This window comes from Pseudoliparis swirei, chromosome 5, assembly GCF_029220125.1.
Source record: "Pseudoliparis swirei isolate HS2019 ecotype Mariana Trench chromosome 5, NWPU_hadal_v1, whole genome shotgun sequence".
Lineage (NCBI taxonomy): Eukaryota > Metazoa > Chordata > Actinopteri > Perciformes > Liparidae > Pseudoliparis > Pseudoliparis swirei.
Genome location: NC_079392.1, coordinates 11,113,064 through 11,185,152, shown reverse-complemented (window position 1 = coordinate 11,185,152; position 72,089 = coordinate 11,113,064). Strand labels below are relative to the sequence as shown.

Below are 72,089 nucleotides of genomic sequence, written 5' to 3'. Positions count from 1 at the left end.
ACTACCAACTATTCATACATTCTGTCATACTCATTGAATGTGTTGTTACTCTGTAATGATTCCTTCTGTACACATGGCATCTATTGCATCCGTCCATCCTGGAGAGGGATCCTCCTCCTGAAGGTTTCTTCCCTTTTGTTCCTGTGAAAGGGTTCTTTGGTAGTTTTTCCTGATCCGATATGCGGTCCTGGGACAGGGATGTCTATGTGTAAAGATTGTAAAGCCCTCTGAGGCAAATTTGTAATTTACGAGAATGGGCTATACAAATAAACTGAATTGAATTGAAAAATGTACGCAGAACGATTCACAAATACAATGCACACATGAATACATTACGATTTATATAAATGTAAAAGAAAAATCACAAATATATTTCTGCATTTTAACAGCTGGTGTGTCGATGGGGCAGCATGTCAATAATCAACAGTAATCTGCAAAATGACCACAACCTCTTCACAATGTATTGTGTGGATAAAAACAATGCATATGGGGGGTCAATAAGGATCCTTTGTTTGGGGTGGACACACACATTCCATCATGTGGAATTTTGTTTGACCAAAAATGAAATGAAATAAACTCCCGTTTTGTACACACGGGAAGGATTGATAGGCCAAATGCAATTTGTGATCACGAGGCATAGAGAGTCAAAAGCACCTGGCAAATTTGCATTGCTGTTTTTATTCAATTTACTCCCGAAATCTATATTAAATTAGCATCTGATCTTAATAATGCGGCAGCTAATTATGCAATCAGTGACGGGGGCTGCCCTCGTAAGGTGCAGTTCGTTGATGGGATGTGTCAGAAAATACACTAGTTGTTCTAAAATAGAAACACTCATGAATTAAATGACATTACAAAAAACATTTATATAATTACAGCATAATTTTATGCAAAATTACAGGTGAATTCATAAAATCTTTCCTTCCTTAAATATACTTTTGCAAATTAATCAGTTTTTTCAGAGGCAAAAACTGAGCTTCACAAATGGAGCTCCAGCAACCACGCGCCATCATATCTGCTGTTTATTTAAAAAATCACCGCAAATGAATATAACTGAGGGAAGTAAGCCGTGTTTCCAATCTGTTTTTATTCCTTACCATGTCCTCCTGGCAGAGAACGCACCTGAAACAAAAAGGTAACACATGTGAAAATGTAATATTGTCCTCAGTATCAGTTGGAAAAGAGACACTGCTAAATATATCCACATCATAACATACATAACTTTGTGCTACATGTCGACCGAGGCCTTGATGTGCACTTGCTAATGACACCGCATCCTAACCAGGGATGACACAAAAAAACATACTGCAGAAAAGTTATCTCCTCCTGAAAGAGAAAACAGCTGTCAAAAAGATGTGACTTGTTTGGCAAAGACCTCGTGTCTGGTTTTGTTTTTCCTCACTTGAGTAAACTTTTTTTCCAACACAGCAACCTTTGAGCACAGCTTGGACTCAGAAGGTAAGACAGCTGCCATTCGCTGACGACTAAGAACATTTAATCTCTCCTCAATCTCCCGGTGGAGTGAGAGTTCCGTTTGCCTTTCAACACCCTTCTCTGTGTTTAACCTCAACGGCGTCTCTGGTTTTTCTCTCAGTGGCATCACCCCGCCGCTCTCGCCCAGGTTGGATTCCATGAGATGTGAGATTCTAATGAGAGGAGCGTTCGCAGGGACCGGCCTGGGCTTGTGAGCATGGAGGTGAATCGTCAGACAATTAGCCACCTCTGGATTAACTCATTTTCAACAAGGTTGCTGAGGAGAGAGCGTGTGAGATACTAAGATTGAAAGAAAAGAACACTGCAACGTGTTTCATCTCTGCCTGCCGCCCCGTGAACATCCCGAGACAGCAGCTAGATACCTAAATAATCTCACAGATAGCGCGATGACTGACTCGGGTATCTAGACGCCTCGCATTGTACCCTCTTCTTCATACACTTAGATTAACATCTAAGTAATAGGAAATAGGAATTAATATTCAAACTAGATTATTGTGTCCCACGGTTGTCATAGAAGCTGACTTCCATCCACTCATCGTCCCCTTGGAAACAAATTGTTGTACTTTATTACTCCCTGCATGGTCTGTCTGCATTTGTGTCGTCCTACAGTTGTGATGTAAACAACCATGACATGAAAAGTTTGATTATGCTTTAGTTCCAGGCGGTCGAATAGATTGTCTTCAAACCAAATAAAAAGTGAGAAAGTCTTTATCAGGTTGGATGATTGGGTTTAAACTTAGACGTTCACTCAGGAGACGGCTGTTAGTGTCCCGTGTGAAACCAGGTCAAGTAACTTACATGCTTTTTTTAATGTGACTTACATATTTAACCATAAATGACATTGCAAGCGTCTTTATTTCCACCTAAATGTGAACCTTTCCTTTGGCTAACCAAATAGTTGTGTTGCCTGATGCTAATCCAGGAAAGCTAATAACAAAGTAAATTCAGGTTGGAAATGTATTCAGAAAAGACACAACAACACCTGATGCCGGACGGGAACCTAAAATCTGACCAAGCTGCCATATTGGACGAGCTGAGAGTGAGAATGTGTTTCCTGTTGCCACCATAAGACTGCTGTTGTAAATTGGATTTTCACCGTTATTCTCATTTTCTTTTGTTTGTTCCCACCCAGCGAATATTCCCTCAATGTGTGTAGACTCTCAAACATCACTGTCACATCAACAACAAACTGCTCCATAATTAGAGTCAGCCTCCGCTTCTTCCCTGGCTGTGAGATGTAAACAAAATGTAGTCACCTTCCATTTACTCACCGTGGCTATGAAAACTTTTCTTCAGACAGCTGTCTTCTGAAACATTACCGGCACCTAAATCGCTTGTTTATCCAATTCGTCAAGGGATTTGAATGAATGTTTGGAGGACACCGCATGGATGCGTCATGAAAGCAATCACCCAGTGCCAAGAAAGATGAGCCCCTAACGTGCACTTAGATCCTCGGGTTTGTTGTTTATTCTGAGTTAGATTCGGAGAGAGGGGCATCAAGTTAAAATTATTGGTGGCAAAAAAAGAAGAAGAAATTGGCTCATGTCCCACTGAGGGAGGGAACAGACTACTGGCAGCATCTATCGGATCCAGAGACTGCCACGGAGAGATGATGAGACTGGAAAGGGGTCAGAAAGAAAAGAAGGAAAAAAAAAATCTTGAGAGACTGAGCTCAATTTCGAATTCTTGAGAAACAGAAAAAAATCCTCTTGATCCAAAATAGATGAAAACCTCAAAATACACAGAAAGAGGAATATGGAAGAGAGGAAAGTCATCATCTTTTCAAGTCACCATAGCAGCCATTTACCCCATCATTTCCGTCACTGTCGAGGGCTGTCTTGTGGATACTTTTGTTCTCACGGGCTCCAAAAGCATGAAGACCTTTGTGATGCGCAGGAAGGAAGCGCTTGGAGAGGAGGGTAAATAGCATGAAATTTGGAGTCAGAGCGGCAAAAGCCATTTGTTTCTATATTTACACCACTCTGCACAAGGGCTGCGATGAGAGCAAACACGGCACAATTTGAGTTATTTCAGAATTGCTTCAGAGTTTCTCTTCCGAAAAAAAGGGGTGCAGAATGTGGCTATTAAGAAGAGTGGGGACCAGGTTGAACATTTTAAGTCTGAAAAATGGTGTTTCCTTATCAACTCATACGACCACACATTCTGGGTTGGAATCGCAGACTATTATTTAGCATCAGCACAGCCAAAAGTAAACAAAAAATGTGCAGGGAATTGGAATAATACTTCAAACATGTTATCTGTGGATGCTCTGCTGTGGACCAGATCACACGCCTGGCCTCAACTATAGACGTACGTCGGGAACCCCCAGAAACCTAATCTCCTTTTCTGGAGATAAGGCCCGGCAGTGCTGAGGAGGCAGCCATGCACACAGCTGTGTCTAAAGCTATTTACCAGGGAGCAGCAGCCGCTCCTTACCCACCAGCCTCGGCTGTTTCCCTTCCCCAATGGATGTTACTTTTCACTGACTTGGACAAGATGTCCAAATCAAACTCGTTGCGGCAGTGAAGAGAAAAAGAAGGAGGGGAAATGAGATAAAAGGAAATGAGGGGAGAAAAATTGTTTTTCTTGAATGTCAAGGAGCTGAGGTGGGAGACAGGGGATCTGGTCTCTTAATTATCTGTGCCGCGACATAGAAGACGTTGATGTGGTCCGTGACAGGCTTCTGGAGGGGAAAAGAGGAAGAGGCAATGTAATTAGCATTGTGTGAGCATACTTTATTTATCTTGTTATTATAAACCAAGCATTTGAATGAGACGTGCTTAATTTCCTTCGCATTGAAAATGCGGAAAGTAATGTTTTGATCGTCGTGTATTTGTATGCGTGCGTGCATGCGTGTGTGCGTGCATACGTGTTATTCGCATAAGTCAAAAAGTATTAAACCGAATCTCATGCAATTTGGTGAAATGATTGGTTATTATCCGGGGACCATTTGATTAGATTTTGGGATTGATCGGGTCAAAGGTCAAGGTCAAGGTCATGAAAAAGGTCAAAATCGTCTTGAATCACATGCAATTTGGTGGGATGATTGGTTATTATCCGGGACCATTTGATTAGATTTTGGGATCGATCGGGTCAAAGGTCAAGGTCATGAAAAGGTCAAAATCTTCTTTTTACCATAGCACGGTCAATTTATAACCAATTGGCATGCAACTAATGCCAACATGTTCATAATTCAATGCCCAATCTTGTGATATGCGAAGGTATGTGCCTGTACCGAGTGCCCGTTCTCGTTCAAAATGCAAGCATTCAAGCAGAAATGGACCATGTTTTTGGCTCCTTTTTCATCATTCTCTTCAAAACCATCATATAACAATTTCGTTCTTTTTCGTCACGGCACATGTGGGGGGTGGTCCATTCTGGCAAAAAAACAACAACAAAAAACATTGGGTGACTTTGTCACGATTCATATTTCTCCCCGGAAGAGGTGAGAAATGACAAACGACATCTAATAAAACAGATGAGCTCATTCGCCGGATTAATTTTCCTTGAAAAGACAGGCGAAAGATCGCTGTGAGGAATGACATTTATGACAACACAAACTTAAACTTCACAATTAACACGGATGGATAGAACATGTATTGCTGTTGGCTTTAGAAACAGAATTTTCCACAACTTCTGCACTTCATTGAAATGCAATTGTGTGAATGTTGAGCATCAATATCAACTTTCTTTTTTAAAATACAAGCATCACACAGACTAGACTGAGAAAGCTAGAGGAGCCATAGTACTCGAACACAGACGGAGGAAGAGGAGAAGTCAGACAGGCGTAACCGTAAAGACAGACAGGAGAAGGACACAGCGCAACCAAAGTGCCAGGGGATGCAGGAGATATATTGATTATTTAGCATAACATGGTTACTGAGAGAGATGTTATATACACCGTTTAATATAGTGATCTTCTCTAGAACAGTAGGATCAGAATCCCCGAAGAAAATGGTTAGCAAAGAAGAAAATAGGAAAAGTGTTACCTTTTGAAACAAATAATGTTGGAAGGAATAAGGCAGGTTAAAGCTCCTTCACTTGAAATCAGGCATACGTTACATTGTATTGTTTGTAGTGATGTAAGTAGTACTTAATAATTTAGTAGTAGCATCAGCCTGATTAAAAAATACTTCATTACAATGTAAAGAACAAATGTCCACAAGTATTTAGTACACATGTATAATAACTCTTCATGCAGAATATTTATTTATATATATTTATTTTATATATATATATATATATATATATATATATATATATCCTGTCATTGGAATATAAATATTGATACATTAACATGTACAAATTAATAATTTAAAGATTAACTAGCATCAAACCAGTCTGAGGCCGGGTTCCTCCCTCTGCCAGCAGATGTTTAGCCGCAAGTCAGGACAGCCGACAGGTTGAGTGGAACAAATGTCAGAATCCTCTGATGAATGGCGGTGCAAGGAATCTATCGAAGGCATAATTACAGCGTTATTGGTTCAGATGAAATCCGTTGTCAGTCGGCAGTGAGTTAAATCTCATGCCGAGGCAGAGCGCCGCGGTGATCGAGCTCCCGGCGGATGTTAAGTACCTCGGCTCGTACTTTAATTTAAAGTAGAACAACTCATAAGCACTCTTGCTTCCCAGGGTATTATGTTCAGCTGATTGGGTTTGTGCTGGAAGGCCACAGCAGACAGTAGATCATTCTGCAATATCGCCATCGATTCTGCTCGACGGCCATCGGAATCGGCACAGGAGGTGCAGGGGGGGGGGGGGGGGGTCGTCACTGAAATAATGAGCTTTAAGTTCCAGAGCACACAACTTGCACATTAAACATTGTTCCTTTGAACAGTAAGAAATATTTATAATAAACAATCAATCGCTTATCATACTGCATTCTTCAACGGGTCAGCGACTTTTTGTTTGCAGCTGCGTGTGTGCGTTTGATCATGTGTTACATCATGCCAAGAAAGGGAAAAACAAAGAAGTACATGAATAATGGAAAATAAAGTCATAAACTGATCCCCCTATGTGTGTGCATGTCATGTCACTGCATCATATAGCACAACATAACGTGAGACTCTTACATAATGTTATATACCCGCACACACATACCACAGGCTATAGCCACAGGTCACTTTTCATTATTCCTCCATCACTGTTCGATATTGCATTGCGTTTCACGAGCTGCCGAGATCATGCGCTTGGATTTACATACTCTCATAACGGTGGCCTTTTCAGCAACGGCTGACATTTCCGTCGTATCGCTCTGCCGCTGCAAGCAGAAACGCAGCCGGCCGACGGGAGCTTATCGCGCCGCGGTGACACTGGTGTGCGAGATGCAGACATGAAGATCTTTGCAGACAAGCAAAGCAATAAGAGATGGACGGTTTGGAAGCTGAAACACTTTGATAAAGCCAGCAAAGCTCGGGCAAAATCAGGCAATGAGACTGAGGCGGCTGGGTCACCGTCGAGCAGATATGAAGCAGGGGAAGAGGGAGGGCTTCATATAGAGTTCAGTGAAGGTCCCACAAAATGCAAAAGGATTCACATATATATATATATATATATACTATGTGGAGAAAGAATCTTATTGACTCTATTAAATATATTCTTGAAATATCAAATATCTTCTTGAAATATCAAATATCTTGAGCTGTATCATAACTGTGGCAGGTTGAAAATGTTAGTTAGCTTCAGGTTCAAAAGACATGTCAAGTCACAGTGTGTTGTTCATACTCACTTAAATCCTGGCATTTGGATTAAGAGTCAAACTTTGAGTAGCTGTGATAAAATGATTTTCAGATTAACATCGACTGACTATTCAACGATTAACGGACGGGAAAGATTTTCTTGACTCTGCAGGTCTCCTGGAGTTAGTGGAGACCAACATTAGAGCAAACAGAAAGTGAATATTGGACGTACATTCACCAGGTCAGCAGAAACACGACTCCGCATTAATGATAACGTTGACCACAGTGGCGGGCCGTGCATTATCTATCTAGGCCTTCAATGCCGTCTTACTACAGCTGAACAACCTAATGTAAGATATTAGTTCACCAGTGTTCCGGTGCGGGGCTTTTATTGTGAAGGAGCAGACGGAAAAAGATAAAGTTGTCGTGTTTCTTGTATTATTAAGTAACGTAAAACCCTCAGTTACACTGAGAATTCAGAGAATCGTATCGTACATGTATATGTATATTTCTATCGATGTATGTGTGTGTATTTAATAAATACACACACATACATCGATATAAATATGATGAAGATGAAAGTTCCTGTTTACCCAAACACATGACACAATTAATGAGTCTTTTCAATATGTCCCTCTTGTTCTTCACCTGTTCATTGTGCAGCTCCGTTGCCGCTTGTTCGTTGATCTGTAGATCCGCTCCGTGTCCCCAAAAGTTGTCAAAGCACCGGTGCTTGTAGGTGCCGAGCCGTACTCTGGTGTCTCGTTGCTGCCTCGGTTAGACAACTCAAGTTTGCAAAGCCAGTGTGGCTCCCAACACCAAATAGATCACTTGCATCAGGCATTCCCAGCAGTCCGGTGTGCAGAGCTTCTCGGAGCCTGAGCCATCGGTAGCGCTCGTAGTTGGAACTTTGAAAGTGGCGAACGAACCCCTGTCCCGCCTGTGACGGGCTTTGTAGCGTCGGCGTCGGTCTTAAAGTTCGTTGAGAATGGCCTTATAATTATATCCTCGACCAAATCGATATCTTCTCCTCCTTCCGCCATTGTGGGTTGAACAAACAGCTTAGTAGTACGCAAATTATTTCGTTTATCAAATTCAGTTTCCTAGTTCTGAGGTTCTGCATCTACCTGCCCATAGGACCCGCCTCTAAATATTGGTAATCCAATCAAAAGACGTGCAGCACTCCGCCTGCTAGCTGCTCCTGTGCCGGTTCCGGGGCCTTCTAGCAGGCCTACAGGAGCCAACTCTAAAGCTGATTGGTTGACACAACATTTTCATTCCCATTCACTTTAAGCTACCAGCGCCCGCAATGTTGATTCTGAAGGCCTGAGGGCAGATTTTAGACCCCTGGCAACACATGATGGCTGAATATGATTGGATAAAAAATCTAACATAAAGACCAGCCCTCCAAATCTCAACCTGGGGCTGCAAGCAGTGCAACCAAGAGGAAAGCTATGAAATTAAGAGAATAACTCTTACTCTGGGGAATAATTGAATACATATTTGTGGGAAAATATATTTTAAAAAAAAGTATATTCTGATGATGTTTAGGCCAGCAGAGAAGGCCTTGCTGGCCCTGACGACCCGCCACTGGTTGACCAGTATCTGTGTGAGTGTGTGACAAAGTAACCCTTCACCATATCAACGAAAAAGATGCCAACATATTTAATGTTGAGTTTAAATTTAATTGCATTTCCACTGCTCCCAAGTGGCCAACAATAATGATCTGGTATTGTGAATTGAAGTATGACCTTTGACTTGACATAAGTGAGCAAGAACTTTGCATCACAGTTACTAAATCGTTTATCTCATCAATAACAACATATTCCACCCTCAACCAACAATCTTAACACAGGATAGCAATCAGCTGGACTTTACATCATAGTGTGCAGAAAAATATTTTCTGATGCCTAAAAAAACGGCAGTAAATAAAAATAAAAACAAGACCATGCATTATTGAGAATCTCAATTATGTGTGTACAAATTATTCATATTCATCTTTAAAAAGGAGATATTTGGGCATTAATTAAAATGATGAACAACCTATTGCCTATTCACACGACAGCACCTGTCCCAACTCATTAGTACACTCTTTGCATACGGAACTCGGACGTAAAATGGAAAGTTCCTATATCTGCCCAGAGAAACCTTTACAATACAGAAGTGAAGCCCTCCAGTGGACGAGGCAAGCTACACAATAAAAGTCTCTCCAGCCGGCCAGAGAGCACAGCATTTAAAAAAAGGTAAATGTTGACGACTCCTAACTGCTCTCTTTATTAAAGAATATCATGCAGGGTTCAGGGTCCCAATGTGACTCCCTCGGTCGAGGTAGATGCCTTCACATCTCCCTCTTTCCCCCCTCTCCCTCAAGCCTGAACACAGCCTTGCACTCTACTCTGCGGCTGTTTTTTCTCTCTTCCATTCCTCCCTTCTTATTTCCACTGTGTCATCCGAGCGATGGAGAGAGACTTTTTTTTTAGTCGATGTCTCCCGTCTGGTCCTGCACAAATTAAAATCCAGCATTAGGGTGGTGGAGTAAAGTGAAAGGGAGTGAGATGAGAGTGAACGAGGAGGGAGGCTAGACTGCCGTTTGACAGCATCAAGTTGATGGGCTCATCAATAACTCAGCCTCACAGCGAGGCGGCGGAAAGAAAAGGCCAAATGGTAACATCCTCGCTGGCGAGTACAGTAATCACTCTTTTGTGAATGGAGGTTGTGTTTGAAAAGGAACTTGACCAAAGGAATAATGCAAAGTAAAACAGACGCTTGAGATGAAATAGAGAATGATGATTACGATTAAACATAATTTTCTTTCGGTCCTTATTGTGAACTGTGTGCTGCTGATGCAAGCTCACTCATCTGTATTCATATGTTCTTCTGGCAATGTCTGTCATACCATCCCATCGAGCCCTTCTGTGATACAGAAACAATTGTATCAATAGTTGAATAACTGAGGAAACTGATTAAAACAAAAAGAAAATATGCCCATAGTTGATTAATCACTTCTGATATTTTTTTTAATAAAAGGTTTCAATAGATTTGTGAAGAGGAGAAAACTACCGGGATCATCAGCTCAGGAAAATTGGCCTCGCTAAGAAGGAAAGATAAACAACAGTGCTTTTTCAAAGTGCTATAGTTTGCAATTCTGTGTGAAAGTACTCATGACCAAAACAACAGTTCCAAACAATGTATTGTTGTGCAAAATTTACCGCACAAATGAAACTTCCCCCAGGTGAGTAAAGGCCAAAATGCACCGATACACTTTTTGTATACGGTGGGACTACAAGTGATGGCTGTAGTTTTTTTAATTAGATAAAGATGAAGTATAGATTGTGACGTCATTGCACAAAAAAAACTTTGAGACGTGAATCGATGAACGTATGGAGGTAACAAGTTAAAAGAGAGGCCTGGAGGGAAATACTAGAACATGGTCAAATCAGGTTGAACAACGTGAGGCGAAAATTCACTTCTAAGCAACCGTAATGTTTGAGATCTAAGTCTCAGGCTAGAAGGTTGTACATGCTTTAAAACCATTGGCCTCCCCCACCATGTATTTTTGCCTCCCGGCATAGAGAACGCTGGGAAACTGCTTTGGCACTTGATCGCAATACTCGGCTGCTTGTTACTCGTTTGTGTGCAAAGAGAGATTGAGGATGAGATTCAGCGTCAGGTTCTCTGAAGCTGATTGAGCGTCAGTATTTGTGAAGGACATTTCAGCAGAAACGTTGGTTCTCAGATTGAGAGGTCCCCAAGTCACCCATCCCTAATTATTTAAACTGAAATCATCGCAACAAAGATAACACTCATATAAACTATTAAATTGTAGCATATAACATACATAATGTATAGCAAGTTTCAACTCAAGCTTAACCCTTGTATGGTATTCATTTTTTTGTTACTCAGAAGGTGTTGTGGGTCTGTTGGACCCGCTGTATTTTTGGGCTTTTAATTCAACACAATCAAACAATTTGATGTTAAAATACTTAACAGATGTTTTCTTCATCCCAATTACGAGCAATATAAACAGCAAATATGGTTAATATTTTCCCGTTAAATTTGTTATAACACATTTACGAATTAAAGTGCTACTGTTTTTTGTTTGTTGATAAAATCAAGAAAACTAATTTTAATCAAGATATGAGTGGACAATATTCAACAAATGTACAAATGAAGCAAGGTTGTTCATAACTATTGACTTTTATTTATTTGAATTTGTATTGAATTTCATTAGTAATCAGGTAATTTTACATAGCACAACACACAGTTTACATTACACATTGAACACATTACATTGTTGAACACATTGCCTTTTCATACCAGCCTATTCAACACATGAGTGGCAGAGTTTTACTGTGTGTGTGTTGCATATGTACTTCTTGCACTTGATGCATGTATATTGCGTCTTTCTGTCCATCTTGGGTCAACACACTTCGCACCGTTTCTTTTTGTTGCTGCCGGCCGCAACCTAGAATGATGAAAAGATCATGAATTTTACTAAAACCTCTATCTCGTAAGGTATGAGTGTCAAACATATACTGCAACAGCATCACACACACTTACCTCAGGCTCTGCAGATGGTGGTTCTGTAGGTTGGGTGGATGGGGCACCAGCATTGTTCTCCTGAATCCTCCTCACGGTGGCTGCAGAGGCTGAGGTTCTCGGAACATGCCGTCTTCTTCGGATTTGTGGTTTCACCAGTGCCTTTCCAAGTTCCCCAAGAAAGAGGCGCCTCCTCTGGAGCTTCCCTCTGTTCCACTCTGGGTTCAATGCCATCCAGATGACAAAGGCGTTGTACGCCGAGATGTCCAGCATGTCAAAGAAAATCACCAGTGGCCAGCGTAGGGTCCTCCTCTTGCAACTGTAGGCAGACACCAGCTTGTCCAAGTTGTCTACTCCTCCTTTTGAGGCATTGTAGTCCATAAGTATCTCTGGTTTCTGATGCTCCAGGCCACAGATTCTCCCATCTCTGTGTAGTGTACTCATTAGTACCACATTTTTGGTTTTCTTTGGCACATATGATACCAGGGATGTGTCAGCCGTGTAGACAAACTTGGACGAGTTGACATGCCTGTTCTTTGTAGGCAGCAATTTAGGTGGGAGCTCAGACCTGTTTTTTCTCATCGTTCCAACCATGGTCAGTTTCCTCTTTAGGAGCTCCTGTCCCAGCTTGTACGATGTTAAAAAATGGTCACATGTGATGTTATGTCCACTGAGTCCCTGAGCCATGTCCAGGACAACTCCCATCCCTTGATTTTTTTCAGGGCGTCCTCCATCAGCTTTCGCAGTGTATACAGGACTGTCTCAGAAAATTAGAATATTGTGATAAAGTTCTTTATTTTCTGTAATGCAATTAAAAAAACAAAAATGTCATGCATTCTGGATTCATTACAAATCAACTGAAATATTGCAAGCCTTTTATTCTTTTAATATTGCTGATTATGGCTTACAGCTTAAGAAAACTCTAAAATCCTATCTCATAAAATTTTAATATTTCCTCAGACCAAGTAAAAAAAAAGATTTATAACAGCTGAGTGTTTGTCAAGGCTCAGGAAACCCTTGCAGGTGTTTCGAGTTAATTAGACAATTCAAGTGATTTGTTTAATACCCTACTAGTATACTTTTTCATGATATTCTAATATTTAGAGATAGGATATTTGAGTTTTCTTAAGCTGTAAGCCATAATCAGCAATAAATCAGAATAAAAGGCTTGCAATATTTCAGTTGATTTGTAATGAATCCAGAATGCATGACATTTTTGTTTTTTGAATTGCATTACAGAAAATAAAGAACTTCATCACAATATTCTAATTTTCTGAGACAGTCCTGTACTTGTAGATTCCAAGCATACGAGGAAGTCGCATCACAGGCAGCCCAGATCTTTATACCATTCTTGACAGGTTTCGATGGTATGTACTGTCTAAAGGGGCAGCGGCCCCTAAATGGCATCAGCTGCTCATCAACGGTGACATTGACACAGCAGGGCCACTCACATACACACACGCGCGCGAACACACACACACACACGCGGGCACACACACACACACACAGACACACACACACACACACTTACAGCAGGCCCAGACATGAGGAGGACAGACTGAAGGTACACAGGACTAACAATTTCCACACTTTTATTAGCCCGGGTCCAGTGGACCCGAACACCCTGTATGTAATACAAATGTGTAGGGGGGGGTTACGGTTTGCTGTCGATGAAAATGTTGTCTGATATATGTTCTTCGCAGAAAATTAGCCAAGGCCAATAAGTCTGAGTTTGAAAAAATAATGAATCATATTATTTTTGTTTTGATGAAAAATGAATGAAGACCCGAATACCATACAAGGGTTGAAAGAATAATTTTGAACTTGACTAAACAACAATGAGATGCCCTACACGGGACCAGATCACATTGTGGTCCTTATAAACCTCCTACCCTGAGTTCATTTCAAGTACAAAAATATCCCCGAAGCTACAGAATAATAAATGACTGTCCCACCAGAACCATAAGCAACACCGGCATTTGCACTAATGCACACTATTGCATTCCACACTGTTTATATCTTATTGACAGATGGATTTCAAAGGCTCACACAGAAAGTGAGGGCAGGATAAAGCTTATCTGCCCTAGTCCTCAGCAGCTTGTAAAACAATGCTGGAACAAATGCAATCTCTGTGGTGATAGATTACAGCCCTGGTGTTAGCTCAGCATTCACGCTAGCCAAGCAAGACAATGGGATTGCTCTCAGGCGTGTCATGGATGCCTCGCACACAAACAACTCACCTTTTAAATCTGTCTCATAATAACCATGGAGACACTGTGTTTTAAGTGAGATAGAAACACAAGATATTGCTTTGAATTTCATTTGGTTCCTCTTTCACACAAATGTACCCAGTTAAATGTGCCTTTTAGAACACTTTAGAGGTCACGGGTCTTTTCTTTATATACTGAAAGGAGGAAATCTTTGGATGATTTAAATGATTCTCACTAGGCCGTCTCTGCTCTGGGCTTTAAATTGAACGTGCATTTATTTGAGCATGAGCATTTGGTAAAAAACAGTCGACTGTGAAATAGGCTACAACCTGTGAATCTCCATGCACACTGTGCAGTGGGACATTTAATGGTCAGCTTGATGTCCTACACCACTGCTGTAAATATAGAACAAGCGATACTCCATGAATGCATGTAAACACACATTTTCACAAACAAAAATGGATGAACTTGTTATTGCAGCTTTATATTTGTTCACCTTTTCCTGCTATGCCTACTCTCTCCATGACAATTAATGGATAGCTTGTTTTCCTTAATGTGGCATTGGTATATTGATTTGCATGAGCAACAACTTTAAATCTCAATCTAATCAAAATAAGATGTTCTGCACCGCCAGTGCAGTGCTATTCAGTTACTACTGAATACCACTATTGAAGTGCCCAGTATCAGCATCCCATAATCAGCATACCCTTACACATGATCTGACTTCTGCCTGGTTTTATAGATTGTTTCCAAAGCAGCAGGTGTGAATACAACTTTCAGTTTTTCAGAATATGTTGGACATACAAGGAATTTGTCTTGGCGGGTGTTGTGTAACATTGGACAATAAGACCATAAGACAAATAAGACAAATAAACACAGTGCAACAAATAGTAAATATTATTATTAGATTATATTTTATCCATTTTAACCTGTTAACCCCCACCCGTTTTTTTAGGTTTCTGCTCAAAATGACATACCCAAACTAAAAAGGGTGTAGCTCTGCAACCAAGAGAGATTTCAAGATTCAAGATTCAAGATGTTTTATTTGTCACATACACACACAGGGTGTGCAGTGAAATGAAAGTGGCAATGCTCAGCAGGAATGTGCAAGGGCAACAAGTACACACTATTTACAAATAAAAAACAACACAATATTTACAGTAAGTGTGTGTGTGTGTGTGTGTGTGTGTGTGTGTGTGTGTGTGCCTAAGAGGGGGCAGTTGTGTGGGTCTATGTGGGGTCCTGGTGAGGTCAGGTTCACAATCCTGATGGCCTGAGGAAAGAAACTCCGTCTCAGTCTCTCTGTTCTTGCAGCGTGACTCTGGAGGCGCCAGCCTGACCGCAGCAGCTGAAACAGTCTGTTGTTGGGGTGGTGAGGATCCTTCATGATCCTGCCGGCTCTGGTTCTGCACCTCCTGGTGTACAAGTCCTGCAGGGTGGGAGTGTAGTTCCAATAGTGCGCTCAGCCAAGCACTACTCTCTGCAGAGCCTTCCTGTCCTGAGCGGAGCAGTTGCAAACCAGGCTGTGATGCTTCCTGTCAGGACGCTCTCTACAGCTCCAGAGTAGAAGGACTGAAGGATCCTCTGAAACTTTAAATTTCCTCAGCTGCCTGAGGTGGTAGGCGCTGCCTTGCCTTTCTCACCAGAAGTGTCTGTGTTTGTTGACCATGTCAGATCCTCGGTGATGTGGACTCCCAGGTATTTATACCCGCTCACCCTCTCCACAGTAGTCCCGTTAATCCCCAGTCGTGAGCACGTCTCTGTTGTTGTACCTTCCTAAAGTCCACAATCAGCTCCTTGGTTTGGTGACATTCATGATGAGGCTGTTGTCCTGGCACCAGAGTGACAGATCAGCAACTTCCTCCAGGTGAGCCTTCTCGGTTGTCGGAGATCAGGCCCACCACCACTGTGTCATCCATAAACTTGATGATGGTGTTGGAGCTGAACCTGGCCACACAGTCATGTGTACAGGGAGTACAGTAGGGGCTGAGGACGCAGCCCTGGGGATCCTGTGTTCAGGGTGAGGATTTGGAGGTGTGTCTGCCACCTGACCACGTGTGGCCTGGCGGTCAGGAAGTCCAGGATCCAAGCACACAGAGGGGTGTTCAGTCCCAGCTCAATCAGCTTGCCGGCCAGTCTGGAGGGGACTATGGTGTTGAAAGCTGAACTATAATCAATGAACAGTAGTCTCACATAGCCCCCCCTCTGGCTGTCCAGATGAGAGGGTGTGGTGTGCAGTACCTGGGAGACAGCATCATCCGTGGATCTGTTTGGGCGATAAGCAAACTGCAGCGGGTCCATGGAGGAAGGGAGGAAGGCGCAGATGTAGTCCTTTATCAGCCTCTCAAAGCATTTCATGACCACCGAGGTGAGGCCACGGTCGGTAGTCATTCATACATGCTGGAGAAGCATTCTTGGGCACAGGGACAATAGTGGATCTCTTGAAGCAGGCGGGGACCACGGACTCAGCCAGGGAGAGGTTGAATATTGTGGTGAACACTGGAGCTAGCTGGTTAGCACAGGTCTTCAGTACTCGCCCAGATATGCCATCTGGACCTGCAGCTTTCCTGGCCTCCTCACACTGTGCTCGGTCACAGAGAGTGTGTGTTCATCCCCAGCGGTAGAACTCACCTCGGCTACGCTAACGGTGTTGTTGTTAGCCGGCGAGCTAGCGCTGTTGTTGCTAGCCTCAAACCGTGCATAAAATGAGTTCAGGTCGTCCGCTAGGGATGCGTCGGCACTCACCATTGCGCGGGGTCTGCTCTGGTAGTTTGTGATAGTCCGTACCACACAAGCTATTTGAATAATGTTGGTGTTATAATAAAGGGAACACAATGAGCTTTTGTTCAGATGTGTAAATATTAGCATATATGTTACTGGTTAAGAGTAAATAAAGATGAATCTTCTATTTTCATAGAAGTTTCAGGTTCGATTAGAAAAAAAAAATACCTCAGGATGAATATATCCTGGATGGATGCACAACAAAGGCCTAACCGTCACCCAGATAATAATACAACTTGTGAACAGACTCTCTGCAAAGTTTGACTCAGAAAAAATAAAGCAGAACAATAGTTGGAGACTTTTTAGTAAAGAGAATTTAGGCGAGGTCTCTAAAATTTGCATTTGGGCACATTTAAGCACCATCTGTGCCATTTGACTTTTCTCATGTACCAAACCATTTATTTCGCTTTCACTTTTACTTGTGGTGATCAATACATGCAAATACATCATTATGTGGCTTTAAAACAGTAAATCAAAGATAAAAAACGATCAAACAAAGTGGTGCTGTGCGCTTGCGTGCTGTGCGTAAAGCCGGTTTTGGATTCCTGTCACAGCGCAACTTGTTGCGCGCAGATATCTCCGCCGGGGAAGGGCGGATTTTAAAGAACGACAAGTCATTGGAATAGTTAGAGCCAATAGAATCGATTGGTACCAAGAATAAAAGGCTTGCAATATTTCAGTTGATTTGTAATGAATCCAGAATGCATGACATTTTGTTTTTGAATTGCATTACAGAAAATAAAGAACTTCATCACAATATTCTAATTTTCTGAGACAGTCCTGTACTTGTAGATTCCAAGCATACGAGGAAGTCGCATCACAGGCAGCCCAGATCTTTATACCATTCTTGACAGGTTTCGATGGTATGTACTGTCTAAAGGGGCAGCGGCCCCTAAATGGCATCAGCTGCTCATCAACGGTGACATTGACACAGCAGGGCCACTCACATACACACACGCGCGCGAACACACACACACACACGCGGGCACACACACACACACACAGACACACACACACACACACTTACAGCAGGCCCAGACATGAGGAGGACAGACTGAAGGTACACAGGACTAACAATTTCCACACTTTTATTAGCCCGGGTCCAGTGGACCCGAACACCCTGTATGTAATACAAATGTGTAGGGGGGGGTTACGGTTTGCTGTCGATGAAAATGTTGTCTGATATATGTTCTTCGCAGAAAATTAGCCAAGGCCAATAAGTCTGAGTTTGAAAAAATAATGAATCATATTATTTTTGTTTTGATGAAAAATGAATGAAGACCCGAATACCATACAAGGGTTGAAAGAATAATTTTGAACTTGACTAAACAACAATGAGATGCCCTACACGGGACCAGATCACATTGTGGTCCTTATAAACCTCCTACCCTGAGTTCATTTCAAGTACAAAAATATCCCCGAAGCTACAGAATAATAAATGACTGTCCCACCAGAACCATAAGCAACACCGGCATTTGCACTAATGCACACTATTGCATTCCACACTGTTTATATCTTATTGACAGATGGATTTCAAAGGCTCACACAGAAAGTGAGGGCAGGATAAAGCTTATCTGCCCTAGTCCTCAGCAGCTTGTAAAACAATGCTGGAACAAATGCAATCTCTGTGGTGATAAATTACAGCCCTGGTGTTAGCTCAGCATTCACGCTAGCCAAGCAAGACAATGGGATTGCTCTCAGGCGTGTCATGGATGCCTCGCACACAAACAACTCACCTTTTAAATCTGTCTCATAATAACCATGGAGACACTGTGTTTTAAGTGAGATAGAAACACAAGATATTGCTTTGAATTTCATTTGGTTCCTCTTTCACACAAATGTACCCAGTTAAATGTGCCTTTAGAACACTTTAGAGGTCACGGGTCTTTTCTTTATATACTGAAAGGAGGAAATCTTTGGATGATTTAAATGATTCTCACTAGGCTGCCTCTGCTCTGGGCTTTAAATTGAACGGCATTTATTTGAGCATGAGCATTTGGTAAAAAACAGTCGATCAGAAATAGGCTACAACCTGTGAATCTCCATGCACACTGTGCAGTGGGACATTTAATGGTCAGCTTGATGTCCTACACCACTGCTGTAAATATAGAACAAGCGATACTCCATGAATGCATGTAAACACACATTTTCACAAACAAAAATGGATGAACTTGTTATTGCAGCTTTATATTTGTTCACCTTTTCCTGCTATGCCTACTCTCTCCATGACAATTAATGGATAGCTTGTTTTCCTTAATGTGGCATTGGTATATTGATTTGCATGAGCAACAACTTTAAATCTCAGTCTAATCAAAATAAGATGTTCTGCACCGCCAGTGCAGTGCTATTCAGTTACTACTGAATACCACTATTGAAGTGCCCAGTATCAGCATCCCATAATCAGCATACCCCTTACACATGATCTGACTGCCTGGTTTTATAGATTGTTTCCAAAGCAGCAGGTGTGAATACAACTTTCAGTTTTTCAGAATATGTTGGACATACAAGGAATTTGTCTTGGCGGGTGTTGTGTAACATTGGACAATAAGACCATAAGACAAATAAGACAAATAAACACAGTGCAACAAATAGTAAATATTATTATTAGATTATATTTTATCCATTTTAACCTGTTAACCCCCACCCGTTTTTTTAGGTTTCTGCTCAAAATGACATACCCAAACTAAAAAGGGTGTAGCTCTGCAACCACACAAGCTATTTGAATAATGTTGGTGTTATAATAAAGGGAACACAATGAGCTTTTGTTCAGATGTGTAAATATTAGCATATATGTTACTGGTTAAGAGAATAAAGATGAATCTTCTATTTCAGAAGTTTCAGGTCTGATTAGAAAAAGCACTTTCAGGATGAATATATCCTGGATGGATGCACAGCAAAGGCCTAAAATCACCCAGATAATAATACAACTTGTGAACAGACTCTCTGCAAAGTTTGACTCAGAAAAATAAAGCAGAACAATAGTTGGAGACTTTTTAGTAAAGAGAATTTAGGCGAGGTCTCTAAAATTTGCATTTGGGCACATTGAAGCACCATCTGTGCCATTTGACTTTTCTCATGTACCAAACCATTTATTTCACTTTCACTTTTACTTGTGGTGATCAATACGCAAATACATCATTATGTGGCTTTAAAACAGTAAATCAAAGATAAAAACGATCAAACAAAGCGGTGCTGTGCGCTTGCGTGCTGTGCGTAAAGCCGGTTTTGATTCGTCACAGCGCAGCTGTTGCGCGCAGATATCTCCGCCGGGGAAGGGCGGATTTTAAAGAACGACACGTCATTGGAATACTTAGAGCCAATAGAATCGATTGGTAACAAGAAAGACAAGATTGACAGCACTGTGAGCCAATAGGAGACAGAAAGGCGTCGCCATATTTGAAATGTGAAATCCGATTTGCTGAAATTGAACTTCCTGACAGCTGATTATGACGCTTCCCCAAAAGTCCGCCTGGTTTTTAAAGGGACATACACACACACTGAAGCCATGCCGGCTGGAATGCAGGGGAGAGAAACGTTTTTCTTCTCAAGAACAAAAGTATGTTGAATTTGCTGAATGTAAAGCTATGAAGCGATTAATATTTCTGTGTTCTTTGGCTTATATCTCCGTGATACTTTGGTGTAGAAGGATTCTGTAAAGATATTTAGAATCTGTGTGAAGTCCTCTTGCTTTTGAACATCTCTTCTTTTATGATTGCACAAAGCTACATGTCGCTAGCTACGGAAACGTTCTGAGGGCCGACACCTGACAAAATTATGATTATGATATTTGTATTTTTATTTCAGTTGGTGTTTGAGTTGTGTTTAAATGGCTCACTGATACTTGTAGCCCCAGTTGTCTTCTTTAATTTGATGTACAACATCAATATATTTGCTCATGTTTATTATAATATTATAGACAGTTTAGAACAAAATATCAAATCTGCCCCACAGGTGGGGCAATGGGGCTTAAGTGGTTAAGACCAGAAACAATTGTTGTCATCGTAGATGGTCCTGGATGCAACTTCAGTGCTTTAGGAATCATCCTGCTTCTCCTTTTTAATTCTAGCTACAAACTTCACAACATCTGCCCACGGTGCTTAATGTGATTTAAAAAAGAAACACCATGGTGTTCTGCTCTTTTACTTAAAAGCTGGTGAAAATTTGTGTTTCCATATTCATGGTTACATCATGATTAACTTTAAAGTTTGAACAAAATAATTGTAGGCAGTTTTTGTCAAAGGAATGTTCCGTTTTTTGGGAAAAATGCTTATTTGGCAGAGTAAGATGTTCGATGTTTGAATGTAAGGCTCCAGCCAGCATTCAGTCGCTTAGCTTAGCATAAAGACTGGAAACATGCTAGCTTCACTTCGTCCAACCTCTAAACTCAGCAATTACCTTGCTATGTCTATACATGCAAAAACCAAAGGGTGAATTTTTTTTTAGGCCTATAGGGGGTTATGGGTCGAGCTATCTATGAGTTCCCTTAGGACAAAGCCAGGCTAGCCTTGTCCACAAGCTTTGTGCTAAGCTACGCAGCTGTTAACTGTCACTCCAAATTCAATAGAAAAGATACTAGAGTTGCATCAATGTTCTTATCTGACACTTCCCCAGGCAAAACTTTGCCTGAAAAAATAATCAAAACTACGTTGTCAACTGCGTGGGTGTGATCTGATCCACTCTGATTGCCGACGTCTCTCATACAACGTATGCCAATAATCATCTAACTGTGATGGGATTACAAGAGAACACAGACAAAAATACAAATACAGTAATAACCCAAACTGCTCCAACTTTGTGGAAAGGGGTTCTACTTGAGGGCCCATTTATTTCCATAGATTAGAGCTGATAGAGAAAAAAAAATTTCAGGGCCTTAACTTTCTGGATCTACTTATGATCTGACAATGGAAGCAAGGCATGATTTAAAACAGTGGCCTCCAACCCGTCGATCGTCATCGACTTGTCGATCTCGGAGACGTTACCTGTCGCTCTCCAAGATAAAATGAAAATAAATTCAGAAACACATTGTTCCTCGTTCTGGAACATTTTCTGAAGTGTCTTCTGAATGTTTTCTTCCTGATTGGAAGATCGACGTCAGAAAAGATCTCCGCCTTATTCATGAACGCCTGAAAATGGGTTCTCCTACACGGCTGTGTTCTCAGCTGTGCGCCCCGAAAGAGAGGAACTAGTACACAGTGGTACTTCAGGTGGGGCGTGCCCCTCTAGTGGGGGACAGTGGTACTACAGGTAGGGCGCAGGGGGAAATGCAGAACTATCTTTATTGATAACTTCACATATTACACAAGTTCAAAGTACACCGACATAAAACTAAGTCATGAATAAATAAATGTTGAAATGCCTGCACCTTTGTATACATGTTTACGTTACGGCATTAACAAATTACTCCAGCGCATGCTCCATGGCCGAGATTCTTGACGACTTGCCAGGTCCTACCTCCGTGAGTTCGGCTTAACTCAACATTGAGCTTTTTTTCTGTTCTGATGGAGCAATCTGGTTTACTTGAAAGTGATTGCAATTGTATTTATTCTATTATTTGAAAAAGTACAGATGCAAGAGTCACAAATGGAGATTCTCATATATTTATTATTATTGTAATTATTTAAATCTGAGGATGTCTGTAGAGTTGATGTGAATGTAATCACCAATGGTTTGAGTTCAGAACCAGTCCCAGATGAGAAAACTTTCATGAATACCAAATTTGCACCGAAAAACTCATCATTGGAGTTGAGAAAATCACAAAATCAAAGACCAGAAGCCGGATTACTGACAGACAGCTCTCAGACGGCCTCAGACTGTCTGTCTGTGCTTATGAACGAACTGCCAGCTCACAGACAGAGTTCAGTCACAGCCATCACACTGACTGGAGTCACATGATTTGAATGGATTGTGATGATACAGAGCTGAATTTACATAAATTGCTCTGACTGATCATGTTGTCAGTGTTTTGTTGTAACGTCAGTTAATAAACAACATTTATATTGGTAGTTCATCCAGCTGCTCATTGCAAATGTGTTTTTTCTTGATCATATCGTGTGCGTTTAACAAATAATTTACTTTCTATATTGCACTTACATTTTGTGTTCCTGGTCTCATCAATTTGAAAGCTGGACCAAAGTGTTTTGATTTCATTCAATTAGAATTAGGCCAAATAAAAAGCCTCAAGTCCAGCCTGGACAGTCGTTTTTCTCTGTACGCCTCAATAGGTACATCTTGCCTGTCACGAAGGCGGAGGGCAGGGATCTTGGGCTCCAAAAGGTTGGTGACCACTGATCTAAAAAGTTGAAACGTGAATAATGTTCTCATTAAGGATGTGTGAAAGGACTAATGGAGGCCCTACAAATCAGATTGTTAAACTGGCCATGCACAGTAAGTATGCATGAATAGAAACGTTCATATGTTAAGATCATATCCTTGCCTTTCTGCATGTTGTCTTACTGTGCCTGGTGTGCACAGTCTGGTGGCTGAATATGAGTACCTATTATGATAATCGTGTGTAAAGTTTATTAACCCTTGGCTTTTGAAACAGAAAAGGGCCATGTTCAAGAACATTTTTCCACCCCATGGTTTGGTAAATACCACCTGAAATGATTAGAACCATATCCTGCTCATCATGTTCACACATACAAAATTAAATATGACACAATAACAATTTGGACTTATGTAAACCTCCCTCACTGCTTCTCCCTTTTATTAGAGTTCATAGGCTGGCCTGCGCCATGTCTAATCACAGAAATCCATTTGGGGGGAAAATCCAGGCAGCATTAAATGATCTGAGCTGCCTGAGAGGATCAGATAAATCTCTGTGTTCAATAAACCAAAGCGCCTTTCCTGAACGCAATCATTCTTAACGGGCACACGAGTGCTGATCCTAATCCTGAATATTTGCCCTGCCACAAGATGGAAATGGAACCCGGACCAACAGCCGCCTATCTTCTCTGAAAAAAAACTCAGAAGGTTTGGCTTTAAAATAAATAAATAACCTGGGACATTTTCATGTAAAATGATGTCCGTCATTTATTTAATGCTGCTGTTGTCCTGTGACTGCTGGATGAGTATAGTAAATGTTCACCATGTAAACGTGATAATGAAAGACCTGGCTACTTTCTTGACTAATATAAGACAATATTTTTGTCAGGAAAATGTTTCAAAAAAGTGGAGGTGAAAAGAGAATGGATGCTCTCTTAAAATCAGAGTTCTCATGAGCAGGCCAAAATAGTATATTGTTTGTTTGTCTCCTGTTTTATTATCTTGTATTTTTAGCACAAGCAATAAATAATAAGACAAGTTACACCAACATAAACACAGACTTGATCAATAGAGAATCCAACATTAACATGCTACAGCATGGTTATTGATTAACAAGTGCAGAAAAAAACCTACAATGAGATCTGAACGTGAGGGAAAACCAAAATCTGGTGGGATTATGTAAAATACCTGCGTTGCTACAGCAACTGATGGGAACAGAGGTCATTGTTCGTCCCTCACCTCGCAGGGTAAGGATGAGAGTGTCTGTCAGATATTCATAGTCCCTTCCTCCACCCTTGTTAACAAGTAATTACACCGTCTGTCAAGTTATCACTTTGCAATTATGGAATCTGACAGTCTAATGCTGCTGGTATGATATGACGGGGTCTGCACACTGTGTCATGCGAGTGTTGTTAGATCAATGAATGTCAAATACAGGTTGTATCATAACACAACACATGTCGGCTTTTCAGTGTCAACACACTGTAAAAAAAGCTTTTCGTGAAGCAACGCTGGATGCTAATGCATTCAGACGATATCACTTCGTTTGATTTTAGATTTAGCTTCTCTTTTAAAGCACAGCCAGTCATCTTTCTCTAAAATATCTTTATAGCTGTTTACTCACATCCAAATCTCTCTCATCAAAAAACAACAACTTAACTTACCCTGAGGACCACAAAAGACCTTTTAATATATGTGATCCTTTGCAGATCTCACTGCATGTTCTCCTGGAACAACTAACATCATATGTTTTTGTTCTTATGTTATAGTTAGACTATCTTCATTTGTGCTCACGTATTAAAGATGAGCAAATGATCCCATCAATCATGTGGAACTTCATATCCTCCCCAGCATTAATCTCCAACGAGTATTGCTATTATATTGTGCTTGGAGTGGATGCTTGATGCATAAAGAGTTATCTGTTTGAATGTAATTACCACATCTCATTCCCCCAGCAATAAGCCCCATTTTCTCATTAGGTTTTCCCCTTTGAATAGAACACAGATTACATTTAGCCCATTCTTGTCTCTAAATAACCCTTTAATGGTATGGCAAACATAGTGATTATCGCCACCGTCTGTGTTGTCATCATCATTTATGTTTTCTATCATCAGCTGTAACACTCAAAATTGGTTAAACAAACTGTAATAAGTGCCGCTTTAACGGAAAAAGAATGACTTAACAAGAGAAGCATTACAAAATATACACTGTCACATTAAAGGGGAAATGAGATGGAGCAGATGTAAGAGAGGAAGAGTTGAACTGATAGAAGTAGAGAGGAGGCGATTCTCTGAATTAAAAACCCAGATGCTAATCTCCTGAGAATCTTTCCTTCGACCTCATCTGGATGACAACATGACTGCCGGCCAAACAGATGTTTCTCTATGAGGTCTTTGCTATAATCATGTCAGGACATACTGGGCCACTGGCATTCTCCTCACGTGGACACAGGCGGGGCTTACACAGGCCAGCGCTCATCTATTAAATGACTTGAGACAACTCGGTCTCAGAGATCCTGGTGCACAATTACACTACTACATCTTTTCATTATTTCCCTTGTATGACTTCCATGCTGGTTTGCAAACGTTTTCCCCAGGCGTTTCACTCTTTTAAATCCTTTGGTCGTGAGGCAGGTTTGTGACATTGACAATAATAACGGATTTCCAAGGGTTTGTATGTGGGTCCTGGATAAATTAACTCAAGGAGATTAAAATACTGTCCTGTCTGTCACAGGGGGTCATTTATCACCTTATTCAAGTGACTCCCCCGGTCAGATGTGATTTAGCTTACAGCTCCGACATCACTCAAACTCTAATCCGCTTTCCCTTTTCCCCCCTCCAGAAAAAATGTGGCAGATGTGAATCCATGTCGTCTGAGGTTATGTCTGGACCTGGCAAGTCCATCTTCCCGTCTGTTTTCTAGTTTTAATGCACCCTTTTGGGAACCTTGGGGGCTTCTGATGACATGTATGTCAGAGAACTGAATAAGGAGCATATACTAGAACTCTAATCAGTCCCCTTTTTATTTAAAGACGTTGTAGCAAATGCAGCTGCAGAAAAAGGAGTTAAAAATAAAACATTACACAACACTGTAGACCAAATAATTATACAGCTGTATAAGCAGGGATAGGCAGCATTGATGATTGTCAAGGGATGCAGTTGGCTGGAAGAAGCTATTTAAGGCAGTTTCTGTCCTATCAATCCACTCTCTGCTCTTTATTTTAGAATACTACATTATACAATACCATCCAAGTATTGATAAAATACTATGGACATGGTCCAAGTACACTACTGGCCCCAAGAGGGATGGGCAATCACTTTGTCAGGAATAATGAGAGATTATGGACAGACAAGAGCTCTGAGAAAAAACTTAAAGTTTAGAATAAATGAGGTCCTAGGAGAAGAATTCTGAAAAGTAAAGACATGCCAAATTATTTTAGCTCAGTTTACTTGTTAAATGATCTCTAAGGATAAACTGAATAAATGTCAAATCAACTTGAGCCCTGAACAATGGTTGTTTCAGCAACACGGTAGCATTTTAAGTCCTCACATACTGACGCTTTGTTAGACACATTATTTTGCACCAGCCAGCCTCATCGTACGGCCGCAGTACACAACTACCGGCCTCCAAAACCGGCTTCCTGGTTTAAAGTCCTGCGTTTGTTTGACCTCTTGCCCCTCCCATCCTGTGGGGCTGTTTTAGTCTTTGTACTACGTCACCACACTTCTGGACCTTTTCCCATGAGCGTGTAATAATGACGTGGATGGGTTTACGTTGTCATAACTTGCCGTCTTATACAGATGCTAAAGAGTGCCTTCTCTTTCCGCAAAAAGGGATTGGACAAAAAGGGATGCAGACAGATGTCCCAATATTCAAATATTCCACAAATATCTGGCCTTTTTGGTACTCATATAATGTCTGATCTTGAAATCAGATTCACTAGGTATACCATTTAGTTGAATGAGGCTCGGAAATGACATTCTGTCTCCAGTTTTCAAGTCCTTCACACATTGCGGACAATTCCAGTTTTTCTCTGATGTTGACTTTTCATGGAAATAAAACATAAATAACGCAAAATATTAGCTTACTAGCTGTAATTTGCCAAGTGTGCACACTTACATGGCAATTAAAGCTGATTCTGACTCATGAATTGTTTTGTGTTATGTTTGTTTGATATACATTTGATTCCATTTTTGTATCTCTGTCGGTTTTACTTTAATGTATATTTATTAAATATGTTTTATGAGCTGTGCTGATGCTTGGACCCCGATATACCTTCTTAAAACTTCAAAGAGGTAAGAGTTAAACGAAGACAATACAGTAAATGGGCAAAGACATTTTAATCCTAAATGGCTCATAATTAGTTGGAACGGGGTTACAGGGTTGAACAGAAACGTACACAGATACAGGACACGAGGTACGTAAAAAACAGCTCGGTCTTCACTGGAATCTGGTGACCGTGCACAGGTAACAGTTCATACAGCACACATTATCAGGCAAGGAGAAGGCAGAGATCTAAAAAGCAAGAGGCAAAAGAAAAGTTCCAAGCACAAAGAAAACCCAACACTAGTAATGAGGGAAAGCAATGCACACAATGGGACTAACAACGACGTTAATTTGGAGGATATATACAGGGTGAACCAATGGCTAAATGAATGTCAGGTGAGAAATTGAGGACATGTGTGGATAATGAAAGAGGTGGGACGGACACAAATATGAGAACGGGAGTAAACAGAGACAAGGAAACCACAAAACAAACAGAAAACCCCAAAACCAAATCAGAGCAATACAATAGCAATAGCATAGAAGTAAAGACAGATTAACTAATGACGACATGAGGGTTATCATTCCATAGTCTTCAAGTTTGAGAGCTCTGAACATAGAGAAAGAACTAGACATCCATTTTAGGGTAATACTACTAAATGTAGGCTCTTCTGCAGCCAGATATCCTTCTCCAAGCAAACATTAAAACAGTGAGTTTGAATCGGCTTTAGCATTTCTAAATGCTTTTATTGTGAGATGTTTTAGGGGGTCTATGGAAACCAAATATAACACAACCTACAATGTGGACATTTACATAGTACTGACTTAAATCATGAAGCTTCAGAAGCCGCTTCTCAACATGGAGTGATTGTTCCAAACCAAACCTTTTTTCTTGTAGAGAAACTGATTTATCGGGTCCATAAATTGATCCACAGCTCATTCCCGGCAAACCCCAGTTAAGGGCCTCTGCACAGGAAACCTAAGTAAGGCTAAGTCTGAAGTTCCAATCTGCTCATATTTCATCAATTTGGGATTTATAAAGTTGAAATTGGCATCTCATTTGGACCACACTTGGGTCTCAGATCAGGGCCAGGGAGCATTGGAGAGCTTCATCATCTCGACAGAAACTGACACCTCGGGCGTTCGTCAGGCCACCACCCTCACTGCATCCTCCCTGGGTGAGCAATTATGTGTGAATAGCCAGCTTTGTGTCATTCCTTTTGGCTCTAATACCTCTTCCTCTTCATTGAACATTTGAAGGGGGGAACCACAGTAGCAACGATGGTCATCGACTGCCTGGGAACTCTGTTTTAATTAGCCAAGTCTTCCAATTACAAACCAGGGGAAAAGGAGACAGAAACTCTGGAAGGGACACGGATATTCCCTTTTCCATCCATTTCCCCTCCCTATTGATTCACAGCATTGTGTACATTGTGTAAATTCATCATGGAGGGGACTCGCATGGCTTTTCTAATTGGATTGAGGAGACTTGGTGCAATGGGGATAATATCCATCAACTGTGCGATATTGGGTCTAATCTTTTTCTAATACGTTCTTGTTAGTTTTACTAAATTGGTATGTATTTCAGAACATTCAGAAAGCAGATGACAAACAGTACTGCAACTAAATTTGTATTTAAAAGGAACAATTATTAAGGCTTTTTAAAGCACTTGTTTGATACCCCACCCACACTCATGGGTAATACGCATTGAGAGTATTCTATGATTTCTGCCATCTTTTGTTCTTTGGAAAGGACATTTTGTGACGTTTGGTTTATTCAAACAGCTACTCTCCTCAACTGTTCATCGTTTTCTTGGGCAGGATATTAATGCGTGTTAGTGACAAGATCCTCAGTGGTGTAGACCATGACCTTTTGATTATTAGCATGCAGCAAAGCGTGACATGATAAGGAAGAAGATTAGTCACCAAGCGAATCAAAACATGCGTCCTGGAAAATATACCCTCAAGAAAAAAGTTTGAAGTAGCTGCCTCATGGATTTCAAAAAGTTATTGATTAACTGAGTCACTGTCTGTTTTCCTGGGCTGCCTCATCCCATTATCCCCATCACTCTGTTTACTGGGAGACATCTCATCTATAAACCTGAGCAAAACAAACTGCAAAATACTTCTCGTGGCCCTAACTATCGCCAAGAACACAATCCTCATGAACTGGAAATCAAGGAATAACACACATATCTCACACTGGAACAATTTTATGTCAGAATATATTTCAATGGAACAACTCACCTCATCTAACATTTACAATACAACAGAACACCACGACATCTGGTCATCATTCACTATATTTTTACAAACATGACACCACTCCTCTTATTTTTTAGTTAATTCATAATGCACACGTACACACATATACACATGTACACATGCATCTGTCTTTCTTTCTTCTTCTCCTTCGAATTCTTTTTATTATTCTTCTTGTTTTTTTGTTTTTCACAAATACTCTGACTTTATGATGTTATGTCCATTGTTTTGTCGTCCGCATTGTTTATTGTCCTCTAGGTGTTATGTCTATTGTCTTTTGTCTTATAATAAAATAAAAAATTAAAAATGTAATAAATAAAATAAATAAAAAGTGATACTGCGAACACTGTTAACAAAAAGCACGGACATGTATGAAGATGCTGTTAAATGGTTAAACAACGACATGTGAACTCCAGAAATAAAAGCAACACGTGAAGTAGAAAAATAATAATTATTATTATTATTCCCGAGTGATGGTGAAAAGAATTGTGAGATTGGCCGTGAGGTGTCACAAAGTGTTGCAAAAATTGTTTAAATAGGGACACAAAGGGACCACATGTTTGGGACATTGTCTCCTCAAAGGCAATCAAGCTTTGCAATAAGTTGAACACACAATGAAAGCAGTTGTGTGAAGAATAAAAAAGAAACCTTGACACACCTGGTCAATTGCTGCTTGTATGTTATCGGCCATGAGATTGCCTGAGCTCTACAGTAGAGGCGGGCGAGGAGAGGGTTTTAGATGCTGTTCAACAATCCAAAAAAAGCCTTTTGTTTCAAGCAAAGGTCTTATTGTGGCTTTCATATCAGACAGAGGTGGTGAACAGAAAGCTAAATGGAACTAGATCACAGAAAGTGGTTCCTAAGATTTCCATACACGGGTTCTGGACACGGCCAAATTACATACATACAATTTAAAGATACAATTCAGTGGCAATGGTTGCGTTTGAATCATTTACTGAAACTTGTAGTGAAGTGAAAGTTATATATGACATTTGTTTGCACTGACATTAATTCATTTGAACTTCTAGTTGAGGAAGTGACTGTTGTGTGTGTGCAGTTTTTATCTGATTCAATCCCATTTCATGGTGTTGGCTTTCACCTGTTTGGCATTAAGGTTTACTGATATAGCTAATCTCAGTGAACCTACAGAATGCCAAGCTGCTACTTTGACACTAATACTACTCAGAATTCATAGAAACCTTATTTCCTGTTACATCTTTTCCAATGCTGAAGCTAGAATAAATCAGAATGCAATTTTAAACTAATTCCTGAAAAGCAAAAAAATAGAGAAGTACCGTAAAGTAATACTCTAACTCAAATATCTTCGAACCTCTTGAGGTTTGAAACGTGGCGAGAAGTGCCGTGGTCAGCTTGAATTAAAAAAAAACTGTTTCAATGGTCCAACACATCTATTCAACCTCTCAAACCACAGCTGCAGCAGAGCTTCATCCACGTGATAATTATGTTCCGAAACCAGTCATTGCATATATATATATATATATATATATATAAATATATATATCCCTGAATTTGCTTTAATAGTATGCTCCTTTTGTAGCTAGAGTGGTTAGCCTTCAGCAAAGGCTGTGTTCTGGGGGAATGAGTGAACAGTGGAGAAGTGCACTATGTTTATATTTTTGTCTCTGTGTTTGGTTAATTTTTTTGCGATACATAAATGACAAAAAAATCGAATTTAGTACGGTCCAATAAAGCTTATTTGACTGTACCTATTGGTGTGAAATCATTGTATGATGTTAATGAGTTGTTATGTTTTGCAGAAAGACGTATAGATTGCCTTTTGAAGTTGATTGCAAGTGAAGAAGTCATGCTGCTCTGAAGGAGGAATCTACCAACTTCCACAGTCACATAACAAACTTAATATTTCATAGCAAGTATGACTTAAATAGGCTGCATATTGTTGTATATGTCGACATTCTGGAGTGCTTTCTTAATGTTAGTCACTGATTGGAACCTGTGATTCAGAAATGTGGAACCATTTACCTTTTAAGAGAGATAGCAAGGGCGGGCAGGAGAATGGACTCTAAAAGCATTCGATGCAGGCCGAACGTTACCAAAACGGAATACATTTGATGTACATTTGCAAAGATGCGAATGGAAACACTACCCATTTTCTCCCTGTAGTTAAGTGCACTCTCATCTGTTGTGCCACACAAAGCGAACCTCAATCTATTTCCAGGCCTCTGAAGGCGAGCAATCAATTGATTGACGAGTCGGAGCAATGTTTACTTTATGCTGTCTTTATGTTGTCTTCCAGCGTGGCTCACGGTGGGAGCTCAACGTCACCCGTTGAACGAGTAAGTATAGGGTAGTCTTGGGTCCCCAGCAGCTGGAGTCCACGTAACATGGCAGATGGCCCACCCTCCGATTGAAGGTACTTATTTCAATAATGGGTGCAGGGTCTAACATAGCTGCTGCATCCCCTTTATACCCTAACCATCAGATCTCTTTGAGCTTTTATTCACTCATACATATGGTTTTGTTAGGGGGTATCACCATGAGCTTTGGTCATGCCATACACTTGTACACTCAAAAAAACGATTCAAGCCCTTCTTAGAGGTGACACATTTAAATATTGTTTGATACATTTAAATAAATCAATTACAAAACGAAGATATTTATATTGAATGGGTGTAACACAAACTGTAGGAATACTTTCATTTATTAGATTTATTTAGGTTACACTCACAAAAACGATTCAAGCCCTTCTTCGAGGTGACACATTTAAATATTGTTTGATACATTTAAATAAATCAATTACAAAAATAGATATTTATATTTAATGGGTGTAACACAAAATGTATGAATACTTTCATTTATTAGATTTATTTAGGTTAGATGGTGTGCATATCAACTCAAAATAAATGTGTTTCATTGAGGACTACCCTTTGCACATGCGCCAGCTGAAAATCAGTTGTTTACATGAGGTGAAGACACATTCAGGGTGGTGTAGTGGCTAGCACTGTCGCCTCAAAGCCATAGGTCTGTGGGTTCAATTCCCTGTCTGGGTGTTCCTTCTGTGTGGAGTTTGCATATTTTGTTAGTTAGTTAGTTTATATTTTGAGTTGGACAAACACAAATTAATTTAATTTAATGAATATCGTTATTTTATTTGAGATGTATTTGATACAAATGAGTTGGACTAACTTAATTACATTTTATTGCACTGATGTGCTAAATTTGAGTTGGAGTTGCATATAATTATTGGATGGAAAACCTGCCAACAATTTAATTGAGTTCATCCAATGAGTCATTTCTTTGAGTGTAGACAAGAACACCTTAATTGCCTTCTTCCTTCCTTTATATATTTCTGCTCCCCTCACATCCTTCTCCTTATTGTGTAATTTTTCTTTTTTATCTCCTTTGCCTCCTCTTCCTTTTTAATTCAACCTTTTCTTTTCCTGCTTCTGTTTATGCACAGCATTTCCTCTCTGTTTCCTTGGTTTTCATTTCTTCCCTGTCCCTCACCTTTCAGTTTACAATTTCCTTCCTTAATCATGTTCCCTCTCCTGCTTTTATTTGTGTCCTCCTTATCTGTCTTCCTTTTTTTTCTCTGTCCTTATATTTCCTTTCATCCATTTCCTATGTTCCTTAACATTATCAACTTATAGTGTTATGTATGAATATTGTCTCAAAAAAACGATTCAAGCCCTTCTTAGAGGTGACACATTTAAATATTGTTTGATACATTTAAATAAATCAATTACAAAACGAAGATATTTATTTTGAATGGGTGTAACACAAAATGTATGAATACTTTCATTTATTAGATTTATTTAGGTTACACTCACAAAAACGATTCAAGCCCTTCTTCGAGGTGACACATTTAAATATTGTTTGAAACATTTAAATAAATCAATTACAAAAATAGATATTTATATTTAATGGGTGGAACACAAAATTTATGAATTCTTTCATTTATTAGATTTATTTAGGTTAGATGGTGTGCATATCAACTCAAAATAAATGTGTTTCATTGGGGACTACCCTTTGCGCATGCGCCAGCTGAAAATCAGTTGTTTGCATGAGGTGAAGACACTTTCAGGGCTGTACGGTGGTGTAGTGGCTAGCACTGTCGCCTCAAAGCCAAAGGTCTGTGGGTTCAATTCCCAGTCGGGGCTTTCCTTCTGTGTGGAGTTTGCATATTTTGTAAGTTAGTTAGTTTATATTTTGAGTTGGACAAACACAAATTAATTTAATTTAATGAATATCGTTATTTTATTTGAGATGTATTTGATACAAATGAGTTGGACTAACTTAATTACATTTTATTGCACTGATGTGCTAAATTTGAGTTGGAGTTGCATATAATTATTGGATGGAAAACCTGCCAACAATTTAATTGAGTTCATCCAATGAGTCATTTCTTTGAGTGTATGGACATTTATTCCCATGTGATTTTTATATGGATACCATCTCCACCAGGAAATGCAACTCATTTATATCCTTCTTCAATGACACAATCATCACAATACACAACCAGCTGGCTTCTGACTCCAACCCCCCCCCCCCCCCCCCCCCAGCCCTCAACATGATCTACCCTTACTTCCAATCAACTCTCTCTCTTTCATCCATTAAGTTAAATCAATGAAACGGACCTCTCCTCCATCGTCTCCAGCATGAAGACCTCCACCTGTGCCCTTGACCCCCTCCCCTCTTCCATAGTCAAGGCCTGCCTCCCCCACTCTCCCCTCTCATCACACACATTATGATAATAATAATGTTCACTTTTATTGATCCCACAGAAGGGAAATTCTTATCTGCATTTGACCCATCCTTAGTTACCCGCAGGTCCGCAACCTCGGGATATCATTCTCGACCCCACCCTCTCTTTCCTACCCCCAACAACATCACCAAAACTGCCCTCTTTCACTTCAGGAACATTGCACGCCTCCGGCCCTCCCTGTCCTCTTGCACCACTGACATTCTCATCGATGCCCTCATAAGCTCCGGACTGGACTACTGCAACAACGTTCTCTTTGGCAACAAAATCCTCAATAAACTACAATATGTTCATGACTGCCTCCTCGACTACTCACCTCCACCCGACGCTATGAACACATCACCCCGGTCCTACGCAACCTTCACTGGCTCCCGGTCAAATACAGGATAGACTTTAAAATAATACTCAGCACCTACAAAACCCTAAACAACCTGGCCCCTCCCTACCTTTCAGAACTCCTCCCCCTCCAAGCCTCAACCCGTTGCCTCAGGTCTGCCGGTGCAAACACTCGAAAGACCATCAGGACTAAACGCCGGACCTGGGGTGACTCGCCTTCACCTGCTCCCTACCCTCCACTACATGACTCACTCCGGATAGTTTCTTCATTTATTTTTTTTGCCCGAAATGTTCTGTTTGTTTTGTTTGCTCCTTGTCTTTCGATTGAGTTTTGTTCTATTTGTCTCTGCCCTATATACAGCGTCTAGGCGAGTGCCTAGAAAAGCACTATATTAAATAGAACTATTATTATTAGATGTCAAATTAAATCAATATCACCAAAATGCATCAAATTACCCCCCCCCCCCCCCAGCGAATAACTCTGCAGGAATAATTGATCATGCCACTATAGTGAAAAGATGCTGCGTATGAATAATACACAGACATTAGATTCTAAAGATAACCGCCTTTCAAAGAAAAGCGAAAGGCAGACAAACAAAGCCGATCTAAAAAGAGAGTGGCCTTCTCTCACAGTTTCGTAACCAGGAACTCAAGTGGCACTTGTGCAAGTCATTTTCAGCAGAAATCATGTTCAGAGAGAGGGAGTAGCAGGCAAATGAAGTTGTTTTCAATATCAAAGGATGCTGAGGTAAAGATTGAAACCTAACTTTCAATCACACGAAGACAAAGGCGTGTTGCTGCCTTGGTTACAAACAACATGTATAATACCTTTATTTATGAGAATAAATTACAAGAAGCCAATTCAATAGCTTATTGATCTGGCAAAATGATTCAGAGGGAGACATTCACAATTCAGAGGGAGACTACACATTGAGTGTAGTTCTGTATAAAAGACTTCTGCTTCTACCCCACATCACGTGATAATTGACCCTGATCTTCTCTTTGGGGTCTTTAACAGCTTAAATACCAGACTAACTAAGGAGAGCGGCTGGAGCTGCAACGACCGGAAGGTTAGTGAGTTGGCAAAAATAGGAAAACGGCAGATAACAGGATGAATACGAGGTGCTGGCTGGACTTTAGGAATATGATAGGAGATGACAAGAAGCTGTGTGGTAAAATCTCACAGTTTGGGTACATTAGAACGTCCTCCAATCCTGAAGATGTAGATTTGGAAAGATTCAGTCAACAGAGTTGATAGTCCAAAAGAGTCGTGATACTTGAACATGAACTTCACAATATACTTCATCACTTTACAACACAGCTCATATGTCAAAGTCTGCATGTCAAGTGAGATATTATTTCGCTATATATATTTTTTTGGAGGATTTCTCTTTCTATAACTTTTTTGTTGTTGACAGTTTCACAAGCCTTATGCAACGTTTTGAGAATTCATTACTTTCAAACTATGACAAGACATGCTGTTTTCAGGTGAGTGCCGCCAACGTTAACTTGCAATGAAACGATGAAGGTTTCTTTTTTTTACTATTTCATATTCTTCCATTGTCGTACTGACCTTCCTTTTTTCATGCATTTTTACAGAGTTTCCATTTCCACATAAAATTGTTGCCCTTTCTTAAAAGCACCTGTGTGTGTTTGGACAAAGATGACCCAGAATGTGCTCCAATCCATTTTCTTTTATACTGTGCTGGGAATCTTTTATGAGCAAGGTGTGAAGTGAAACTGTAGGGCAATGTTGGTGGGCGAGTATCGATTTCACAGCCAGGCAAACATTGGCGCTGTAGCTTGGAGTGGCCACATCCTGCTGTGGCCTGTCAGCTCCCATTGTCTGTCTGTCTGTCTGTCTGTAAGACTATATGTCTGTCTATATGTCTGTCTGTCTATCTGTCTGTCTGTAAGATTACATGTCTGTCTGTAAGACTATCTGTCTGTCTGTCTATCTGTCTGTCTGTAAGACTATCTGTCTGTCTGTCTATATGTATGTCTATATGTCTGTCTGACTGTCTGTGTCTCCGATATGAATCACAGACACGCTTCAGTTTAGCGCCACACAGCGGAGAGACCGACTGGGGAAACGCATACAAACACGCAGCCATATGACAATCCGTGACCTGCCCTTTGCATCCAACGCTTCACTTTGACCAAAGGCTCTTTGCCGATGGCCAGAAATGTTCAGCACCCCAGCAAAACTAATAAGAAAAAAGCCAAATGCAGGCAGAGGGCAGGGTCTCTACAGACACAGACACCGTCACACACTTTTCGTGGATAATGAGTGATAATTGAGAGGGATTATTTTTTGTCAGTCTACACATTGTTTTCTAGGAGATTGTTGATTGTTATACCTTTTTAAGGCTCATGCAATTCTGTTCTGCCTTGGCAACAAATGCATCACAGCGCCACAGTTGCTCATGATTAATTTACGGAGCCTGCACCCCCAGGTGAGACGAGTTAATAACACACACCAACAACTGAAGGCAACAGTAACATGTGGTTTGGGGCAGGTCGATTTGTGGTATATTTCCTTCTTTATCTAAGTATGCATTTCATGATGAATGTATAGTCAAAATGGGAATTCAGTTTTTACTGACACAGCCAATGTTGAGTAGCAGGAAGCAATTCATTCTATGAGGGACTCCTCGAGGAAACTAATATTGTCACAAAGTGTTTTGTGTCTGGCCAGCAGAAAAAGAGAAAAATGCTCTGAACATGGACACAATTGCAATGCGGCGGAAAAGAAGCATGGCCAAAATGCTGAAATGATGTACAGTCAGTAGTGTCCACCTGACAGGGGAAGTGTGGCAGCTAACAATTAAAAGAGACAAATCGTAATAGAAGGTTGTTCGTAGTCCCCACTCCCCACTTATTCTTTGGAGACAACAGACAGAGAGAGAGAAACGGATGGATGAGTGTACCACACCTTAGGCACTGATGGAAACCTGCAGGCTTCTTGGAGACAGGAGCATGCACAGCCTCGGGTTGCTATGGTAACCGGGGAACATGGCGAGTTCAACGGACACAGATGTCTTTGCCTTTGCCCTGGTTTCAAAGCTCTTGGATCGATATGTCAGCACAGCCAAAAGGGAAGGCTGAAAGAGAAGAAACCTTTCCTACCTGCATGCTTCATCGCCTTTGTGAAGCTAAACACGTTACTATCCCCACAGAGCTGTTTCCACAAGAAATAGAAATCAGGAGAGACATTTTTCTTGAAAGACACAGTCTCTCTGTGTGAGATAAATACACGGATAATGTAGATAAGACAGGGAAATGAAAACTGATACCATCGCCTTTTTATAAATCTAAAAGTGTATCTCCGGAATGAATGCTTGTTTCCAAGGCTCATGTCGTAGTTTCACATAATGATAAAACACGGTGCTTGTTTCTGACAAAAGCTTTGTGGGTAACATTAGTGATCTCGGCTGCCAGCTGAGCTAAAGAGGGCTGGAGTCAATATTTGCGTGGAGGGTCCAGATGAAGAAGGACATGACAAGAGAAACAAGGGATAACACAACAGAGAGGAAGGACTCCACAGACATTACCAGATGATCCGGGGCTGTCAGTTAAATGTATTGACCGCAGTGCTCGGGTTCACCGATGCAACGAGAATCCGGAGAAACGTACACCGTGTTTGTATGACCTTTTCAACCATCACTTTCATGTGGGATTTAAAGAGGGAGGAAGAAGAGCTGGCATTTTGTCCAGCTGCATCTGGGTCAGTAAACAAACTTCTGCGTCTGTTAAATATCGAAATGTTTAAGTTCAGAAACATCCCACGACTTATTTCACTTGCAATTTGATGCTCACTTTAAAACCCAGTTGTTAACAGATTTCACTCTGTATAAAACTAATTGTTCTAGTTCCTTTAGGCTTTAAAAGCAGTTATTTATCTTTCTAGAGCAGTTTAAGCTAGCAAACATTAGCTAGCTTGGTTAGCAAGATGTATTCGCCGTTCACCTTAACACCTGTTTTTAATTTGGGCGCCGTCCAGCAACACATCCCTGCCCTTTCACGCAAAGTTTTCATAAACGGGGAAATTAAATACAGTCTTTAAATATTTATTTCTGCTGTAAAGTTTTAACATGGGGCTGGCTTTTGGAGTCTCAAGTGGCCCATTAACAAACTGCGGGTTTTGGCACTTTATGTTTGCTTCATGTTTTAGCCCTGGAGGTTGTCCTATGGGTGGACCGTACACAAGTTGAAAGGAAGGGGTCATAGTGAATGGAGATACATGCCCTATGATTTTAACCATGGCGACCAGGGTTTGCGGCCTTTTTTTACGTTATTGAAAGACTGTTATTTTGGTTAAATACTGAAAAAGGCTTTGTCTGCAGTCTTTGTCTTGGCAAGTCAGTATTGAGTCTTTGATATTTAACCAAGACCATTTTCTTCTTTTCAAGTGTTTTCACTTGCCTGAGAAACATTGATCCTGCTTTAATGGCCATGAATACAATATAGGAAACATAAAATAGGGTTTCATAAACGTTCATTACAAACATAGGGCAGACTATTTGTTTTGTTGATTAAAAACATAATAATACAACCAATATGGACATCATTTTAAGATGTTAGAGTTGGTGTAGATTTTCGTTGAAAATGCTACCTATTTAGTCTGCCAGGAAGAAATGTATTTCTTGGAAAATAAATAAGCCAATAATAAGATGAAGGATGGTCTTGCATCTGGAAATGTGTCTACTGGAGATCAAATTACTATGATGGGCAGTCCCACCCAGTAATCTCTCATTGTATGCATGACCATATTTTGCATATAGGTCCAGTATGAACAACAGTATGAGCGATCCAGAGACAGAGGAAGGTGTTATCAGCAATATACTATTTTCTTTCATTAAAACTATATACAGTGTCAAGCTGCATGTTCCTCTGGGTCTGCTTATGAATGTATCCACAGTTTTAATATTCTTGAGGTCCATGCTGTTCCCAAATGGGAAAACAATAACCGTGTGGATATGTCAATGCCCTTGCTTTGAGAGGCGCATAACGTTGCCTTTTGGGATGAAATACATCTTAAACTCCTGCCAAATTTCACATAGCGATAATGGCCCTCTCTCCTGCTGTTATACATTCCATAACGAGGACCACAAATCTGAGATAGGCAAGCAATAGTGAAGCACAACACAACTTTTAGAGGCAATGTCCTTTGTCACAAATGCTCTCTCTTGGTTTCAGGAGTGTAAATTGTCAGGATTGGATATCATTTACTGAAATGACAATCGCAATGATCGTCATCATTTTGCTTCACAAGCAACACTATATTCCAAACCCTTCAGGATATAAAAAACCCATGTCATTTTAGTGTTGCAGCGGATGGCTTTCTATTAGCGTTATTTGAAAGCCATGTGTCTCATACAGACGCTGAAGGAGCTTTAGGTCTTGGTGTCAGACGCCAAGGGGCGAGACCAAGCGATGGTATTTGATTTGCCTGATGAGCCCAGGCTTTTGCTGAGCTCTGTGGCGCTGTACAGGGGTGATTTGAGCTGAACATCTGACAGAGCCTCTCTCTCTTGTCTCATTTATTTGTGATGAATTACAGACTAAACCGCAAGAGATTAAGGATGGGTGCAATTGAAGGTGAACAGCTGTACACAGGTGATTGTTATTGCTTGGGAAAGCGACAACCATATTTGGGCTAGACTTGCCACATCACGGTGGGGATTATTTAGCCAGGAGAGAACCTGAAGAATGGAGGGTTACTACTTAATACAAGCCAACACACTTTGTCAGGGACAACCTGTTCCTGATCACGAATCAGACACACCAGTGAAAAGAGGAGAGAAAGAATAGAATGCTATGGAGAGAGGGGAAGAAAATACAGAGATTGACAGAGAGAAAGAATGAGAGACTGCAGGAACACAGCATACCGTACAAATCAACAAGATAAAAAATAAATGGGTTGTAAATGGGGCAGTGTCAACAGTGTAAAGAGGAAAATGACATACTTTCAAGCATGTGAAACATATGTGAGTGTTACCAATGACAAGGGATCCCACTGAGCATGAGAAATAGTGAGAAACAAAACATGCTCATAGACCGTTGTTTAATAGCTCACTACTGAAAAATGTCCCGTGCCATCACTCATTCCTGCCTACAATCAGCATATGGAGGCATTGATCTTTCTGACATGCTGGTACACCTGTACAAGACTCCTGCCAGTCAAGGCGATGGTATATTCTCTTTGGATACATCCTGACTTGCATCTCAAATTCTGGCTGGTCTACAGAGGATTGTACTGAATGAAAACCAATGCCTCTCAAAGATTCCGCCTGGCAGTTGCCCAGTTTGATGAGAGTCAACAAGCCAGCACCCAAAGTTGGCCGTACCATCGTCCTGCTCTCCACTACCTCAGAAGAAACGCTTACACCCCAAGACCCTCACAACCACAACCAGATGTGCGTTAATGACAACTGTGGACATTGGCCGCTTCACTGTGACAAGCGTGGGAGGTGCAACCTGTGTCCAAAGGGTGTGTCAAGATGGAAGTGTCAGAAATGCAATGTTTTCCTGTGTTTGAATGCAAACCAGCAATGCTTTGTAGCATACCATGAGAAATAAAGTGGATCTAATGCACAGATGAGGAGTATTGAGACTGAAATGTTCGAAATGCAAAGTTGTTCTGTGTTTTGCAGTGTTCCCTTTGTTTGAATGAAAAATAAAATAGCATATCACCAAAAATCAGAAGTGTATCTAACATTTATGCTGTTTATTACTGCCATGTTACATTGTATTTGACTAATTCTACCATTTTGGTACTTTTACCATAAAGTATCTCAAACTGCTTGGTAGATGCCTGTATTTACAAAATTGTGAGGTCTGTATCCAAAAATGTTTTGGATTGTTGTTATTACTGCCCCAAAGAAGTAAAATATGCAAAGAAATAATTTTTCCATTACTTTTTTCTTGGTGAGGACATTAAAGGGTTAAATATTTATTTCTGCTGTAAAGTTTTAACATGGGGCTGGCTTTTGGAGTCTCAAGTGGCCCATTAACAAACTGCGGGTTTTGGCACTTTATGTTTGCTTCATGTTTTAGCCCTGGAGGTTGTCCTATGGGTGGACCGTACACAAGTTGAAAGGAAGGGGTCATAGTGAATGGAGATACATGCCCTATGATTTTAACCATGGCGACCAGGGTTTGCGGCCTTTTTTTACGTTATTGAAAGACTGTTATTTTGGTTAAATACTGAAAAAGGCTTTGTCTGCAGTCTTTGTCTTGGCAAGTCAGTATTGAGTCTTTGATATTTAACCAAGACCATTTTCTTCTTTTCAAGTGTTTTCACTTGCCTGAGAAACATTGATCCTGCTTTAATGGCCATGAATACAATATAGGAAACATAAAATAGGGTTTCATAAACGTTCATTACAAACATAGGGCAGACTATTTGTTTTGTTGATTAAAAACATAATAATACAACCAATATGGACATCATTTTAAGATGTTAGAGTTGGTGTAGATTTTCGTTGAAAATGCTACCTATTTAGTCTGCCAGGAAGAAATGTATTTCTTCGGAAAATAAATAAGCCAATAATAAGATGAAGGATGGTCTTGCATCTGGAAATGTGTCTACTGGAGATCAAATTACTATGATGGGCAGTCCCACCCAGTAATCTCTCATTGTATGCATGACCATATTTTGCATATAGGTCCAGTATGAACAACAGTATGAGCGATCCAGAGACAGAGGAAGGTGTTATCAGCAATATACTATTTTCTTTCATTAAAACTATATACAGTGTCAAAGCTGCATGTTCCTCTGGGTCTGCTTATGAATGTATCCACAGTTTTAATATTCTTGAGGTCCATGCTGTTCCCAAATGGGGAAAACAATAACCGTGTGGATATGTCAATGCCCTTGCTTTGAGAGGCGCATAACGTTGCCTTTTGGGATGAAATACATCTTAAACTCTGCCAAAATTTCACATAGCGATAATGGCCCTCTCTCCTGCTGTTATACATTCCATAACGAGGACCACAAATCTGAGATAGGCAAGCAATAGTGAAGCACAACACAACTTTTAGAGGGCAATGTCCTTTGTCACAAATGCTCTCTCTTGGTTTCAGGAGTGTAAATTGTCAGGATTGGATATCATTTACTGAAATGACAATCTCAATGATCGTCATCATTTTGCTTCACAAGCAACACTATATTCCAAACCCTTCAGGATATAAAAAACCCATGTCATTTTAGTGTTGCAGCGGATGGCTTTCTATTAGCGTTATTTGAAAGCCATGTGTGTCTCATACAGACGCTGAAGGGAGCTTTAGGTCTTGGTGTCAGACGCCAAGGGGCGAGACCAAGCGATGGTATTTGACGGCCTGGGGATGAGCCCAGGCTTTTGCTGGCGGCTCTGTGACGCTGTACAGGGGTGATTTGAGCTGAACATCTGACAGAGCCTCTCTCTTGTCTCATTTATTTGTGATGAATTACAGACTAAACCGCAAGAGATTAAGGATGGGTGCAATTGAAGGTGAACAGCTGTACACATGGTGATTGTTATTGCTTTGGGAAAAGCGACAACGACATTTGGGCTCGCAGACTTGCCACATCACGGTGGGGATTATTTAGCCAGGAGAGAACCTGAAGAATGGAGGGTTACTCGCAATACAAGCCAACACACTTCTTGTCAGGGACAACCTGTTCCTGATCACGAATCAGACACACCAGTGAAAAGAGACGCAGAGAAAGAATAGAATGCTATGGAGAGAGCAGGGGAAGAAAAATACAGAGATTGACAGAGAGAAAGAGAATGAGAGACTGCAGGAACACAGCATACCGTACAAATCAACAAGATAAAAAATAAATGGGTTGTAAATGGGGCAGTGTCAACAGTGTAAAGAGGAAAATGACATACTTTCAAGCATGTGAAACATATGTGAGTGTTACCAATGACAAGGGATCCCACTGAGCATGAGAAATAGTGAGAAACAAAACATGCTGCCCATAGACCGTTGTTTAATAGCTCACTACTGAAAAACCCGCAAAGCACTGAAATGCCATGATCTATGGCTATAACTGAACATAGCGGGCTGAAATCCCACACGTGACACGTACTTCAATGTTCATAACGAGCGACGACACAGAAAGAGAAACCAACCTAATCTATTTCGAAAGCAGCAGCTAAGAGCCTCATTTGCAACCAGAGAACGGGAGAGCGCCTCATGCATTAGCGGCAGAGTGGAGGGAAAAGCAAGAGAAGAGGAGGAAGAGAAAATGCATCAGCTCGATCCGTCAGTTGAGCTCTGATGGGGAGGCTTCCGGAGTTGCTCCCAGAGTGCTCGGGTACCGCCCCTCTTTCCAAACAGGGCTCTAACATAGAAGAAGGGTCATTAAAACAACTGAATGAAGCTGCCGGGGAAACCCAACAACAAATGGGTGCTTTAAGATGATTATAGTCAGCTGATGTCAGCACAGCCTGTATCTCATTTTTTTTACGAGTCAGCAGACCTACTCATGAAGCAAGAGGTGTTACCAAATATGGTGCAGCTGTATATTTCCCATGATGCCAATAGAAGTGCAAGGGCTGATGTATGTTGGAGACCTGCTGGGGAATAGAAAAGACACAATGTTAACTTGTATGATCCGCTAATGCACACAGCCGTGAATAATCGAGGAATGATGCCCAATGAGAACAACTTCAGTAATTTTCCTCTCTACTTTGGCTTTTTGTGGCCAACTTATATAAGAGCCCAATTATATTACACAACAATTTCACCCTGACATTGAAAAATAACTGGTTTTTAATGTAGGAAGTCTGATGAGAAAATAAATTTTAAAAAGCTAGCACAAGTTGAAAGGGTTGATAATGCACACATTGAAATGTCATGCAATGGCCGGAAATAGTGCTTATTGTTGAATTTCATACAATTTATTGTAGCTGCATGCACAGAAATATTGCATTTTCATACATTATTTTGGTAACGTGTCATTTGTGTTTAACAATAACCCACATTTATTAATTTCTTTGCACTTTTGCTATAATTAAGCTGATAAATCATGTCAGTTAGTTCGAAACTGAAGCTCTTTCCCTCACACTGGTGACTCTCTTTACAGCCGTCTGAAGGCAGCAGGTATCTGTTCCATCTGCAGTCTCTAACTGGAGTGATGTTGCGCACTGTTAGGCCACAATTACACACAGCAGATCCGCTGGCGACATTTTGTGCAACCAGCATCAGGCCGTTTCGCATAGTGTCAATTTGATTTAATTATTCGACACGGTTTCAACAGCCATGTTGGAGACTCGCACATTGACAACATTGCACGCAGCTTTTAAGCTTAAAACCTTCTGCTGCGCGTTTGACTACCACAGGACTTTTCATTCATAATGCTACCCCGTGCCCAAGTGCACCCTGGGAGCCCGGCCACTGAATTACCAAAAGTGCGTACGGCACGCTCCTGACACCCTTCACTGCAATACGGCCGGGTTCACGAGAACAGAGCCCTCAGTGTCCGGTTGTGCTCAGAGCAGCAACTAGCCATCGACTTGAGGAGGGAAAGAGATAAAAACAAACGCTTTGTGCAGTTAAAGTACTGATAACTGCTGAGGACCGACAGGAGGAACATCTGAAACGCAATGAAAACATATTTTTCTGCTTTCAGCAGCAGCTGGGCTTGTTTCAAGTATGAATATAATCAATCAGATGTGTCCAATTGTTTATTCTTCTGTCATATTATTTCCACACACGATTCTGATTTGTCAACCGTTTATTCTAAATATGAATGTGTGTGTGTGTGTGTGCACTGTGTACATGTGTGCATGTAAGATGGAATCACAGACTCCTGCTTTTTAAGTTATTAGTTAAACATGAGTTTGTCTCCTTGGGAAACAAATGAACGTGTGGCAATGAATAAACAACCCTGGAACAAATGAAGAGGCATTTGAATAAGTCCTTCAGAGTGCTGAGACCAAACTCAGCTTGCATCCTATATGTTCCAGGTTATAGAAACGTCATCCTGTCTGAAGCTAACGACATATCACAAGTCTTATAATAAAAGGTGGATAATGACATGATTTGCAATAGAAGTGACGAATGAACGTGTTGAATTTTCTTTTGCATTTGACTCTTATGAACTCATTATATGTGATTTAGAGTCTGAGTTTGATTAAATGGTCGGTCAGTAACCATTAGGAATAAGACACACTCACATTTCCTTATCTATTTACCATGATCAGAGAACAATTATGATACTTTTTAGTAATGGGAGATATTGGCATTGAATATACACTTCCAGATACTTAATGAATAAAAACATGGGCGTTTTTTTAATACAATGCAAGCACCTAACCTTAAAACCAAGGCCAGAATAACTATTTTTGTGTTTTGGTTGTCATTTTCGTTTCAAGGGCCATGTGTAAGGATATGGTTATATTGTTGTGTTTTCAAGGCCGTTTATTGAAACAGAGGTGCCCCCTTCTTTGATCCAGCCCTCTGCAAAATAAGTGGCAGCCTGGGCTCAGAATCTTAAGTGGGACTCGAGTGCAACTGTTTATTCGTGTTCGAGGCAAAGGTGAATGAGCCTGCATGTAGGTGTTAGAGCACGGGCCGAATCTCAGCGGAGGGAAAGGAAAGGAGAAAAAGGGCAGGAATAAAGTGTCGGCTCCGCAAGCACCGCAACGGGAGTCCGTCTCGTGCTTTCCAAACCCGAAGCTGTTACTTTAAAAGTTGTGCACAAGGCAATGGTTTCCCCTAAGTGCTTATTTAGCGGATGAATAACAGGAAGCGAGGAGCAGATAAGGGGGGGAGGTGCGGGTGTTAATAACAGGCTATTTATGTCCATCATGAGGAAAATGGAGGCTCGATCTGTAGTCTGATCTTGTCCCCCTGTCAGTCAGCGGTGCAACCAGACAAGAGGAGAGATTACATAACGGGAAGTGACAGAATACAAATTCTGAGTATCATCAACATCCATGACTGGCAGTTTGGGATGTCATCTTGTTGAAGACATTGTTACGCTCGAGCAGCGGCGTGATGACTTCCTTTAATCTCCGCATGATTTAGAAGTCAGCGATGATAAATGATAAGTGTTTGGATTAGTTGTGCGTGGCCATATCTCTTTTATTGTGTTTGGTTTTGGAGAGCGAATCAGCATGTTGCCTCCCGCCACGGTTCACAATTAAAGGCGGTGTTTGAAATTGTAAACCATTTTCAAGTGCTCAATAATGAAGGACGGTGCTGGGAGTGATGTTATTCTCCTCCCGAGATAATTAAGCAAAGGAAAACGCCGTTTTCCAGAATTTCACAAAGTCAGTTCATTAGCCAGCTGTCGTAATTACCTAGTCTAATCATTCCCACTGAGACTGTGACTTTTATAGGCCAGTGGATTTCTTTTTATTCTCTGAGCTTAAGAGTACATGAACATATTTTTTAATCACATACTTTCCATTTTACAGCTGCACTAATCAATATTGTTGACTTAGAATGGGATTACATGTACATGCAATGTGAATGCCGATTGTTAATGAATCAAACGTGCAGAGAATTCGCACTTGACTCTGCAGTTCCTCCCCACATAGCAAACTGACTCCGTTCCAGATCCGCCCCAAATCCGCCATAGACTCCGGGAAGGCTCCGCAAAACGGGTCCGGATCGGCGGCTAAATGCACACCGCGCCCGGATCCGGAACAGATGCGCGCTGCGTAATATTGGCGGATACGGGGCGGATCCGCCCCGTATCCGCCAATATTACGCAGATATTCATAAAATATTGACCCTTCCATAAAGCGGCTCATTTGGCCCAGATCAAGCTAACAAATATGCATCAATGCAACAACAACAAAATGAAAACGTAAATAATGTCAAACAGTTTTTTATTTGAAAGGACAAATTTATATACACACACATTTAAAAAAGATATATTTTAAGTCTGTTCAGTGTGGGGGACGTCTACAGTAGCACGCCTCCTGGAGCTACCCCGGTCTGCTGCCAGGTTGAACCACCGAATGGCGTGCTTAAGAACCTGGTCGTCAGTGGACGCATGTGTTGAGTGATTCTTTCTGACAGCATCTGTAATCACACAAGCAGATACAAAATCACATGAATACTCAGTGCAACATAAATCAGACATGCAGTCTAAAATCTAGTGGCTGTCTGGCACTTAAAGTGTGCTATGCTAAATATAGTCAAGTCAAGTCAAGTCTTTTATTGTCAGATACACAGAAGAAACTGTTCTCCAGTCTCTGTGTGCGAGACCGGATGATACGGTACCGCCTTCCAGAAGGCAGCGGGGTGAACAGGCTGAAGGCTGGATGATGGCAGTCCTTTAGGATCCTGCCAGTCTTCCTGAGGCATCGTGTGCGGTATGTGTCCTGCAGGGCTGGGAGCTCCCTACCGATGATGAACTCCGCAGTCCTGACCACACTGCGTAGGGCCTTGCGGTCCTTGGCTGTGCAGCTCCCACACTGTGATGCACCCAGTCAGGATGCTTTCTATTGTGCATCTGTAGAAATTGGTGAGGATGACTGAATCCATGCCAAACTTCTTCAGTCTCCTCAGGAAGAAGAGGCGCTTCTGGGCCGCTTTGACCACCTTGTCTGTGTGAGCAGACCAGGTGAGGTCGTTGCTGATGTTGACCCCGAGGAACCTGAAGCAGCTGACCATCTCCACTCCATAGAGCTAATATATCATATAACTATTATGTAAAGGTATAGTTGAGTAACATTCACCTAAATAGAGAATAAAGTTGCAATTCAAACATTTTATTTAGAAACATGGTTATTCGTAAGTTTGAACACAAAGACCTCCGGGTGAAATCAAATTGTTTTCATTATATATGAGTTACTTACGCAGGAGCAAAGTCTTGGACGTCATTAGATTGAAAGATTTTTTTCCATGAATCCCTTTCCAATTTATGGACTTGCCAACATCATCAGTGAACATGCGTGCGAGGATGTTCCATGTTGCACGTTTTACATCATGTCCTCCGATTGTTCCCAGGGAGGAAATCTAAAATGGATAGAAAAAGTACTATTAATATTTGATATTGTTTAAAAAAACATTACCATCAAACAGGGTATTATCTAGTGTTAATGACATACAATAGATTTTAATGAGCTTTGCGTGAGATTCTTAACCCTTGTGTTGCCTTAGGGTCATTTTGACCCGAATCAATATTACACCCTCCCCCCGCCTTAGGATTAATTTGACCCCATTCAATGTTTAATGTCGGTGTTCTTTCGGTAGTCAGCAAACAAACATAAAGTGCCTCACACTTAAACTTGGAAAACAATATTAATTCTAATAATTTTCTGGAGGTTTTAATTGCTGGCGTCAAATTGAACCCAAAGGGTAAAATATGTTAGTAAATATAAAGGTAACAGGAGGGTGAAACATTGAATCGGGTCAAAATGACCCTAAGGCAACACAAGGGTTAAAAAAACAACAACTCACCACTCTCCTTCATTATAGCGTTGGCTGGATCTTTGAGCTGTTGCTCGTAAAAAAGGGAAAAAGGTAACGATTAAGAGATTTTACATCAAATATGGAAACATCAAGTGTTATACAACTCCATTAATCCAATCGTAATGATCATATTCACTTGGATTCAATGTGACAGTGTGTATTGCATGTCTCGTATCCAATTTACCATCGTTAACATTGTAAAAAGTGAAATGATTAAAAAGGTTCAATTTGAATCCCATAGCCGTTTGAGTTGTTGCTCACCACAGCAGGCAATGGTGTCTGAACCACACCTCACACCTCGCCCCTCGCCAGGTTGGTGTGTACCCTGCATGGCTTGTTCGCTGTCCTGCTGGTGATGAAGTCTGTGGAGGAGATGGGACAATAGTTGGAGGAGGGGCAACTGTCCCGCTAGTAGATTCTTAAAACAAAACAAAAACTCACCACACTCTTCTTCATTAAAGCGTTGGCTGGATCTTTGAGCTGTTGCTCAAACATGTCCACTTCCTCCATTGTGGTCAACGGAAACGGGTCTCTCCACTCCACTTCTTGACCAGACATTTGTGTCACGCTGGGGCGAACAAAGCTGTCAATTTTGGAAGTTAATTGATGGACCTGCTGTGTTAATTGATGGACCTGCTGTGTAAGCGTCTCCAGCATGGCCATCATTTGAACTTGAGCAGCTATAAAAAAAAACATTAGAATAGCATTTAAAAAAGGATGAGATTTTACATCAAATATGGAAACATCAAGTGTTATACAACTCCATTAATCCAATCGTAATGATCATATTCACTTGGATTCAATGTGACAGTGTGTATTGCATGTCTCGTATCCAATTTACCATCGTTAACATTGTAAAAAGTGAAATGATTAAAAAGATTCAATTTGAATCCCATAGCTGTTTGAGTTGTTGCTCACCACAGCAGGCAATGGTGTCTGAACCACACCTCGCCCCTCGCCAGGTTGGTGTGTACCCTGCATGGCTTGTTCGCTGTCCTGCTGGTGATGAAGTCCGTGGTGGAGGAGGGGCAATAGGTGGAGGAGGGGCAATAGTTGGAGGAGGGGCAACTGTCCTGCTAGTGGTTGGACCCTTTTTTTTTTTTGGGGTGGCGATTTTCAGTCTCGCTGTCTGCATCCGAGTCCCCAAAGAAATGGCTAGAAATGGAGTTAGGAAAAAAATGTATTATTTGTCATACTATAACATTGAATGACAGACACTTTATTTTATGAAGGTAAAAGAGTTCTAAAGAATACAATTTATACACATTTACTCACACAGGCATTGGCTTTCTCCTTTTAGGAATTGCCTCCTCTTCTGAATGGAGATCAGATGTGTCACAGGACATATATTTTGTTAACCATCGCCTTGCCACCAAGTAATCATCTAAAAATTAAGTCAAAACACAATGAAAAAGTACAGAATTATGACCAGAACAATGTGATTAAAATGTTGTTTCCCCACCCCATATGTAACATAAGGTAAATGTTTTTATGTATTTGTTTAAACTGCTAATTATTAGAATATTAATATAATTAGCATACCGCATGATCTAATTATTCTGACATAATGTGTCTGCCAGTCAGGTTGAGGTTCTTGGCGCCGGACCGCCTTGTCCACCCTTTCATCCCTCGGGTAATCTGGCCAAACGCAGCCACCACCACTGTACCAGCTTTGTGGCACGACTGCTACTGTTTTGCTGTCCAAGAATTCAATCAGATGGAACATCCTGAATTACAGAGGAAAGAAACAAACAGTGTCATCAGTCACAGAAATATAACTCTGTTCCAAGAACTTCTGAAAACAATTTAGCAACTAGAAAACAATTTAGCAACTTTGATAAAAACACTACGCTATACATTAAGATAGTATTTTAATGGATTAAAACAAATCTGGTCATTTTAAAGTTAAACAGGTTATACAATTCCCTCTCAAATGTGTCTTTAAGTTGCTGTGAAAACTTCCCTCCAAAAAGACATGCTTACCTGAATTGTAGAGATCGATCCTGATGAACACTTCTGTAAAACTGAGGATGACATTTCAAATTGTAAATTATGTGTTGAGAACTCAATACATACGAATTAAATAAAACAGGTTTGTGCTGGCCATCTTTATTAGCTTGTGAGCTAGCGCTCCTCGTTATTAGCTCGTGGCTAGCGCTCCTCGTTATTAGCTCGAGCTAGCGCTCCTCGTTATTACCTTGCCCAGCTTCAATCGCACCCTTGGGTTGGAGCTTAAGTATACTAAGTATACTTAAGCTCCAACCCAAGAACCACTGAAAATTCAGCGCTAGCTGCAGAAGATAGCTCACCCTAACCCTAACCGAGATAGTTCGAAAAATAGCCATAATTCGACAGTAGCAACACAATTCAACACTTACCTAAGTAATATGTCTGGCGCGAAGAGCTGCAGGTTTGAAAATTCCAGTTTGGAAAGTCGAGCCGCAGAAGTCAGAGGAGCAACGATTTAGAACAACCGCCGCTGTGTGAACCGGATGCAGATGCGGGTGGATCCGGTTCACATGACCAAACCGAGTGCGGCAGTAGGGCGGATCTAGCGACCTGGCGACCTGAGGGCGGATCTAGCGACCTGAGGGCGGATCCGCCCCGGAATCAGCTGCTATCTGGGTCGCAGCTCTGTGGGGCGTTCAGGCGTCTTGAGCTCATTATTTTAGTTTCACACCGTGCATCTTTACAGTTTTAGTTCACCCTTACTGCTGTTGCCACAATGTTTTACCCCAGCGGGCCACTGACATAAACAGATTGAACGCTTCTTGCACCAATTAGCACCAAATGGTAGACGGACCAAATTAGCAACTAGCTGATAAGACAGTTATATCCCTCAAGGGTTGGTGGAGACCAAACCAGAGCTAAAAGCAGCGTGAATATTGGACCTACATTTGTGAGTTGGCCATGAACACAACTTCAAATAAATGCAAACTGTTTGCCAACACGCAATATCAACTTTATACGGTGCTGTTTACAGATTGTTCAGCTGCTCCGAAGTGACTGAAGAATGTGTCACAAAAGTCAAGATGCCAATAAATGGCAGTAATTATAATAATTTGGTGTCGCGTTTCAGTTGCTTAGATGCAGCAGAAAGAGTTCTCCATGGAGCACTTGAAGGAAAGCCCTGATGTGCCAGAAGCAGAAATGCTCGAGCCAAGTGCAATATTACTATTAAAAAATAATAGTTATTTTTCTGGCTTCAATTTATCATTCCTGACATCCAGGCACCAATCAGATCGGTCACAATGCATAAATCTTAAACTCTTCATGACGCAGACAGCATTTAGAGTATTGATCCTTGTAGGGTGGTCAGCGAGGCTCGGGGAGTCGTCTTGCTCGATGGGATGCCGGGCAGTGGGAGTGTGGGTCGATTCAGGTGGAACTCTTGGTGGCAGCGCTCCAGAAATACTGCGCTGCCCTCCGGTCCACTTCCACCTGGAAGCATCTGCACGGATTGCCCAGTCAAGCAAGCGCAGAGTCAGTGATCCGCACTTCATTCGACATCGACCGGTTTCCATGACAGCGGAGGGGACATCATCATTTACAGAGATGGAGCCAAACGGCGACAACCGCAGTCAAGACATAAAGACGTTTTGACGTTAGCTGTTAAAATGTGTTGTATTTATCTGGGTACATTCACTCGTGTTTTGGATGTGTTGTAACTGTTTCACTTGAGATCCAAACGGACTGCACTTAATATGGACCGGCAGTGATTGGGTCTTGTGTGCCGAAAAGCAGGTGGCGTTTTGAAGAACTGCATTTAAAATGGTACCTGAACGCATCCTGTGTCGACACAGAGTTATATTCTTGCTCAAATATATGCGATCCCCTAGATAGACCTTCATTCCCCTAGCCCTCTCCAGGTTTTTTTCGATTTTGATTATTTGCTTAATTATCTAAATTAATTGACACATCTTTTTGAATTCATTGTATTTGTCATTGTCAAGCAAAAATGAAGATTTAAATGTATTATTTGGGAGATTGTGTTCCTGAATGTGTCTGACCAAGGCCCTGACTGAAATGTATACACTGTAAATGCTGAAAGAGAGAACGTTCCCTGTATTTCTCCTTGTGTGTTATCGGACACGCCTGACAGCCTCTCACACGCGTCGGAACGCCGTGCTAATCACGATTGCATCTTTAGGAAAAAGTGACACAAAACAAGAAAGATTTGCCAGTACATTTTTAATACATCGCTCATTTTCTCTGAAGGTATTAAGCACCAACTTGATAACATTTCTGTCCAAGGAATACATCATTTAGAAGATGAAAGATGAAGGCTCTGGAGTCAGTTCGGATGCCCCGAGGTAAGTCACTTCCTAGTTGTTTGTCTTCAATGGGGTGAGAAAAAATACAGATATTATTATGCTTTACTGAGAACAAAGAAGCTGTCAGATGATGTTGAAGCTGATCTACTCGATGCAACGCTGGTCTTTATCGTTGGTGACATGTCAGATTGGATCATGTTGATTTCACTCAGTCTCGTTAGAGCACATTGTTACACAAACGGGGCATTTCTGTCCTCGGTTGCCATTTGTTTGAGCCAGGGTTTGACATTGTTTAAATGTTATTGTATTTTAAGCTTCAGCTACATGCAGAAATAGATTTTCCACTCAGAGAAATCAAACAACAACAACAACAAACCACGATAAGGGCTCTCGTATTCTCACAGGGACACAGTGGCAGGCACTAACCTTTATCTCAAGATATTCACATCCCTGTCCGTCACTGAACAGAAGGCCATCAAATCTAATCAATAAAAGCGGTTGATCACAAACACATTCCATATTGGAAATAACTCAACACATGTGAATAAGTGAATAATTTGATATTGTGGACTGTTTGCGTTTTATATGTTCAGTCAGTTGTACACATATTGACTTTCTCGCTGAGAGTTAGATGAGAAGATCAATGAATTTATGCCTGAGCGCTAAATATGATGCTCCAGCAGCCGGAGAGTTTAGCTTCGTAGAAATCAAAGCTCTCAGCTTGTTATGTCATTTGTTTAATTAAAGTGTTATGTTCTTAACTCTTTCTGGGCTGGCAATTAAAAAGAGTGTGTCTATTAGCTTAAGCTTTTGTTGGCTGTAGCCTCATAGTTAGCACATAGATATGAGTTATATCATTCTCATCTAACTTACTGCAAATACCAAATAAGGGTAGTCTTAAAAATGTCAAACTCTTCTTTTTAAATGTGAGTTTCAACTATTATTAACACGTGTAGGCAAACAATGCGACAACACTAAGTGCTCATCTCTGTTATTATTATATTTATTTTTGAAACCAGGACTTCAGATTAGCTTTTCATACTGGTTGCACTGGTGCACTAGCACATGTTTTAGCAGCATCCAATTTAATTTTGTTGTCAGTTCCACAAAGTTTCACAAACTCCCACTTTCGAGGCCTTTGCGACCCGGCATGTTAGACCTGCAGCCGCAAGCAGAAGCCAAGCTCCTCTCTCACTTCAGCGCATCTCTGTTTTCATCCACTGATGAAGAGGAAATGTGCTCTCCGTGCTGTAGTCTTTAAATGCTTTGTGTTTTTAGCGACAACGGAAATCAATTTAGAATGCGGCCCTTCTTTCCGCACCAAAGGACGAGAGTGCACTCCACTGAAATCTCAATGGTGCGGCCCGACCGCCCAGGTGAATTAGCTGGTCTGGCAGTAGGAGGGTCGGGTTGTACTTGAATGAGCCTTTTCTTCTTCTTTATTATTAAGTATGCAAACTCCCCCTAAGCTAAATGCACACAGCAACACATTATCCTATAACAGCCATGTAGACGTAGCTCACGTACAGTATCAGCAGATCTTCACATGCAGTATATAAATAACTGCAGTGACTGAGTCAAATCTGGAAAAAGTGGTTGTTCAGAGTAAAAACCCAACAACCACCAACACTCATCTGCAGAAGGAAGCTGGTCCGATAAATTGCTTTCCAGATGGATGACATGTATAGTGCCCAGCTACCACACAAGATTGCTCACTAGAACGCAGTGATTAATAACCCCGCAACTTCGAGCCAGTTTCCGAGTGCTCACCAGATCAAATATGTACCGCTCTTTTCTTTTTTACATACCTCATGTATTCTGTTTAGCAAGCATATGAGTCGAGACCCATTACGCCGGAGAGTCACTTTGTGTCCATTAGTTTACTCCATGCATACATCACCAGAAATTAAATTGCAAAGAGTTACACATGAGGCAACGATGCAGTTCTTTTAAAAAAAAAAAAGACAACTTTGTCAGGGCAATCAGGAAGCAACGACCTAAAACCCATTGCAGTTTTATGATTGCTCATGGTCCATCAAATGCTAAGCATACTTTGGTCTTTATTATTTATTTGGTATGGTTTCCAAATTAGGTTGTTTCTATAGCGTTCATACATACATGGTTCACTTTATTCACCTTCGGGGCTCTGATTTAGAAGTAAATTAATCTCATTTAAAATCCCATTATAATTACACAAAAAACTGAAAAATACAGTTTTAACCATATTTAATAAAGTAAAGCGTGTGTTTTGTTCTGTATGTGTAATATTTTGTTTCTTTCTGCACTGTTGAACAAGCGGTATTAATCATATGTAAGAAACACTATTCTATAGTACCACTACATGTCAGACTTTCTAACCAGATCTTCTCCTGAACAAAAGCTGTAGTAAATACATCACTTTTGGGGGCGACAGCAAATATAGAGTGTCAAAAATATCGAATTTAGAGTGTCAAAAATAGCAAATGCAATACATTTGCGCGAATGCAATCAATAACATTCTGTGATAGATAACAACATTTGTGTATGAATTTGTCAACATTAACAATAAACCTATTCGCAAAAATCAGTACGGAGGAAAATGGTGGCAGATCCATCAAATGGCTCTCGACAAAAACCCACTTGACCCACGACGGGTGCATGAAAGCAAAGTGGACGTGTCAGACAACAAAAGCCCCCCAACGGCTGCTGCAGGTGACACTCATACCTGCAAACTCATGAATAAATCTAAATAATAATAACAAACATTTTAAGAAAAAAAGGTTGTCTGAATAATTCAGTGATGGGGCCCTAATAATAGTAATAACAACTTTACATTGTCATAATATATAATATGGTTAAAGTCAGTCTGTTCCATGACTCTGTTCCATGAGCGTGTTCCATAAGCCTTCTCCATGAGACTGTTCCATAACTCTGTTCCATGAACCTGTTCCATGAGGCTGTTCTGTGACTCTGTTCCATGAGCCTGTTCCATGAGCCTGTTCCATGCGCCTGTTCCATGCGCCTGTTCCATGCGCCTCCAAAGATGAATAAATATTGTGAATCCATAAGCTTTTCTCCAGTGCTATAGCATAGTTCAAGTTTTTATTTGTTCCCTAACTAAAGACATCACCATCAAATGTCTGCATGGGGTGGATGTAGCTCAGTGGGGTAAGAGGGCCGTCCTGCAACCGCAAGGTTGTAGGTTCGATCCCCGCTCTCCCCATTAGTTGCAAGTCGAAGTGTCCTTGAGCAAGGCACTGAACCCCCAGTTGCTTCCCAGGTGCATCACTGCAGCCCACTGCTCTTTAATAACCAAGGATGGGTTAAATGCAGAGAACTAATTTCCCCTTGGGGATTAATAAGTGTATATTTATTTGTTATGCTATCGGGCTTTACTGAACAGGGGAAACATTATATCTGCTGACATCAGCATGTTAGCGTTGTGAGCGTGCCAGGATACTAAAGACATTCACAGATCTTTGATGGTGTCATATCATGAAATCCCTGTCATGAAAAGTGTTCGTTTATTTAAAACGCTTTTTATGACTCCTCCATCTGTCCTTTTTCAAATAATAGAGTAAAGAAAATTGCAATCACTTTCAAGTAAACCAGATTGCTCCATCAGACAAGAAGAAAAACATTTTGCAATCACTATCTGCTCAAAAAATCTATAATATTTTGCAAAGAAATCGCATATTGGGGCTGCAATTAACCTGTTTTGCACTGAATATATTTTCAAGATAATAACAATAAAGTTAAACCTGTGAAAAACTAAACAGGTTCAAATATTTGGCAATTAAGAGTTACTGCATATTTTTTCAAAACAACAATAACGTGCAAACAAAATGGGGTTTTCATTGTCAATGTTTAGCTTTTGTTTTGAAGGGCAACAGCAGAAAAGCCAAGAATCTTGGCCGTCGGGCATGCGCAACGTAACCTGTTTAGGGCCTAGGTAAACATCTACATGAAGGTACAGGCATTTCACCATGCATTTCTTAATGACTTCATTTTATGTCCGTGTACTTTGTACTTTGTACGTATGTGAAGTTCCAATGAAAGGTATTTCTGCATTTCCCTCTACGCCCCACCTGTAGTACCACTGCGCCCCACAGTTTGAGAACCACTGCGATGCGTAGATTCTGCATTTCATTGAAAGAAGAGCAAAAAACGTCATCACGTTGACTCACCAACCTTTACACCATCATTGTGTGTACTTACATAGCTTTTTATAGCCTAACTTTAGCTTTAAACTTCTGGCGATTGCGTTGGCACACTGAGGCAAAAACAACTTCCAGGTGTATACATTCGATATTAATTCGCCATTTTATAAAACCTGAAATAGACTACAGGTAAGTGGTGTGGGCAAAAATGTTGCAGGATAGATTGTGTGAAATAGTGTTTTTTTTATTGCCCTTCAGATAATAACAATAAAAGACAGTTTTGAAAAGCTTTTTGAAGCTGGTGTAATTCCCTCCAGTGATGCTACCAAATTCTTCAAAGCAGCAAAGGCCGCCCGCTGAGGGCTACAGAGTCCGCTGCACGGCCCCCTGCTGTCCCACGCTCGGCTTGTGTACTCCAGGCAGAGAGACAAGGCTCCCATGTGGACGACGTGCTGCACTTCAACAGTGAGTCACTCTCCTTTTCACCCCGCACCCAGCAGCTGCGTTGATGAGGTATAAAAGACGACCCTCTGGGGTATTGAATAGACCCATGTCTGTTTTTGACAATGTTTTTTGTGGGGATCGGGAAAGGATTACCTGCTCCCATTCCAAGAGCTAAGAGACTAGCACAGGATTGCAGACGACGTCCTGGACTAGCAGATGCTGCAAGACCCAGAAATGTCTGACGACGTGTGGAAGAGGTGCCATGGTAAGGGTGGACCGAGGAAGAGGAGTTCCACCGCATGGAAGCTACGGGCGGACTTCCGTGGAGCGGAAGAGCTGTGTTACAGGTCATCTTCAGCTCCCAGGAAGGTGTGCACTCTTTGTGCTGTGCTTGCTGTACCGGGAGCGGCCGTTCTCATTCATCCGCCTCGACAAATCTGACACCAGGAAACGACTCGCTCCAGAAGAAACCTTGTCATCCGTCACGTGCATTATTAAATGTGTGGGCATTGAACGCTGCTGCGACAAATATGAACCCCCTTGCGTAGGTAGCAACAAGGCCAACAGCGTATAATAGACAGAGCACTCAAAATGGACCTTGTGTTATAATCAGCAGCGGACCGGATTCAAAACCGACCCAGGGCCCTTTGTGCACTTCCTCATCATTTCCCTCCTTTCATGTCTATCTTCAGCTGTAGTTTCATAAAAATCTATTAAAAAGACATACGTGGGCACTCAGTCTGTTTGTGAAACCTACCGAGTATTTTATTGCTTGTCATTATTTTTCTTGTGGTTTGGAAACACGGAAAAGGCTGGATATATTGTAGAACCCATGGTCTCAAGATTGTTATTATATCACTGCGGCACAACTTCTTCATAGGTATTCATGATCAGCTCCTGCATCACGTGTGCGTGTTTGTGATGCTGGTGTTTTTTCCAGCATGTGGGGGTTTAAACAAAAGAAAAGTGTTGTATTAGTCAGTTAATTGATTAGCGTGGGCCCTTCCTCTGCTTTCTTTAAGAACAATGGTCCTCTCATCCCTCATTGTGGGTGCTACATAATCACTTTTGGTATCTGAATCATGCACAATGTATCCAACAGTGTAAAGTGTCATCATATGTCTTGTGTCCTTCTGTACACATGGCATCTGTTGCACCTGTCCATTCTGGAGAGGGATCCTCCTCTGTTGCTCTCCTGAAGGTTTCTTCCCTTTTTTCCCTGTGAAAGGGTTGTTTGGGAGTTTTTCCTGATCCGATGTGAGGTTCTGGGACAGGGATGTCTATGTGTACAGATTCTAAAGCCCTCTGAGGCAAATTTGTAATTTGTGAGAATGGGCTATACAAAATAAATAGAATTTAATCGAATTGAATCATATGTGTTGCGTTATGTGGTGAGGTGCGGCTCGTGTGCGATCCAGCCATTTAGTCACCAACATCTTACCAAAGATGGCAACCGTGCACAAACTACAAAGGTGCTCGAATAAATGATTCACGATGATGATGGCTGTAAAGTAGATGTAACGAATAACACGAGTATCACAACTTTAAAAAAAATGTAATTAGGAGGAAATGTATAGGCTACTGTGCCCCAAACAAGGTGTTCTCTACGTGATGTTTCTGTCTGGATCGAGAGTCCTGAAACACCGAAGCATTCAGCAGATCTAAACCTGATATATCAGCCAAAGATGCAATGAGATATCCACAGCTGAGAGAAGACAATGGGGAAGCTGTAACCTTATTTCCAGACCGCCATGATGAAATCCTGCAGACTGATGTGCCAATCCCTCCAAAACCCTCAGATGAGCCTCTATTATTGACAGAAGGGAGTTTAATCTCCTCTCCAGGTGGAAAACACTCCACTCCCGCTGCCCTAGGATTCACCTCTCCGCTACTAAGTGAAATAAAATGTTTTCCATTTGAAGAAAAGCTCTTAACAGATCTGCTATTAACCATTGTAGTAAAAATGTGGAAAGTTATTAAAGTTATTACAAACGTGACTCTCCGCTTTTAGTCGTGTTTCCTTTGGGCATGAATTTCCATTTCCTGTTATTATGTATTACAAGAATAGGCTGAGTGGAATGATAACAGCATTTGCTGCAAAAGGGCACTTTTAACTGGATGTACCTCTTTGGCACAAACCAAATGAAACCGTAAATGAAAATAATGTCCAGGAAGAAGTACGCAGAAATAAAAACAATGTAAGTGCAGACAAACCAATTTCTGATTCACAGCTTTTCTTGTAAATTGAAAGAAGTCTTTTTTTCTTTTTTCACGGAAATACTGTTCTTCCACATGTTGTTTTCACAAAGTCCATAAATAGATGCCGCATTTTGACAAAATATCGCACTTTTTGCAGTTGTTGCAAATGTTTTTCAAACCCCCCAAAAAAGACAAAACAATAAAAGTATTATGAAAACAATTAAAAGAGACTGGAAATGTTGTAATTTTTTTTATTAAAACATTGTGAGAGTGCAGTAATACGACGAGATGTCCCAAATTCAATCAAGGTGCAGCAGAGAAATAAATCAAAAGGCTCCAAAGAACAGATGTGTATTCACGTTCAGTGATTGCAATTGCAGCGAGCGCTTGTAGTTTACTTGTGATCAGAGAATAAATCTACCAGAACGAGAGAAGTTGTTGGCGGAATTCTTCCGAAGTCTCCACCAGGCATCCAATTTGTTACACGCTTCCAACGATGGCTTCTGAAGGTTTATTCCCTTTTTTCCATGTGAAAAGATTTTTTCCTATTTTCGGGGAGTTTTTCCTGATCCGATGTGACGTTCTGGGACAGGGATGTTGTATGCGTACAGATTGTAAAGCCCTCTAAGGCAAATTCGTAATTTGGGATATTGGGCTATATCAAATAAACTGAATTGATTATACCAGCTCGCTGCCTCCTAAAGATTTAAGGCACTTACCGGATTGATATGCTCAAAGATCAGAGTTGTATTTCAGCCCTTAACGTTTGCCCCATTTTCAGCTAATATTGTTAAAGTCTGAATATATTTGGGTATCCATGTGACAACCAGTACCAGTCTGAGGAAATGACAAACAAACATCACTTTATTTTAGAGGAACCAACATTAAATTACGTATTGCAGTTAAAACACCTGTAATACTATCGACACTCAGTAGTTCCACCAACACAAGGCTTCCAGACTAAGGGTCTCATTAACAACCATTGAGTACGCACACTAATTGTCCTGAGAAAGGTGTTTGCTGCTTCCCACGCAAAAAGTTGTGATCTTGAAACACTAACTTGATGGGAGAATGAGCGCAGCCGTTCGGGAACTCGGACTCCTGTATGTGCACGTTGGGGAGACGTGGACAATTTTAGATAAAGAGGCTGAGGTGCTGAATTGAAGCCAAATTGTGGTAATTAAATGTGAGAGGCACCGCAATCACACATATAATTTCACTTCAACACCGCATGCTACTTATCATGACCATTGTAGCCAGTGGTATTATTTTTGCTCACGCTATATGAGCCATCAATTCAATTCAGTTTAATTCAATTCAGTTTATTTGTATAGCCCAATTTCACAAATTACAAATTTGTCTCTGAGTGCTTTACAATCTGTACACATAGACATCCCTGCCCCAAAACCTCACATCGGATCAGGAAAAACTCCCAAATAACCCTTCAGGGGGAAAAAAAAGGGAAGAAACCTTCAGGAGAGCAACAGAGGAGGATCCCTCTCCAGGATGGACAGATGCAATAGATGTAATGTGTACAGAGGGACAGATTTAGAGTTAAAATACATTCAATGAATATGACAGAGTGTATGAATAGTTCATAGTAGGCATATTCCACGATGGAGACCTCCACGATCCATCAGGCAGATGGCGGTGGGGAGGAGGAGGGGGCGGAGTCTCAACAGTGGGCGGAGTCTCAACAGGACAGTGGCGTAGTCAGGAGCAGGAATTCCACGACCCAGACCTCGATGATCCATCAGGCAGATAGGATCTATGCCGTCTCATAGGGTCCGATGACCCCATGAGACGTGAAGTCAAGGACTCCGGGGAGAAAGCAGAGTTAGTAACGTGTGATTGAGAGATGAAAATTCATCCCTAAGGAGAGAAAAAAGAGGAGATAGGTGCTCAGTGCATCCTAAACGTCCCCCGGCAGCTATAAGCCTATAGCAGCATATCAAGGGGCTGGACCAGGTGAACCTGATTCAGCCTAACTATAAGCTCTGTCAAAGAGGAAGGTCTTAAGTCTACTCTTAAACGAGGTGACTGTGTCTGCCTCCCGGACTGAAATTGGAAGCTGGTTCCATAAAAGAGGAGCTTGATAACTAAAGGCTCTGGCTCCCATTCTACTTTTAAGACTCTAGGAACTACAAGTAGTCCCGCATTTAGTGAGCGTAGCTCTCTAGTGGGCAATATGGTACTACAAGCTCCTTAAGATATGATGGAGCATCACCAATCAAGGCTTTGTACGTTAAGAGAAGAATTTAAAAAGTGATTCTTGATTTTACTGGGAGCCAGTGCAGAGCAGCTAGTGCAGGAGTGATGTGATCTCTTTTCTTAGTTTTAGTAAGAACACGAGCTGCAGCATTCTGGATCAACTGGAGGGACCTAAGAGATTTATTAGAGCAGCCTGATAATAAGGAGTTGCAGTAATCCAGTCTCGAAGTAACGAACACGTGAACCAATTTTTCTGCATCTTTTTGAGACAAGATGTGCCTGATTTTTGAAATATTACGTAGATGAAAGAATGCAGTCCTTGAGATTTGCTTTACGTGGGAGTTAAAGGACAAGTCCCGATCAAAGATAACGCCAAGATTCTTTACAGTGGTGTTGGATGCCAGGGCAATGCCGTCTACAGAAACCACATCACCAGGTAATTGATCTCTGAGGTGCTCAGGGCCGATTAAAATTACTTCGGTTTTGTCTGAGTTTAACATCAAGAAGTTGCAGGTCATCCATGTTTTTATGTCTTTAAGACATGCTTGAATTCTATCACTATTCCATAAGGACCTTTTAATTATGAAGGATACAAGCCAACTCAAGTATCTAGTCAGAGTCTGCTCAATATTTCTCAACTTCACATTCTCCAACCCCGGAGCACAGAGATGTTCACCTATCAAACTTGTATTTTTCAAATCATATTCTTGGGTGTGGGGCACGGCCATTTTGAAAATGTTATCAGTCTGTTTGCTGACCACACATAAATGGCCTATGCTAATGGTTAATTCGGAGCAACCGAGTGTTCAGGGACCACCTCAACCACAAGCGCCTCAATTTCTGTGTCAGAAAAATGTCCTTTTCTTGGCCTTCCTCTCGGAGGTTGCCGTTATTTACCGGAAAGGATCGTCGATCAGCACGATCAAGGCATCAACATTCACGAGGTGCTTTTCATTGATGATCAAAGGTCTTTGCAAGGATTTTTAAAAACATAATTTTTCAATGTTCACAGTTGGAGGCCTACGTACACAAACAACATTTAGAGTGAACCCCATGCACTGTGTTATAAATGAAAAAACCCCGGCAGCTTGTCAGAGTGACCATTGAAGGACATTCCACCGGCCAAAACAGTCACTCCCTCAACCTTCCCTCGTATCGTACGACAGCCCTCAGATGACGGAGGGCTGCATATGGTGGACTCGATGGAGACAGATATAACAGATATGGGTCGCACGGCAAAATGAGGTGGCCAAAGATGGAAGAAATGGTCGCGGGTGGAGTGGATCGGGGTCAGGCAAGTCAGACAGGGGCAGAGTAAGCTTTAGAGATAAGAGAAGAAATTGCATCTGAAGTTATAAGTGAGATTTTCTGAGTTATCATGGATATCATATTGGTTTTCCAGGTCAGAAACAGGTTTGAACTCGAATTTGTGTTTCATTTATTTTCAGCGATAACAGATAGAACAATGAATAATAATAGTATATAGTTACTTATAGCAAGGGTTATACAGAAGCCAGAACATCAAATAGGAACATATTTTGTCCATGTTACACCTTTATTAGAAGTAACAGCAAATGAAGGGAGAACAAGAAGTGATTGACATGCAATAAAGGTCACTGGTCAGTTTTAAAGCAGGGACTGCTGGTCGGTGACTTAAAGGTCTCGGCCACCAGGAAAACCGTAAGAGGCCAAGAGTTTAGTCGGATAACATAAAACACTTTGTTTGATGGTCTGGCGGAAAGTGAAACATCGGTAATCCTTCATTGCACAAGAAAACTGTGTGTGTGAACATCGATGGAAAGGTTCAAGGTCGAAGTTAAACCAGGAAGTTGGTCTGGGAACTGATTCATTTTTACAACGGACGGTTTGAGTAATGACTTTCCTGAGTGTTTCTTGCTCCCTCAAAATGTGTCTCAGCAAAAAAACTACAAGAATAAGGATCAGGTTTCATAATCCTATGACTAGACAAGGACATTGATCTTGGAGGAATCCAATGAAACACAGGATCACATCTTATCACATTTATAAAATGATTGCTTACTACATTATCTCTGTGCGTGTGTGGTGTACGGTTTAGGCTCGAAAACAATCGTGAAAATAGCAAATAAACTGTGGTTAAAATATGTGAGGCTTCTAAGACACTTCCTGACACAAAGGTTAGGTAAGGATCGTAATGTAGATAACGAGCACACTACTTCCAGTATGGACGTTATTCGTAGAGATACTGGTCAACTTAGCCTAAGTGGTGGAAGATCATCACATGCTCATTTGAGTCCTTCTCAGTACACGCACAGTTTAGTCCATTCAGTCTTTCCAGATCATTTGAAAATTGGCAGCATACAAACCCGACATTGACATTCAAACAGCCATTTGCTAATCGATGAACAGATGATTTGAAGTAATGACCTACGTCTGCATAGCCGGCTTATGTGTGACATGTCACTGTGATCATGGAAGCATAAGAGACGGCACTCTAGCTCGCTTTGGTAAAACACTTGCTGTCTGCGGCGTGCTCGCCACAGCGGTGTCTGTCAGCGGTGAATCATGTGCAGGACGTGACCCGGGCATCTCCGTACACCGTGCGAGAGCCTCGTCGAAAAAAGCCGTCCATCAAACACCTAGGGCCTGCTGTCTGGCACTAAACGTGGCTCCCTGAGGCGGCCATTGTCCACGGTTTACTGTCTGCGGGGACTCACATGGAGATAAAGTACGAAGTCGTCCTATTGTAGTGGCGATGTGACGTGTCACTTTAACGGATGTCCCTCGATGAATCTTACCTGATCTCCTTTGAAGAGAATTGAGTGTCACACTTCGTCGACATGGGTGACATTGTCCTTTTAGCGACGCGGCAGGTCAAATCTAAAAGTCAATGTGTAGATTTCTAAGACAGTACAAAGGCACTGCTCCTGCTTGATCTCATCATTTCAATGGCCTCCACAGCCGGTGTAGTAGAGGAAGACTTTCGCACAAACCTCAGTGAGAATCCCTCCCCCCCCCCCAAAATAATTGTCAGTCTCAAGCTCTCCACCAAACCGAAATTCCCTGAAAAAGTACCACCTGTCAAAACAGTCAATCTGCCTCTTAGGGGTGTGTGAGGGAAGAAGGTGAGAGAAAATTCCTTCGACATTCACTTTAGCTCATGCCAGTGACAGGGAGTTAGTTTCGCTTTGTGGTTGCACAGCTGTTCACCATGGAGGCCAGATACTAAACCCGTGGTTCTCAAACTTCTTTTGTCGCGCCCCACTTCAGGGGAAGAAAAATGTTCGTACCCCACCGCCCCAACAAAATTGTAACTAAATGGTCTATACTGAATTTGTTATTGAAATAACAACTTTTTGTGTCTCCTCACACACTAAATGTATCTCAAAAACAATATCATGCAACTGTTGTAAAACGAAATTTGTGTAGATATTTGTGACATCAAGTTGTATCAGTATTATTTCATATTCACTCAGATTCTCAAAGGAATCAATATTCTTGATCGAGTCGCCTGACCCACATCTCCAGCTTCAGTGAAACCTGATCTGGTCTGCAGCTGAGGAAGCTGCTGCTCGCTGCCTTGAAGATGAAGATTAAATTCATTCAGCTTTCCAAATATGTCACTGAGATAGGCCAATCTCATCTCTTATCATAGAATGAATACATTTGACTCCAAAAAGTAAATTAAATATAAAATAAATGATAAACTGAGTCCATCTCCTCTTTACAGATTCATATCTGTATGGATAATATGTGTACAATTTGTATTGTATTGTACGGTCCAAAATGACACATGTTATCATATGACAGATGTTTCGTGTTTATGAACTCAAAGACTCGACAACTTGTATCCTCGTGAGAGCCACCGAGCTCCATGTGAAACAGCTGAAGGCTCCCGTCTCCTCAGAGTGAAAACAGTGGTGCTTTCAGGGACCTTGTTTTCATGAAATGTACCACGCTGATAGCATCGGTCAAAACCTTGTGTAGTTCACGTTATATCTAGCGCTTCTGACAGTGTGTCCATTGTACATTTAAAGAGAACCACTTTGTCAGCCCCTACAAGAACTTCCTTTCCCCTGCCATGGTCTGCGCACCATCTGTGCAGAAAGCCACACAACTCTCCCGTCTCAGCCCGGGTTCTGTCAGGTAACTGTCCACAAGCTTAAAGAACTCATCAGCTGATGCCACTTTTACAAAGTGATTTGCCTGCATGCGGTATTCACCAAGTTTCCTCTGAAAGAATTCCCGTGTCTTATTTTCGTGAGTGAGGTGTAATGTCTCCAAGTGTCTTTTCATACTGTCTGCTGAGTGTTCAGACATGAAACTCAGACTGGTCTCTCCTCATCTGCATCGCCTGCGGTTGATTTTATTTTCCCTCCTGCCAAATGTCTCTCTGTTGTGCACACTACTGAGCTACACACTACTGAGCTACACACTACTGCAGAGCTGCCAACTTTTCGAAAAACCTTGGAGTGAGAATTTGTCAGGGGTGACTAAAATGTTGCCGCGCACGCAGCCACGCACGTTGGTGGCTCAAATATCAGGAAATTTGAATTAATGTGGCATTGTACCCATGTTGTACCCATGTTGTACCCTGCATTCTGGCCTGGCAAAGGTCTTTTACGAGGCATCTTTGCTACCTTAAATAATTAAAATGTTTTTTAATAACTCTACTCTCATTTACAAAAACATGACTAATTCTATTGCACAAATGTCCTGTCTTTATGTTACATTCTTTATAATACATCTTACTTGTTCAAAGAGCTGTTTGGAAATTTTTTGAGAGGGTGCTTTTCCTAGGCCTGCAATTAAAAAGATAAATGCTATGTGGGCAGCCTTAACAAACAATGCTCTGATGTTTTGAGCATGCAGGATACCAAGAGGTTAACAAGGTGCTCTCCTGCTGCTCCTTATGACAGCTGAGTTTACATCACCACACAAAATCACACGCAAAAACACAACGCATTATTTCAAGATTTAAAGTTTAAGAGAGTGAGAACTTAATTGAACCACATGTCATTAACAGGGCTCTTAAGTTTTGGAGACAGGCAAGAGTGACATCTCTATCCAGGATACTTTATTTTCATTGGTTGCTGGATGAAATCTTACCCAGATACAACACCCACATAGCAAACTGACTCCGTTCCAGATCCGCCCCAAATCCGCCATAGACTCCGGGAAGGCTCCGCAAAACGGGTCCGGATCGTGACTAAATGCACACCGCGCCCGGATCCGGAACAGATGCGCGCTGCGTAATATTGGCGGATACGGGGCGGATCCGCCCCGTATCCGCCAATATTACGCAGATATTCATAAAATATTGACCCTTCCATAAAGCGGCTCATTTGGCCCAGATCAAGCTAACAAATATGCATCAATGCAACAACAACAAAATGAAAACGTAAATAATGTCAAACAGTTTTTTATTTGAAAGGACAAATTTATATACACACACATTTAAAAAAGATATATTTTAAGTCTGTTCAGTGTGGGGGACGTCTACAGTAGCACGCCTCCTGGAGCTAGGCCGGTCTGCTGCCAGGTTGAACCACCGAATGGCGTGCTTAAGAACCTGGTCGTCAGTGGACGCATGTGTTGAGTGATTCTTTCTGACAGCATCTGTAATCACACAAGCAGATACAAAATCACATGAATACTCAGTGCAACATAAATCAGACATGCAGTCTAAAATCTAGTGGCTGTCTGGCACTTAAAGTGTGCTATGCTAAATATAGTCAAGTCAAGTCAAGTCTTTTATTGTCAGATACACAGAAGAAACTGTTCTCCAGTCTCTGTGTGCGAGACCAGATGATACGGTACCGCCTTCCAGAAGGCAGCGGGGTGAACAGGCTGAAGGCTGGATGATGGCAGTCCTTTAGGATCCTGCCAGTCTTCCTGAGGCATCGTGTGCGGTACGTGTCCTGCAGGGCTGGGAGCTCCCTACCGATGATGAACTCCGCAGTCCTGACCACACTGCGAAGGGCCTTGCGGTCCTTGGCTGTGCAGCTCCCACACTGTGATGCACCCAGTCAGGATGCTTTCTATTGTGCATCTGTAGAAATTGGTGAGGATGACTGAATCCATGCCAAACTTCTTCAGTCTCCTCAGGAAGAAGAGGCGCTTGGGCGCTTTGACCACCTTGTCTGTGTGAGCAGACCAGGTGAGGTCGTTGCTGATGTTGACCCCGAGGAACCTGAAGCAGCTGACCATCTCCACTCCATAGAGCTAATATATCATATAACTATTATGTAAAGGTATAGTTGAGTAACATTCACCTAAATAGAGAATAAAGTTGCAATTCAAACATTTTATTTAGAAACATGGTTATTCGTAAGTTTGAACACAAAGACCTCCGGGTGAAATCAAATTGTTTTCATTATATATGAGTTACTTACGCGGAGCAAAGTCTTGGACGTCATTAGATTGAAAGATTTTTTCCATGAATCCCTTTCCAATTTATGGACTTGCCAACATCATCAGTGAACATGCGTGCGAGGATGTTCCACGTTGCACGTTTTACATCATGTCCTCCGATTGTTCCCAGGGAGGAAATCTAAAATGGATAGAAAAAGTACTATTAATATTTGATATTGTTTAAAAAAACATTACCATCAAACAGGGTATTATCTAGTGTTAATGACATACAATAGATTTTAATGAGCTTTGCGTGAGATTCTTAACCCTTGTGTTGCCTTAGGGTCATTTTGACCCGAATCAATATTACACCCTCCCCCCGCCTTAGGATTAATTTGACCCCATTCAATGTTTAATGTCGGTGTTCTTTCGGTAGTCAACAAACAAACATAAAGTGCCTCACACTTAAACTTGGAAAACAATATTAATTCTAATAATTTTCTGGAGGTTTTAATTGCTGGCGTCAAATTGAACCCAAAGGGTAAAATATGTTAGTAAATATAAAGGTAACAGGAGGGTGAAACATTGAATCGGGTCAAAATGACCCTAAGGCAACACAAGGGTTAAAAAAACAACAACTCACCACTCTCCTTCATTATAGCGTTGGCTGGATCTTTGAGCTGTTGCTCGTAAAAAAGGGAAAAAGGTAACGATTAAGAGATTTTACATCAAATATGGAAACATCAAGTGTTATACAACTCCATTAATCCAATCGTAATGATCATATTCACTTGGATTCAATGTGACAGTGTGTATTGCATGTCTCGTATCCAATTTACCATCGTTAACATTGTAAAAAGTGAAATGATTAAAAAGGTTCAATTTGAATCCCATAGCCGTTTGAGTTGTTGCTCACCACAGCAGGCAATGGTGTCTGAACCACACCTCACACCTCGCCCCTCGCCAGGTTGGTGTGTACCCTGCATGGCTTGTTCGCTGTCCTGCTGGTGATGAAGTCTGTGGAGGAGATGGGACAATAGTTGGAGGAGGGGCAACTGTCCCGCTAGTAGATTCTTAAAACAAAACAAAAACTCACCACACTCTTCTTCATTAAAGCGTTGGCTGGATCTTTGAGCTGTTGCTCAAACATGTCCACTTCCTCCATTGTGGTCAACGGCAACGAGACTCTCCACTCCACTTCTTGACCAGACATTTGTGTCACGCTGGGAACAAAGCTGTCAATTTTGGAAGTTAATTGATGGACCTGCTGTGTTAATTGATGGACCTGCTGTGTAAGCGTCTCCAGCATGGCCATCATTTGAACTTGAGCAGCTATAAAAAAAAACATTAGAATAGCATTTAAAAAAGGATGAGATTTTACATCAAATATGGAAACATCAAGTGTTATACAACTCCATTAATCCAATCGTAATGATCATATTCACTTGGATTCAATGTGACAGTGTGTATTGCATGTCTCGTATCCAATTTACCATCGTTAACATTGTAAAAAGTGAAATGATTAAAAAGATTCAATTTGAATCCCATAGCTGTTTGAGTTGTTGCTCACCACAGCAGGCAATGGTGTCTGAACCACACCTCGCCCCTCGCCAGGTTGGTGTGTACCCTGCATGGCTTGTTCGCTGTCCTGCTGGTGATGAAGTCCGTGGTGGAGGAGGGGCAATAGTTGGAGGAGGGGCAACTGTCCTGCTAGTGGTTGGACCCTTTTTTTTTTTTGGGGTGGCGATTTTCAGTCTCGCTGTCTGCATCCGAGTCCCCAAAGAAATGGCTAGAAATGGAGTTAGGAAAAAATGTATTATTTGTCATACTATAACATTGAATGACAGACACTTTATTTTATGAAGGTAAAAGAGTTCTAAAGAATACAATTTATACACATTTACTCACACAGGCATTGGCTTTCTCCTTTTAGGAATTGCCTCCTCTTCTGAATGGAGATCAGATGTCACAGGACATATATTTTGTTAACCATCGCCTTGCCACCAAGTAATCATCTAAAAATTAAGTCAAAACACAATGAAAAAGTACAGAATTATGACCAGAACAATGTGATTAAAATGTTGTTTCCCCACCCCATATGTAACATAAGGTAAATGTTTTTATGTATTTGTTTAAACTGCTAATTATTAGAATATTAATATAATTAGCATACCGCATGATCTAATTATTCTGACATAATGTGTCTGCCAGTCAGGTTGAGGTTCTTCGGCACTTCGGACCGCCTTGTCCACCCTTTCATCCCTCGGGTAATCTGGCAACGCAGCCACCACCACTGTACCAGCTTTGTGGCACGACTGCTACTGTTTTGCTGTCCAAGAATTCAATCAGATGGAACATCCTGAATTACAGAGGAAAGAAACAACCAGTGTCATCAGTCACAGAAATATAACTCTGTTCCAAGAACTTCTGAAAACAATTTAGCAACTAGAAAACAATTTAGCAACTTTGATAAAAACACTACGCTATACATTAAGATAGTATTTTAATGGATTAAAACAAATCTGGTCATTTTAAAGTTAAACAGGTTATACAATTCCTCAAATGTGTCTTTAAGTTGCTGTGAAAACTTCCTCCAAAAGACATGCTTACCTGAATTGTAGAGATCGATCCTGATGAACACTTCTGTAAAACTGAGGATGACATTTCAAATTGTAAATTATGTGTTGAGAACTCAATACATACGAATTAAATAAAACAGGTTTGTGCTGGCCATCTTTATTGGCTGCGAGCTTAGCTAGCGCCTCGTTATTAGCTCGTAAGCTAGCGCTTCTCCTCGTTATTAGCTCGTAAGCTAGCGCCTCGTTATTACCTGCCCAGCTTCAATCGCACAGATTTCTAGTTGGAGCTTAAGTATACTAAGTATACTTAAGCTCCAACCCAAGGCCACTGAAAATTCAGCTAGCTGCAAAGATAACTCACCTAACTAACGAGATAGTTCGAAAAATAGCCATAATTCGACAGTAGCAACACAATTCAACACTTACCTAAGTAATATGTCTGGCGCGAAGAGCTGCAGGTTTGAAAATTCCAGTTTGGAAAGTCGAGCCGCAGAAGTCAGAGGAGCAACGATTTAGAACAACCGCCGCTGTGTGAACCGGATGCAGATGCGGGTGGATCCGGTTCACATGACCAAACCGAGTGCGGCAGTAGGGCGGATCTAGCGACCTGCGGGCGGATCTAGCGACCTGGCGACCTGAGGGCGGATCTAGCGACCTGAGGGCGGATCCGCCCCGGAATCAGCTGCTATCTGGGAGATACGTTTTTTTCTGATTGGCTATTGTGTAGCCCATTTCTTTTTTTGGCTGATAAGTGGCTCCTCAGAACTCCAGGGGAGCGCTTGATTCCTCCACGGTGAGGGCAACGCGGCCAGCTCATGTTTGCGTGCTGCGGCACATTAAAACATTAAATAGCCGAGAGTTTTTCAGCGTGAGAAATACGATGTGTGGCGGAGTGCGTGACGAAGACCGAAATGTGTG

General features: G+C 41.2%; 1 protein-coding gene and 3 long non-coding RNA genes across 9 annotated transcripts; all 4 read right to left on the bottom strand.

Annotated features, from left to right (window-relative positions):
* Positions 1–11,350: 11,350 nt before the first annotated feature.
* LOC130194180 (uncharacterized) lies at positions 11,351–12,416 on the bottom strand. Its single transcript, XM_056415072.1, has 2 exons — positions 11,733–12,416; positions 11,351–11,637 (listed from the first exon to the last, which is right to left on the bottom strand). The coding sequence occupies exons 1-2, from the start codon at positions 12,414–12,416 to the stop codon at positions 11,593–11,595; spliced, it is 729 nt and encodes a 242-aa protein (XP_056271047.1). The 3' UTR covers positions 11,351–11,592.
* Positions 12,417–47,384: 34,968 nt separating this feature from the next.
* On the bottom strand, positions 47,385–71,845 carry LOC130193721 (uncharacterized). Of its 6 annotated transcripts, none has more exons than XR_008831697.1 (13): positions 71,598–71,842; positions 71,203–71,243; positions 70,766–70,951; positions 70,501–70,607; positions 70,163–70,381; positions 69,689–69,924; positions 69,509–69,609; positions 49,434–49,672; positions 49,254–49,354; positions 48,981–49,017; positions 48,377–48,536; positions 47,923–48,256; positions 47,385–47,597 (listed from the first exon to the last, which is right to left on the bottom strand). It is a non-coding gene; the product is annotated as an uncharacterized LOC130193721 (long non-coding RNA). The 6 variants fall into 6 exon arrangements; XR_008831698.1 differs by having other exon boundaries at positions 70,501–70,540; XR_008831700.1 differs by having other exon boundaries at positions 70,766–70,921.
* LOC130193722 (uncharacterized) lies at positions 50,600–51,605 on the bottom strand. The gene is made up of 3 exons (XR_008831703.1): positions 51,371–51,605; positions 50,976–51,016; positions 50,600–50,719 (listed from the first exon to the last, which is right to left on the bottom strand). It is a non-coding gene; the product is annotated as an uncharacterized LOC130193722 (long non-coding RNA).
* LOC130193723 (uncharacterized) lies at positions 67,645–69,497 on the bottom strand. The gene is made up of 2 exons (XR_008831704.1): positions 69,236–69,497; positions 67,645–68,791 (listed from the first exon to the last, which is right to left on the bottom strand). It is a non-coding gene; the product is annotated as an uncharacterized LOC130193723 (long non-coding RNA).
* Positions 71,846–72,089: the final 244 nt, after the last annotated feature.

Coding starts and splice junctions, on each gene's coding strand:
- LOC130194180 (XM_056415072.1), bottom strand. CDS start 12,416: ATGGGAGTTGTCCTGGACATGGCTCAGGGACTCAGTGGACATAACATC. Junction 11,638..11,732: donor CACCATCTGCAGAGCCTGAG/GTAAGTGTGTGT, acceptor TCATCATTCTAG/GTTGCGGCCGGCAGCAACAA.